Genomic DNA, 72,089 nt, shown 5'->3' with positions numbered 1-72,089 from the left:
TTTTAGATCTCTAAGTATTCTCTAAACATCCTTCCAAAAGGAACGTATTAGTGTGCATTCTCACCAGCAGTGTAGAAGTGTGCCCTTTTCTCCACATCCATGCCAACATCTCTGGTTTTGGGATTTTGTTATGTGGGCTACTCTTACTGGCTTAGGTGATATCTCAAAGTAATTTTGATTTGCATTTCTCTGATGATTAAGGATGATGAGCTTTTTTTCATGTGTCTGTAGATTGTGCATCTGTCTTCTTTAGAGAAGTTTCTCTTCATGTCCTTTGCCCACCCTGAGATGGGATCACTTGTTCTTTTCTTGCTAGTTAAGTTTGAGTTGTCTGTGTATTCTAGGTATTAAAACTTTAACGGAGTTATAACCTGCAAATATTTTCTCCCATTCTGAGGGCTATCTGCTTGCTTTACTTGCTATGTTCTTGGCTATGCAGAAGCTTTTTAGTTTGATTAGGTCCCAGTAATGTATTTTTGATACTCCTTCAATTGCCTGGGGAATCATCCTCATAAAATATTCACCCAGGCCAATTCATTCAAGAGTTTTCCCTGCACTTTCTTCAAGTATTTTTTTAGTTTCACATCTTAAGTTTAAATCTTTTATCCAGTGAGAGTCTATGTTAGTTAATGGTGAAAGGTTGGGTTTTAGTCTTTTACAGATCGCTAGCCACTTCACCCAGAACCATTTATTAAACCAGGGGACCTTTTCCCCACTGAATGTTTTTAATTGGCTTGTCAAAGATCAAATAACGGTAAGCAGCTGGATTCATTTCTTGGTTCTCTATTCTCTTTTAGACATCTACTTCTCAGTTGTTGTGCCAGTACTATGCTATTTTGATCACTATCAATTTATAGTACCATCTCAGATCTGGTCGTGTGATTCCTCCTGCTTTGTTTTTATTGCTGAGTAATGTTTTGGATATTCGAGGTTTTTTTTCTGATTCCGTATAAAACGAAGTATTATTTTTTCAAGATCTTTAAAACATGACAATGGAGCTTTGATAGTAATTGCATTAAAATTACATATTGCTTTGGGTAGTATAGACATTTTAACAAAGTTAATTCTTCCCAGCCATGAGCATGGTATATTTTTCAATTTGCTAACATCTTCAGCTATTTCTTTTCTTAATGTTTCATAGTTCTCTTTATAGAGATCTTTCACATCCTCTGTTAGATATACTCCCAAATATTTCATCTTCTTTGGCACTACTATGAAAGGAATAGGGTCTTTGACTTTTTTTTTCAGCTTGGCTATTGTTGGTATATGTAAAGGCTACAGATTTATGGGTGTTGATTTTGTAGCCTGAGACATTGCTTATTTCTTGATCACTTTTAAAAGTTTTGTTGTAGAATCCCTAGTGTTTTCCAGATATATGATCATGTCATCTGTGAAGAGTGAAAGTTTATCTCTTCTGACCCTATGTGGATACCCTTGATCGCCTTTTCTTTCCTGATTGCAATGGCTAAAACTTCCATTACAATGTTAAAGAGCAATGGAGACAATGGGCAACCTTGCCTGGTTCCTGATCTAAGTGGAAATGATTTCAATTTAACTCCATTCAATACGATATTGGCTGTGGGTTTGCTGTAGATGGCCTCTATTAGTTTATGAAATGTCCCTTCTATACCAATTTTCTTAAGTGTTCTGATCATGAAGGATGCTGGATATTATCAAAAGCTTTTTCTGCATCAATTGAGAGAATCATACAGTCTTTATTTTTTAGTTTGTTTATGTGCTGAATTACACTTACAGATTTACATATATTGAACCAGCCTTGAGACCCTGGGATATATCCCACTTGGTCAAGGAGTATAATTTTTTTGATGTGTTGTTGGATTCTGTCTGTTAGGCTCTTATTGAGTATTTTTGCATCAATATTCATTAGTGATATTGGTCAATAATTTTCTTTCTTTGTTGGGTCTTTCCCTGGTTTAGGGATTAAGGTGATGTTTGCTTCGTAGAATGTGTTGGGTAGTATTCCTTCTTTTTCTATATGTTGGAAGAGGTTTAGTAATATAGATACTAGTTCCTCTTTAAAGGTTTGGTAGAATTCTGACATAAAGCCATCTGGTTCTGGGCTTTTCTTTTTAGGGAGATTTTGTATAGTTGATGCTATTTCAGAACTTGATATAGGCCTGTTCAACATTTCGACTTCGTTCTGGCTAAGTCTTGGTAGGTGGTGTACTTCCAAGTATTGGTCGATTTTTTCAGATTTTCAGATTTCTGAGAGTAAAGTTTCTTGTAATATTTGTTAAGGATTTTTTGAATTTCTGAGGGGTCTGTTGTTATTTCATCTTTACCATTTCTGATTGATGAAATTAGAGATTTTACTCTTCTTTTTTTTTTTTTTCCTGGTTAGGTTGGCCAAAGGCTTATCTATGTCATTGATCTTTTCAAAAACCAACTTTTGGATTTATTGATCTGTTGTATAATTCTTTTGTTTTCAATTTCATTTAATTCTGCTCTGATTTTGGTTATTTCTTTTCATCTGCTGGGTTTTGGGTTGGAGCGTACTTCCTTCTCCAGTTGCTTGAGATGTCCCATTAAGTTATTAACTTCCTGTCTTTCCATTTTCTTGAGGACAGCTTTCAGTGCTATAAATTTCCCTCTTTGGACTGCCTTTGCAGTATCCCAGAGGTTCTGATAATTTGTGTCTTCATTGTTGTTTTGTTCCAAAAATTTTGTGATTTCCTTCCTTCTCTTATCTATAACCCATCTATCCTTCAGCATAAGGTTATTTAGCTTCCATGTTTTTGTATGAGTATGCAGATTCCTGTTGTTATTGAGTTCAACTTTTATTCCATGATGGTCTGAGAAGATGCAAGAAATAATTTATATATTTTTTAAAGTTGCTGTGGTTAGATTTGTGGCCTAGGCTGTGCTCAATTTTGGAGTATGTTCCGTAGGCTGATGAGAAGAATGTGTATTCAGTTTTGTTGGGATGAAATGTTCTGTAGATGTCTGTTAAGTCCAGATGTTGAATTGTTAAGTTTAAGTCTAACATTTCTTTGCTTAGTTTCTTTTTGGAGGATCTATTTAGCACTGCTACAGGGGTTTTAAAATATCCAGCTACTATGGAACTGGTGGAAGTCAAGTTGCTCATGTCCTTTAGAGTTTCTCTTATAAATTGAGGTGCTTTCTGGTTGGCTGCATAAATATTCATAATTGAAATCTCATCATATTAAGTATTACCTTTAACAAATATGAAGTGTCCATCCTTATCTTTCCTTATTTTGGTTGTTTTAAAGGCTATTGCATCTACGAATAGGATTGCAATGCCTGCTTTTTTTCTGCTTTCCATTTGCCTGGAGTATAGAAGACCATCCCTTCACCTTGAGTCTATTTTTGTCTTTTAATGTAAGATGAGATTCTTGTATGCAGCAGATATCTGGCTTGAGTTTTTGTATCCAGTCAGCCAACCTGTGCCTCTTTAGAGGACTATTTAAAACATTGACAATATTTGAGAATATTGTTAAGCCTTTCGAGAGTCCCATGGACATTTTTAATCCTTTTGCAACTGTGGAAGTTGAAATTTGATCAAAAATTTTCTGGATGGGTTTTTTTTTGTGGTGGAGGATTGGGCTGGTCATTATGGAGGATAGGTCTGAGAATATCCTGAAGAGCTGGTTTAGTTATGGCAAATTTCTTCAACATGTGAATGTCATTAAAGTATTTAATTTCTCTATCATAAATGAAACTCAGTTTAGCTGGGACAGAATTTCAATGTCTAGCAAAATATTCAAAGGATTTAATACAGAAATGCCGCACCCCCGGCATCAAGCCGTGGCGGGATGGCTCTGTCCGCGTTGTAAAAACTGTGGTAAGGCGGTGAGTGCTCCCCGGAGCGTTGCCCCCGGTCCCCCTGGCCTGCAACAGCAGCGCATAAGTTGCCTAGCATGCCTTTTAGTGAACGTAAGAATTCATGAGGTGCGGCATAAAGGCCTGAATAACCTTTACCCTGAAACCTGTTTGAAACTTGTTTGTTGAGTTGAATGGTTAATTGTTGCTTGAATGTCCTCAGAAACTAAGAATAAACATAATGACTTACTAATCCATGACTTCATCTATACAATGGAGACTAAATGTCTCCAAGGGAACACGTTCCCACCATAAAGGTCAGTTAATTGAAACAATGTATCAAGAGAATGCAGGGATGATAAGTTAAGATGTTCCTACCAGATACCCGCTCCCTCCGGTCTCTTATCTCTACCTTATGTCCCTTTGAAACTGTTTCTTTGAAATAAGTTTTCTATGAAATTGCTTTCTCTATAATTTTGTCACTATACACTTAAAACATATACATAATTCACTATCAATTCACTAACAACATAAAAATCATAATCAAATATAAAAATATAAAAATACAAAATGTGAACAAAGCAGTTTTACAAAGAAAGAAGGTTTAAACATAGATAAAGAGAAGTAAAAGAGTAACTGCTGATAAGCAGCAGTCCTTTGTTCCCCCTTACGGGCAGAAACATTGTCTAAGAAAAGACAGTTGACTACTCCCATCTACAAAACTCGATAAGAACTTTGTAAGCATCAGCAAGTCATAAAAATATCTTTTGTAGTTTGTAAGACATTGTCAAAAATGTATAAATACCATGCCTAAAAATCAGTAAAACACAACTGCTTTCTTCATCATCCTTGGTGTGTGGCAGTTTGTCATTTTCCTGCGTCGCCCTTTCAATCAACCTGAGCCGTTCTCGCCCTGAAAGCCCTCGGACTGAGACTCATTCGACTGGCGGTCCGCGGCAGCTGGCGCCTCGAACAGGGACCTGAAGGACAGGTGATCTTTCTTTTTCTTTCTTTTCTCTCTTTTTTCAGATTGAAGGCGACTCTCACCAGGGAGCTGCAGTCCCGCCGGTAAAGGCTGACCGGTTAAGTGTGAGTAATCCGCAGGACAACATGGGGCATACATTGGGTAAGGAAGAACACATGCTCAGTGTCATGATACAGCGTTTATTAGAGAAAAATGGTTTTCATGTGTCTCTCAAACGGTTGGAGGAGCTTATACATTTCATAAAGTTGGTTAGTCCTTGGTTTCTGGAGGAAGGCTCTCTCTCTCTCTCCGACTGGAAGAGAGTGGGACGCGAAATGCGGAAATACATGCAAGAACATGGAGAGAAGGTCTTGCCCCCTCAGGCTTTTCCTTTATGGTTACAAGTTAGAGAACTTTTAGCTGACAATACCTTTTTAGAAGCATTTATAAGAGAAACTGATTCGGAGGTTGGTGATCCTGAATCTAAAGGGGCACCGATTCCTGATGAGGTTCCCCCCGAGGTTCTTAAAGATCCTGAACCGGTACCAAACACTGAGAGCGTTGTCCCTTCGGCTCCAACGCTCAAAGACATTCTACCACCACTCCCACCGGTCGATAATTCCTCAGACAGTGACGAGTGGGATGTGGTCGATGAATTTACTAAACCAGATGAGAGGGACAGAATGAATGATTTTATTCACCCCCGCCGAGCTTACCCGGCTGTTCGTGTCCCAAAAGTCACATCTAAGACAACCTCACAAGCTCCGCTTCCCCGCGTACCTCCTTGTCTCCCTCCGCCGCCCGCGGGCTTTCAAGCGGCGGTGCGAGAAGCCCGTCAGCAGGGAGATTTTACATTTGCTTTCCCGGTACGCTTTCCCACTGAGGATAGGGCACCACCCACCTGGGAACCTCTGTCGTTAAAGACGCTTAAAGAACTGCAACAGGCTGTCCATACATCGGGAGCTTCTGCCCCTTATACCTTACAAATTGTGGAATCAATTAGCAGTCAATGGCTTACCCCGTATGATTGGCAGCAAACGGCCAAAGCCACGCTTTCCCCAGGTGATTATATTTTATGGAGAACAGAGTATGAAGATAGATGTAGAGAAAGTATTAATCAACATGTAGGAAGAAAAGCACAGCCCACGCTGTCCATGCTTCTAGGGACAGATGAATTTGCTTCTTTTGAAAATCAAATTAAACTACCCCGACAATTTTTAGAGATAGTCAGCCATAATGCAGTCTCCGCTTGGCGAAAAATACCTCCTCCGGGAACCAAGGGCACAACTTTAGCAGGCATAAAACAGGGTATGGAAGAGTCCTATCCTGACTTTATTTCTCGCCTGGAAGAAGCTATTAATAGAATGCTTCCACCATCAGAGGGCACAGAATTATTACTCAAGCAATTGGCTTGGGAAAATGCAAATACGCTGTGTCAGGACTTAATACGTCCACTCAGGAAAACAGGTACCTTACAAGATTATATTAAAGCATGCATGGATGCCTCACCAGCAATTGTCCAGGGAATGGCGTTTGCTGCAGCTATGCGGGGTCAGAAATTTAGTTCATATGTTAAAGGTGCTTTTGATAGAGACCCCAGTAATACATGTTTTGGGTGTAATCCCCCACATGACTTGCCCACTTGTTATAACTGTGGGAAGCCAGGTCATATACAGAAGGATTGTAAGAAATCCACCGGTGCTAATAATAATAATAATAAGTCCCGTGGATTACCCCCGGGACCATGCCCTCGTTGTAAGAAGGGCAGGCACTGGAAAAATGAATGTAAATCTAAATTTCATAAAGATGGAACCCCCTTGTCAGACAAGGGTGCTAACTTTATTGATACCAACCAGACAAAAAACTAGATAAGGGGCGTTCTCCTAGCCCCGACTCCAAGGGAGAGTCTCCTGCTTCTACCGCAGTACGACCTAAGTTAGAGCCCACATCTACTATTAATTGTATACCACCTGAATGGACAATTCATGATCTCCCACGTGGGACTCCTGGCAGTGCAGGCTTAGACCTTGCCAGTTCTAAAGATATAATCATATCCAAACATGATGGTGTTGTGTTAGTTCCCACAGGAATAAAAGGAAAGTTATTACCAGGTACTGTTGGTGTTATATTGGGACGAAGTTCCAATTACACCAAACATTTTGAAGTTGTTCCAGGAGTAATCGATTCTGATACTGAAAATACAATTAAAGTCATGGTAAAGTCTCTAGTAGAAACTACACAAATTCATAAGGGACAAAGAATTGCTCAATTACTATTGTTGCCATATATACCACTCCCCACTTATCACTTACATGATGCCAGGGGAGAGGGACAGTTTGGATTTACTGATAAAGATTGTGTGGCTCTTATACATGATTTATATGATAGACCGATGTTAAAAATGAAAATAGAAGGCAGGCCCATTAAGGGCCTGATGGACACAGGCGCTGATGTAACCTGCATTGCTGCCTCCGACTGGCCGAGATCCTGGCCGGTTCATCGAACTGGGTCTTCTTTAGTTGGTCTCGGTTCTGTTTCTGGTGTCATGCGTAGTACATCTCATTTGTTATGTGAATATAAGGACAAGAAAATTTACTTTCAACCTTATGTGTTACCCTCTCTACCCTATACTTTATGGGGACGAGATCTTTTACATGTCCTAGACATGAAACTAGTCACAGGGGATCAACTGAACGATCAGTGTTTTTCATAGGGGCCACTGCAGAAAACTATGCCTGTAAGATAAAATGGTTAACAGATGTTCCTGTGTGGGTTAGTCAGTGGCCCCTAACAACAGAAAAGTTACAGGCATTACAAATTTTAGTACAAGAACAATTAGATAAAGGTCATTTAGAGGAATCCACTAGTCCATGGAACACTCCTGTGTTTGTCATTAAGAAAAAATCTGGCAAATGGAGACTTTTACAAGATTTAAGAGCAGTAAATGCCATTATGGAAGACATGGGCTCCCTTCAACCTGGGCTTCCGTCTCCTGTAGCAGTACCAGAACAATGGTCACTTATAATTATAGATCTGCAAGACTGCTTTTTTACTATTAATTTACATCCTGAGGACTGTCCTCGTTTTGCTTTCAGTGTTCCTTCTCTAAACTTACAGGAACCGTTTAAAAGATATCAGTGGAAAACTTTACCACAGGGCATGAAAAACAGCCCTACCTTATGCCAAAAATTTGTGGCGGCTGCATTAGCAGCACTGAGAAAACAATTTCCTAGTGCTTACATAATTCATTATATGGATGATATCTTGCTAGCTCATCCTGAGCTGCCAAAAGTACAGCTAATGCTAGAAAAGGCTATAGAACAATTAACTAAATTTGGCTTAGTCATTGCCCCAGAGAAAATTCAGAGAGATAAACCATTAAGTTATCTGGGACAATGGATTCACTCTGACTATATTGCACCTCAAAAGGTGCAAATAAGGAGAGATAAATTACAAACTCTTAATGATTATCAAAAATTACTGGGAGAAATAAATTGGATTCGACCTTTTCTGAAGATTACTACGGGAACCCTTAGTCCTTTGTTTACTATCTTACAGGGAGACTCTAATCCCCGTTCCCCTAGACATTTAACTCCAGAAGCCTTGCAGGCTTTACAAGTTGTTGAACAGGCTTTAACTCAAGCTAGGGTTAAACAAATTAATTATCAAAACCCATGGTCTTTACTCATTTTTTCTACTGAGTATACTCCTACAGCTTGCCTATGGCAGGAAGGTATTTTAGAATGGATTCATTTACCACATGTTCAGACAAAGATTGTTGCTGATTATCCATACCTGGTGTCTTTATTAATTGATAAAGGAAGAAAAAGATCACGGGAATTATTTGGTAAAGATCCTCATGTAATTGTAACTGCTTATAATAAAACTCAAGTGGAACAACTATTTCAAAATAATGATGATTGGGTATTGGCCTTACAAGGCTATGCAGGTCAAATCTTATACCATTATCCTAAACATCCTTTAATTGAATTTACAAAAACAATTTCTCTTATATTTCCTCTTATGTGTTCCAAACAGCCTCTGTCTGACGCAATAACCTTGTTCACAGATGGTTCCTCTACAGGTCGAGCCGTAGTTTTTAGCCCAGGCCTGTCTCCTCTTATTAAGGAGGTCACACAAGCCTCTGCCCAACAAACAGAATTATGGGCTCTAATCTCGGCCTTTAATAATTTCAAACAAAAATTTAACTTGTATACAGATTCAAAGTATATTGCTTCTCTTTTTCCAGCTCTTGAAACTGCTCTTTTAACAGGAACCTCCACTATTTTACCTTTATTAAAGAAACTACAAACTTTAATTCAGCAAAGGAATAATCAATTTTATATTGGTCACATAAGAGGACATACTAATTTACCTGGCCCTTTGGCCCAAGGAAATGCCACTGCAGATTTGTTAACACGTACTATGGTGGCATCAGTGGCTGAAGCTGAAGAAAGCCACGCCTTACATCACCAAAATGCTAACGCATTAAGAAAAATGTTTCAAATTACTAGAGAACAGGCAAGACAAATAGTCTTAAAGTGTAAATCCTGTCCTGTTACTCATCATCCTTTAAAATTTGGTGTTAATCCTCGAGGTTTACGCCCCAATGTATTATGGCAAATGGATGTAACACATGTGTCTAGTTTTGGAAAATTACAATATGTACATGTTACTGTTGATACTTTTTCTCATTTTATCTGTGCATCTGCAAGATCTGGCGAGGCCTACAAAGATGTTATACAACACCTGTTTTACTGCTTTCAGCAGCTAGGTGTCCCTCTTCAACTAAAAACAGACAATGCTCCAGCTTATACCTCTCGAGCATTTGAACAATTTTGTATACAGTGGAAAATTGCTCATTCTACGGGGATCCCTTATAATCCTCAGGGTCAGGCGATTGTTGAAAGAACTAATCAAATATTAAAATTACAAATTGAACGCCTTCAAAAAGCTCATAAATATTTCTCTCCTCATCATATTTTAACCCATGCTTTATTCGTCCTAAATCACCTTAATGTAAACTCCAACAATTTAACCCCTGCTCTCTCCCATTGGCAGCCACAATCGGCTGCCACCCTTCCTAAAGTTCTTTGGAAAGATTTATTATCGGGCCAATGGAAAGGCCCTGATGTATTGTTAACCTCCGGACGAGGCTATGCTTGCATATTTCCACAGGATGCCGACTCTCCCGTCTGGATTCCAGACCGGCTCATCAAACCGGCTCCTCCGGAGACCCCGGCGCAGAAGACAACGCCTGCGGCGGATGAAGATCCTATCTGCACAAATGAGGACGACTGTGGAAATTTCACCGAAACCCTCCAAGACCACGTGGACACAGATCCGTGCCCTGGTGAAACAAGCTAAACAACTTCTCATATCTCAAGGAAACCCTCTAACTCCTACAATGTACTTTCTTGCGTTTCTATCACTAATCTCTACTCCTAAGGTAGAAACTGCAGCTTATTGGTCTTATGTGCCTAATCCTCCTCTGCTACACCCTGTGGGCTGGCTAGATCCAGACCCCATAAAAATTCTTTCTAATGATTCTATCCGCTTAGGAGGTTTAACTGACTCAGAATCCAGACATCATGCTGCGGCTTTAATTAATTTCACTGGCAAAGCCGACTCCTTGCCTATTTGCTTTACTTTAAGAGGCAACACACCTCCTTTTTGTTTACCTACTAGCTACAGGGTATTTTTAACTGATGCTCCAGATCCTCATGATGCAAATAGACGTTATGTTTGGGAATATGAGTTACAAACTATTGGAAGTCCTAATTATAATGAAACCTGTTTATCTGTTAACTCATTACCTCTCCCTAACTGTAAAGAAAAATATAGAAATAAAAATCAATTCTGGGAATCATCATTAACTAAAACACCTACTTGGCTTTCCTGTGGATTCCCAAATGCTGCCAACAAGCATTCTCCTATAAATTCAAACACAGTCATCTGGGATTATTCTCCTACTTCTTGTTTTGATCATAATAAATATTTCTCGAACCAATTAGATAAATTTCATCAGTATCAGTGGTCTGGTACTCCCCAACCAATACGACGATGGTTCACACCTGGTCTAGTTGAGCCCATATGGGTAGCTCAAGACAAAAATAAAACTCAAATACACTATGATTTATTTAGACTTGTTGCTGCATCCAACTTAATTTTAGAAAAGAAACCTAATATGCCAAAACCAAATGCAATGTCAGTAAGAACTTGTGTTGGATATCCATATGCTCTACTTTTAGCTCCAAATAAGTATTTAACTATTACACAATCTAAAAACTCTTATCATATTTCTTGTACCGCTTGTAAAGTTACAAATTGTCTTACTTCTACTGATTTATTCAATGAACGCTTGTTTAATTCTGTTTTAATTGTTAAAAGACCCTCTTATGTACTATTACCTGTTGATTTACAAGATGATCCTTGGTATGATAATTCTGCTTTACAAGTTTTACATACTGTTAATCAGTTAATTCGACCTAAGAGGTTTGTAGCTGCTTTAATTCTCGGTATTTTAGCTTTAATTTCTATAGTCACAACATTTGCGGTAGCCACTACTGCTTTGGTTCAAGAAGTTCACACAGCTCACTTTGTTAATTCTCTCAGCAGCAACATAACTCTAGCTTTAATGACTCAAGCCAGCATAGATAATAAACTTGAAGCAAAACTTAACATCCTAGAAGAAGTAGTTTTAGCCTTAGGACAAGATATAAAGTTTATACAACATAAACTTCAAACCTGATGTCATTCTGCCTTTCCTGCTATTTGTGTAACTCCTTTACCTTATAATATGTCCACTTCCTGGGACAAAACTAAAGCTCATCTACAGGGTGTCTGGAAGGACAATGATATTACACATGATTTACATACTCTTCAAAAAGATATCACTGCCATCAGTGAAGCTCATTTACCTAGCACTTCTCTTGATTCACTGGCTCAATCCCTCTCTGACAATCTTAAATCTTTAAATCCTGTGTCCTGGATTCAGTACATTGTGTTTATTGTCATTATTGGATGCTTGATATTCTGTGTTGTTTTACTGTTACCTTGTCTCCTTCGTTGTGTCTTTTCCTCCTTAAAGGCTGTTCGCCAAGACCTCTTTGAGCTACGTTTCATTAACAAAAAAGGGGGAAATGCCGCACCCCCGGCATCAAGCCGTGGCGGGATGGCTCTGTCCGCGTTGTAAAAACTGTGGTAAGGCGGTGAGTGCTCCCCGGAGCGTTGCCCCCGGTCCCCCTGGCCTGCAACAGCAGCGCATAAGTTGCCTAGCATGCCTTTTAGTGAACGTAAGAATTCATGAGGTGCGGCATAAAGGCCTGAATAACCTTTACCCTGAAACCTGTTTGAAACTTGTTTGTTGAGTTGAATGGTTAATTGTTGCTTGAATGTCCTCAGAAACTAAGAATAAACATAATGACTTACTAATCCATGACTTCATCTATACAATGGAGACTAAATGTCTCCAAGGGAACACGTTCCCACCATAAAGGTCAGTTAATTGAAACAATGTATCAAGAGAATGCAGGGATGATAAGTTAAGATGTTCCTACCAGATACCCGCTCCCTCCGGTCTCTTATCTCTACCTTATGTCCCTTTGAAACTGTTTCTTTGAAATAAGTTTTCTATGAAATTGCTTTCTCTATAATTTTGTCACTATACACTTAAAACATATACATAATTCACTATCAATTCACTAACAACATAAAAATCATAATCAAATATAAAAATATAAAAATACAAAATGTGAACAAAGCAGTTTTACAAAGAAAGAAGGTTTAAACATAGATAAAGAGAAGTAAAAGAGTAACTGCTGATAAGCAGCAGTCCTTTGTTCCCCCTTACGGGCAGAAACATTGTCTAAGAAAAGACAGTTGACTACTCCCATCTACAAAACTCGATAAGAACTTTGTAAGCATCAGCAAGTCATAAAAATATCTTTTGTAGTTTGTAAGACATTGTCAAAAATGTATAAATACCATGCCTAAAAATCAGTAAAACACAACTGCTTTCTTCATCATCCTTGGTGTGTGGCAGTTTGTCATTTTCCTGCGTCGCCCTTTCAATCAACCTGAGCCGTTCTCGCCCTGAAAGCCCTCGGACTGAGACTCATTCGACTGGCGGTCCGCGGCACAGAAATATTTTATATATATTTCTTAGAGATGAAAATTTTATATATACACATAGACCATGAATATATTTATGCATCTGTGGGGTACATTGTGTTGTTTTTTTATACAATTTGGAATGCTTGCATCAGATGGATTAATATAGATTTCACATCATTTACGTAATTATTGTATTAAGACATTTATGTTCAAACTTGATAGATTTGAAAAAGAACAAGTGATCCCATTTTACTGTGGGCAAGAGACTAGAACAGAAGCTTCTCTAAACAAGACAGGCACATAGTCTATAGATACACGAAAAATGCTCATCATCTTTAATCATCAGAGAAATGCAAATCAAAACCACTTTTAGATATCATCTGACTCCAGTACGCGAAGCCCACATAACAAAGACCCCAAACTACAGATTTTGGCATGAATGTGGAGAAAAGGGAACACTTCTGCAGTGCTGGTGGGAATGCAACCTAATATGTTCCTTTTGAAAAGAAGTTTGGATAACACTAAGGGATCTAAATGTAGACCTGCTATTTGATCCTGTAATTCCTCTACTAGGTGTATATCCAGAAGACCAAAAATCACTTTGCAACAAAGATATTTGCCCTAGATTGTTCATACCAGCCCAATTCATAATAGCCAAGTCATGGAAGAAACCAAGTGCCCATCAACCCATGAATGGATTAGTAAATTATGGCATATGTATACCATGGAATACTACGCAGCCTTAAAAAAGAAGGAGACTTTACCTCTTTTATGTTTACATGAATGGAGTTGGAACATATCCTTCTTAGTAAAGCATCTCAAGAGTGGAAGAAAAAGTATCCACTGTACTCAGTACATTTATGAAATGAATTTATGATTACTCACACTTTCTTATGAAAGATAAATCACAAGTATAGCTCAGTATGAAGGAGGTAAGAGGAAGGGAAGGGGAGGGGGGAAGTTTCATAGAGGGAGGGCAAATGGGGGGATCACACCTATGGAGCATATCATAAGGGTTCAATTTATTTTGTTCAGATTTATCAAAGGACTCATTATCTATTGCCTCTATAGCCTTGTAAAATGTATTTCTTATATAATAAGTCTTAAAAGTCTAAAGTCAATATGCTACAGAAGGGATTTAAATGGGCAGGGAAACAGCATTAATCCCCTTGTAACTCCTATCAAAGCATTTGGGTGTATTGTCAATGAGAAGTAATATTTTGAAAGGAATATTTTTTCTCCTAAGCAATAATTCTCAACAGTAAGCTTAAAATATTGGATAATCCATGTGATGAACATATGTTTTGCCAGACTTTGTTATTCCGTTTATAGAGCACAGGTAGAGTAGATTTAGCGTAATTCTTAAGGGCTCTATGATTTTGGGAAAAATAAACGAACATTTGATTTAAATTAATGTCACCAACTGCATTAACCCCCTAAGAAAGAGTCAGCCTGCTCTTTGAAACGTTGAAGCCAGGCATTGACTTCTCCTGTGTAGCTATGAAAGACCTCAATGGCATCTACTTTCACTATAAGGCTGATTGAAAATCTGTTTTTTTGTGTAGCCAGTTTCATTAATTATGTTAGCTAAATCTTTTTGATAACCTGTGGCTTCCATATCAGCACTTGCTGCTTCAGGGCCTTGAACTTTTATGGTATGGAAATGGCTTCTTTTTAAAAATATCATGAACCACCTTCTGCTAGATTCAAATTTTTCTTCTGAAGCTTCCTTCCCTCTATCTGCCTTCAAGGGATTAAAAAGAGTTAGGGCCTTGCTCTGGATTAGATTTTGGCTTAAGGGAAGTTGGGGTGGACTTGTTCATCTATCCAGACTACTCAAACTTTATCAGTAGTAAGACTCTTTTGCTTTCTTATGAGTTGTGTGTTCACTGAAATAGCACTTTTAATTTTCTTCAAGAACATTTTCTTGGCATTCACAATTTGACTAACTAGTTGGTGCAGGAGGCCTAGCTTTCAGCCTGTCTTGACTTTTAATGTGCCTTCCTCACTAAGCTTAATCATTCTAGCTTTTAATTTAAAATGAGAGACATGTGACTCTTTCTTTCACTTGAACACTCAGGGGCCTTTGTAGGGTTATTAATCAGCCTGATTTCAATATTGCTGTGTCTCACAGAATAGGGAGGCCTGAGGAAAGAAGAGATGGGTAACAGCCAGTTGGTAGAGCAGGTAGAACCACACATTTATTGACCAAGTTAATGTCTTACATGGCACCCAAACAATTACAATAGTAACACCAAACATTCTTGATTACAGATCATTGTAGTATCAAATATACAAATTTTAAAAATTTGGAATACTGTTAGAATCTAATACAGAAACATAAAATCAGCATATACTCTTAGAAAAATGGCACTAGTAGACAGGCTTGGGACAGTGTTTCCACAAAGTTTCAATCTGAAAAAAAAAAAAAAAAAGAATGCAATATGGGCTAGGCACAAGGAAATAAAGCCCAGTAAAATTAGTAAACCTATATATGTGTGTGTGCATTTAAACAGCCTCCCAATCCCCGAACAGACATCTTTTTACAAACCAACCTAGGATTTTCAAATCCTAGAACGTATCATTTGTGCCTTTAAAGGATCTGCCATTATTGTGTCCTTAGCCAACTTTGTTATCAAGGAAACAGTTTGGTAATATTTCTTCTCCTTCAATATTTTGAAGAGTTTATGAAAGAATGGTATAATTCTGCTGTAGATATTTGGTAAAATTCACCATTGAAGTCATCTGATCTTGAACTTTTCTTTGTTGGGAGGTTTTTGATTACTGATTCAATTCTCTTACTCATTTTTGATATATTCAGAGTTTACATTTCTTCATGTTTCAGTCTTAGTAGGTGTGTGTTTCTAGAAATTTCTCCATTTGTTCTATCCAATGTGGGGTATATAATTGTTCGTAGTATACTGATTCTTTTTATTTCTATGGTATCAGATGTAATGTCACCTTTCATTTTAAATTTTATTCATGTGAGTCTTCCTTCTTTTTCTTTTATCCTAGATAAAAGTGGGTTGATTTTGATTATCTTTTCAAAAATCCAACTCTTAGTTTTTGTAATCTGTTCTATTATTTTTCCAGTCTCGATTTCATTTATTTCTGCTATGATTTTTGTAATTTTCTTCCTTTGGCTAATTTTGAGCTTAATTTGTTTTTCTTTTTTTCTATTTCTTTGAGGTGTATTGTTTATTTGAGCTCTTTTTTTTAATTCAGGTATGTTTTTACATGTACAGACTTCCCTCTGAGAACAGCTTTTCCTATATTTCATAAGTTTTTCATGTAGAATTTCTATTTTCATTTGTCTCAAGATATTTTATTTATCTTTTGGTTTCTTTGGTGACTCATTGGTTATTTAAGAGAGTATTGTTTAATTTCCACATGTTTGTAAATTTTCCATTTTTTATCCTGTTATTGATTTCCAGTTTCATGCCACTGTGGTCAGAAAGGATACTTACTAAAACTGTAATCTTTTAAAATTTGTTAAGACCTGATTTATGGACTAACATGTGACCTACCTTAGAGAAATTTTTTGTGTACAGTTGGGAAATATATGTATTATATTTGGGGGCTATTCTGTACGTGTCTGTTTGGTCCATTTGATCTGTAGTGTAGTTTAAATCAGCTTTTCCTTATTGATTATCTGTCTGAATGAGCTATTCATTATTATAAATGGAATACTGGAATTCCCTATCATTGTATTATTGCTCTCTATTTATATCTTCCAATTTGTTAATATTTGGTTATATATCTAGGTGCTCCAATGTTGGGTACACAGATATTTGCATTTGTTATACACGCTTGATGAATTAACACCTGGGTCATTGTACAGTGCCCTGCTTTTTCTGTAAATGATTGTTTTTATTTAAAATCTATTGATAAGTCATGGAAAAAGCCCAAGTGCCTATTGATCCACGAATGAATTAATAAATTGTGGTATATGCACACCATGGACTATTATGCAGCCTTAAAGAAAGATGGAGACTTCACCTCTTTCATGTTTACGTGATTGGAGCTGGAACATATTCTTCTTCATAAATTATGTCAAGAATGGAAGAAAAAGTAGCCAATGTACTCAGCCCTACTATGAAACTAATTCATGGCTTTCATATGAAAGCTATAACTCAGTTATAACCTAAGAATAAGGGGGAGGGGGAGAAGGAGGAGAGGGAGTGGGGAGGATGGGCAGAGGGAGGGTGATTGGTGAGATCACACCTACGGTGCATCTTACAAGGGTACATGTGAAACTTAGTAAATGTAGAATATAAATGTCTTAACACAGTAACTAAGAAAATGCCAGGAAGGCCATGTTAACCAGTGTGATGAAAATATGTCAAATGGTGTATAAAACCAATGCATGGTGCCCCATGATCACATTAATGGACACAGCTATGATTTAATAATAAAATTAAATTAAATTAAAAAGTTAAAATCTATTTTGTCTTTTGTCTCCTGCTGTCTTTTTGGTTCCATTCCTTTATTTCATTGTATGGTGTCCTTAAAGGTGAAGTGAGTCTCTCATAGGCAGCATATGGTTGGTTTTTCTTTTATTATTCATTAAGCTACCCTGTAACTTCTATTTGACTAATTTAGCTCTTTGACATTTTAAGTAATTATTGATAGGTGAAAACCTACTATTGCAATTTTCTTAATTGCTTTCTTGATATTTTGTAGTTTCTTTGTTCCTTTATTTCTCTATTGCTGTGTATGATTTGATAATGTTCTGTAATGGTATGCCTTGATGATTTTCTCTTTATTTTGGGTACTTATTACATGTTTTTTCTTTGTGATTTTCATGAGTCTTACATAAAATATATTATAAAGTCATGTGTCACGTGAGGAAATTTCGATCAATGATGTGCTGCATATTTAGTGGTGGTCCCACCAGATTATAATTTATTTTTACTGTACCCTTTCTATTTTTAGATATGCGAACACTTGCTATTATGCCACAATTGTCTACAATAGTCAGTACAGTAACATGTAGCCTAGAAACAATAGGTTATGCCATATAGTTTAGATCAGTGGTTCTCAACCTTCCTAATGCCACGAACCTGTAATACAGTTCCTCATGTTGTGGTGACCCCCAACCATAAAATTATTTTCATTGCTACTTCATAGCTGTAATTTTGCTACTGCTATGAATCGTAATGTAAATATCTGATATGGAGGATGGTTGTAGGCAACCGCTGTGAAAGGGTCATTTGAGCCCCAAAGGAGTGTCAACACACAGGTTGTGAATGGCTGGTTTAGGTGAATAGTACTCTTTGTCATAGAGATTTGTATACCATCTAGGTTTGTGTATGTACACTCTACAATGTTCGTACAGCAATGAAACTGCCAACAAGACATTTTTAAAAAATGTATCCCTATTATAATTATATTTATTTTCTATGTTTTGTTTTTTAAACTTTATATTAGACTTAAAAGTGATTACACATCATCAATGCAGTATTTTGAATTTGACTATATGCTTACCTTTCTCAGTGATTTTAATACTTTCATATTGTTTCAGTTTTATTAATTAGTCTCATTTTATTTCAGCTTGAAGAACTCCCATTAGCATATCCTGTAAGTCCGAGGTGATGAATTCTCTCGGCTTATTTTTTGGGGGAAGAGGGGTGTCTGAGAAAGTCTCAAATCCAAACCACAGCAATAGGTCAAAAACAGAAGTGAAAGGCCTCAAATTAGTGCAAAAGAAGTGAAATTATCTATTTTTTCAAATGACATAATCTTATAGAGAGGGAATGCTAAAAGTTTAATAAAAACATAAAATTAATTAACATATTCAATAAATTTTCAGGATAAAAATTAACATAAAAACATTTTGCATTTCTACACACTAACAATGAACTATCTAAAAAAGAAATTAATAAAATAATCACATTTACAATACCATAGAAAATTAAATACTTAGGAATAAATTTGACTAAGAAGGTAAAATATCTGTATACCAAAAAATTAAAAGGAATTGAAGACATATACGTAAATTAATATTGTTAAAATACTGTAATAGCCAAGTGATCTACAGATGTAATAGAATCCCTATCAAAATTTTATTAATGTTTGCCACAAAATTAGAAAGAAGAATCCCAACATTCCTGTGGAACTACAAAACACCCCATATGGTAGAGGCAATCTTAAGCACAGAAAGAACAAAGTAGAAATCATCACATTACCCTATTTCAAACTATATTACAAAACTAATTTGATCAAAATACTATAGTACTGTCACAAAAATAAAACATGTTGACCAAGGGAACAGAAGAGAGAGCCCAGAAATAAATCCAACCTTTACAATCAATTGATCTTTGACAATGATGCCAAGAATATACTATGAAGAAAATTTAGCCAAGAGGTGGGGAACCTGCAGCCGTAAGGCCACATGTGGTCTTCTAGATGCTTAAAGGTGACCTTTTCACTGAATTCAAATTTTTGCAGAGCAAATTCTTTCATTTTTATTAATGTATTTGTTTCCTAATTCATATTTTTATTTTATTTTAACAATGAGAGTATTTAAAACACCAAGAATAAAATTTTTTTAAATGAAATAATCCTACCATATTACCTGGGACAATTAGAACATCAGTAAGCCATAAGAGTTAAATTGGTGTCTGCTATACTCATGATTTAGTTCTAACTTCCTCTGCTCTACTGGCACCACTACTGCACAAGGCACGTTGGTGAGAGTCTATAGGATTCAAGTATGCCAATCTATTATCAGCCTTTGATAGCAAGGTATGTGTTTCTGCTTGAAGCAGGATTTGTAAATAGCTGCACACCTGGATGATGTGCTTTAATTCTATCTTCTCAATTGGCCATCATGTCAAAGAACACTTCAGGAAGGAAAAAATACAGATTTTTTTTTATGAGGAATAGGAAATGCAATATTATCTTGTTTCTGCTAAAAATAAGATGATTTGCTTGCTTTGTGATACTATAATATCAGTGTTAAAGAAATTCAGTGTCACCAACATTGTAACACTCATAAAGACCACAAATATTTTAAATTAGAGGGAGAGCCACAAAAGGCTGTATTGCAGAAATTAAAAGATGAAATCAAAAGCAAAGGCAATGTTTTCAAGCAGTGATATGACCTGGCAATAATGCCACTGAAGCAACTTATAAAGTAGCCTAGATACTTGGTAAAAAAGGGAAGCCATTCACAAAAAAGTTAGATTTTATTAAAACACTTCTTCAAAAGGAAATTTTGGATGTACATTTTCCCCAGGTAGCAAGGGTCATTGATAAGCAGGATGATACCTGTAAATCATTTGAAGAACATCTAGATGGTATAGACCTCATAATTGGAGAATACGATGAAAGAGTCACTGACTGAGAATCAGGACATCACACTCAAATTAGCTTTTCAGCCTCAAATAGTTGATATCACCAAGGCACCTAAAGAACTACAAATGGAATTAATTGAGTTCTCTGTAGATGACATTTTAAAGTCAGTGATGCTAAGAAAAATCTAAGTAGAGTATGGAAAAATGCAATAGAATACCCATGCCTTTGGCAACATACCCAAAAAATGCTTTCTTGCTTTTCAACCATTTACTGCTTAAAGGTGGCAGTAAAGGTGAATCTACATTCTCCTACTCAGGACACCCTTAAAGTCACAGTAAGATGGATTTAAAATAATGCGATATAACTGAACTGCCCCTGGGACATCACAGGACCTTATTTCAAAGACTTCAGAGTATTCTATGAATGATAGACATTATTTTCTCCATTACTTTATACATAACATATATACTTAACACATAATGTGTGTATCTGTGTCAATATAAAAAGAAATAAGGATTATTTAACCCTAAAAAAAAAAAAAAAAGAATATAGTATGCTAAGTTAAATTTGAATTTCAGATTAATAAAACAGATAATTTTGGGGACCAGTATGCCCTCTGCACTATTTCGGCTTTTCTCAGGTGTAGATGTTTTTCTCATGATTAGACCAGGGTTATATGTTTGGGGGAGGAAAAAAACAAAGTATGTCTTGTCAACTATTTGGGACACACTTATATTAAAAGAAAATCATTTATTGTTTATCTGACATTCAAATTGAAATGGGATTACACCATTCTATCTATAAATCCTATAACAAGCAGCCAAATATGAAAGCAACTGAAAATAAATAGAGAGAGCAGAGATCAGAGGAACATAGCTGCCCAAAGGCACTGCAGAAGACCCGGAGTTCAAGGAGTGTTTCTTCTCAACAGCTTACCAAACAGTAACTGAATTTAACCTAAGGATTTAAAACTATAATGCACGTGGTTTAAATCCAAGTCAAATGCTTCCTAGTCTAAATCTTTCACTAAATCAAAGAATTATTGACTTATAAGTTTAATGGAAAGCTAGGACACATTTTAATGTAATATTCAGGAATAAGAATTCCAGAATCTTTGACCAAGGGATCTGAATTTGGGAGATTCTGACTCTCTGTGCAGGGGAGGAATAGGTCATAACACAGAGAGTATCAGGAACTAGTAATAATTCTCCATATTTGGCATGCTTTCCAAACTTTATGAACATATTTTAAAATATAACTCATATATACATGTATATAAAGTCCTTGTAACCTGAGAAAAAAATCAGCATTTTTTTTGTGTGTGTACAACTCTAGAAAGGATGAAAAATTGGAAGAGCAAGTCAACAATTCTACTTAATAAAAAAAAATCTGTTCATTAACACAAAGGAGAGGATAAATATTTGTGAGTCCATACTGATAGAAACAAATAAATATGGAAGGACAAATATTCTATGCAAAAGTGAATAATTTATGTAGATATTTTACCCTCAAGAACAGATATAACTTTCCACTTTGTAAGTGTAGGGTGTGTATTTTCTTTCCTTCCTCTATGCGTGGATGTGGAGAAAAGGGAACACTTCTGCACTGCTGGTGGGAATGCAAATACATCCCGTTTGGAAAACTATTTGGAGATCACTTAGGGATCTAAAAGTAGACCTGCCATTCAATCCTTCAATTCTTCTACTAGAAATATATCCAGAAGAGCAAAAACCACTTTGTAACAAAGATAATTGCACCAGAATGTTTATTGCAGCCCGATTCATAATTGCTAAGTCATGGAAGAAGCCCAAGTGCCAATCAACCTATGAATGGATTAATCAATTGTGGTATATGTGCACCATGGAATTTATGTAGCCTTAAAACAGATGGAGATTTTACCTCTTTTATGTTTACATGAATGGAGCTGGAACATATTCTTCTTAGAAAACTATCTCAAGAATTGAAAAAACAAATATCCAAAGTACTCAGCCCTACCATGAAACCAATTTATAAATACCTACACTTCAATATAAATGCTATAACCCAAATATACCAAGATGAAGGGGAAAGAGGAGGGTAAGAGTAGGGGAGGGGGAATAGGTGGAGGGAGGGTAAGTGGTAAGACCACACCTATGGTGCATTTTACAAGGATACATGTTAAATCTACTAAGTATAGAATATAAATGTTTTAACACAATAACTAAGAAAATGCAGTGAAGGCTATGTTAATCAGTTTCATGAAAGTTTTTCAAATTGTATATAAAACCAACCAGCCTATTGTACCTCATGATTGCATTAATGTACACAGCTATGATTTAATAAAAAAGAAAAAGAAAATTCATACTTTTTCTCCTTTTTCCAACACAAATGATGGTATATGTTACATCTTATACTGTACCTTACTTTTTTTCACTTTATATTTTGGAAATTATTTTGTAGATACATATTTTTAGTATTTAGTAAAATTATGTAAATATATAAAATTATGTAAATTTAGTAAAATTATGTAGATACATATTTTTATTACCATTTTAATATCAATACAATATTCCATTTTAAGAATATATAAGTATTTATTAATTTAACCAGTGATGTTCCTTTGAGAAGTTTTCATTCTTTTACTGTTCTAAATAATTCCCACTTAACACTCAGTATACTGAGGAAAATAATTATCTTTTACCACTGGGCCTGATGGACCCTTGTAATTTTGCTTGTATTTTAAGTAATTTTATGAATGACTTACATGAGTTAGAATAAAGGGATAGGGACAAATAACTTTATTTGAAATTGGAAGAAGAATTTAAACAGAAAACTCAAATTTCTGTCCCACATTTTTCTGTTTTGAAAGTATATATACCAAAACCTAGGCAATGTCCTTTGCTTGCCACTAACTACTAATGACTTGCATGAATCTAGAACATACCTGTCTTGTAAAAACTGCTTCCAGATTTCAATTACATGTTTTAAAGTTTTAACTTTATCATTTCTTCCCATTCTCCTTGTATCTGAGAAATACAATTTTTTTGAAAACTTTGGTACTCATAATTTGGTTGAGGAGAAGGTAGCTATAATTGCAAAATATTTTCACAGTTATGTTCAGAAACAACAACGAGACTTGTCAATCTGATGATTTGTTTTCAATTATACATCATCTATTTCATTCCAAACACCTATGTACATACCTGCCATTATCAATTGCTCACAGATTGTATAAAATAAAATTTGTGTGTAAATGTCAGAAGAGATGAAAGAAAATTATCATATGTCCTTTTAGCAATGGACCCTATTTCCTGTCACACACACAAAAAAAATGATGATAATATTCCTCCCATTGAAGGGCTGAGTGTGGATCTGAAAATCAACATCACCTTTTTGTCCTTAGAAGCATATTGTTCACTCATTGGTCTTTGGATTTGAGAAAATCTGTCCAGGATATGGTCACCTGAAGAGTCACTGAGATTTCTTTTACATGGCTCATTTCACCATCACTATTAGCATCTGGGGACAGTGCTTGTCTCTGTCTGCCTGACACATCTTCTATTGATTTGTGGGTGCTGTAAGTGTTGGCTTCTGGTGCTCACCACTCCCCTCCTCTCCAGTGAATTGCCTCATAGAACAGCTACTGACTCATCTGACATGTCAGCAGCTGGAGACTGACTGATCCTAAGTGATAAAAAGCCCGCCCTTTGCCTCAAGTCTGGACCAACTCTGCTGCTATTTTTGCTCTAAGCCCTCAGTGGAAACAGACTGAAGCTGGACTCCACCCAAGACCACAGTTGTGCTTACCTTTGCCCTCTTCCATTTTCCTCATGCCCCTCTCCCTAGAGCACAAAGGAGAGGATAATAAATGTAATAAATTACTTGTTCAAGGATCCCCATTGCAGGCTCTGCTTCTAGGAACTTGACCTAAGATAGCTACAAACAGATGTTATCCTAAGGATGTAATTCCTCAGAGATGATCCACTGACAAATAGCAATGAGGACACCTCACAAGTGCTAAGTGGAACACAGATCATCCCTGATGTGCTGCAGCACTGCAGAGGCTAAAACTTTCACCCTCAAAACCCTGGGCTGGGCAACAGCATCCATTCTTGGTCTTCCCAGAGTGGTAGTGATTCTCCTGCTCTGTGTCACCAGCAATTCAAAGGGACTTGAGCCCTGGCTGCTGGGCATGCCCGAAGGCTGCACCTGATACTGGTCTTCTTGCTTCTCCCCCTAGGAGACAGTAGGTGTGGAATGAGGGAGAGATGCAATCTGACCACCTGATGTGTGACCCTTTTGTTTGTCTGGGCCTGCTGAGCCACCTCCCAGATGTGCCACTGCCATTTGCAGTAGACTGTACACTGGGCCCACCTGACCCAAAGACTTGCTTGGTGCGGGGGATTCAGCTTATTCTGGGAAGGAAGTTCTGGCCACTGGACCCTTGATGTCTTGCTGCGCACTTTCTACCAGAGCCCAGAGGCACATAGCTATGCCGCTTTTTGAATGATCTCTCATTCTCCACTGCATATGGCACAGACTTTCTCTGCACTGTGACTCTCCTGCAGTCAGGACATGGAAAGGAAGTGGGCAGGAAACAGGGAGTCTACACATGTTAAATAGAAATGGTGAAAGCAGGCATTCTTGCCTTGTTCCTGATTTTAGGGAAAAAAGCTTTTAGTCTTTCATCATTGAACATGCTGCTAACTGTGGGTTTTTCATGTATGCCCTTTATCATGTTGAGGTGGTTTCCTTCTATTGCTGGTTGTTGAGTGTTTTTATCAAGAAAGAATGTTGTATTTTTTTTTAAATATTTTTTTCTATGTCATTTGACCTAATCATGGTGGTGGTGGGGGTTAGGGGGTGGGGTGTTGGTGTTGGTGGTGGTGTTTTCCCTTCATTCTGAATAAATATAGTTATTATGTCAATTAATTTTCATATGCTCAACCATCCTTGCTTTCCAAGAATAAATACCATTTGTCATAATATCCTATTAATATGCTACTGAATTCTATTTGTTAGTATTTTTTGAGGATTTTTTACAGAAATGTTCATAATCCATATTGGGGTATAGATTTTTGTTTGTTTTGTTTTGTTTTCTTGTATCTTTGGCTTTGTGTCAGGGTAATGCTAGTCTCATAGAATGAATTAGAAAGCATACTCTCTTCTTCAATATTTTGGAAGTGTTTGAGAATTATTGGTGTTTGTTCTTTTTTCAATGTGTAGAAGAAGTCACCAGTAAAGCCACTGGTGATTTAAAACCCTGGCATTTCTTTGTCAGGGGGTTTTTCATTACTGAGTTCTTACAAGTAATGGGTCTGTTTGTATTTCCTCATGATTCGGTCTTGGTAGGTGCTATGGACAGAATTGTGTCTCCCTGAAATTCATATGTTGAAGCCCTAATGTATGAAGTGACTATATTTAAGAGAGACCGCTTTTAGGAAATAATTAAGGTTAAATGAAGTCATGGGGTTAGGGCCCTAATCCTAGGGTGGTTTTATTAGAAGAAGATATTCTCTCTCTCTCCCCTGCCCCACCCCATATAATGACACAGCAGGAAGATGGCCATCAGTGAGATTAGAGCTTGGCAAAGATTGGAAGAAAAGGATGGTGTGAAACAGTTTTTTGCTAAAATAATGCAAGGGAATAATTAGCCTTATTCAGAATTTGTGGCACGTCTACAGATGGCTATTGAGAGACCTATACCAGGAGCTGAAGCCAGGCACATGCTTTTATTACAATTAGCATTTGAAAATTCGAATTCGGACTGTAAGCAGGTGCTGGCTCCTATAAGAAATCAAAATAATGTTGCTAGTGAGCAGTACTTCACACATGCAGAGATGTTGGCTCTGGCACATTTCAAGCCCAGCTTTATGCCACAGCTTTGGCAGATGCTATTCCAGGAGCTAAAAAGAAACCTAAATGTTTTAATTATGGAAAATTAGGGCATGTTCATGCTGACTGCCGGAAAACCAAAACCAAAACTGCTCCAGCACCAGCCCCTAAGGTGCAGACGCCAGGGCTTTGCTGGCTCTGTGGAAAGGGCAAGCATTGGACTAATGAATGTAGGTCTATCAAATTAAAGATGGCAAACTTTTGTCACCTAAAGTAGAATTTGTCCCAGCTCAGAATTCTGGAAACAAGACCCCGGGCTCAGCTCGGGGCCCAATATCAAACAACACGAGCACCCCAACTCAATTTCCAGTGAGCAATGGGGTAGCACACACACACAGGCAAATTAGAACAACTAATAGAAGTAGAGCCTGGGAAATTACATGTTCAAGATCTCTTTCATGCTACTCAAGGAAGTGCAGCTTTAGATTTACCAATATTATCTGATGATGAAATCTTAGCTGGACAAATGCCTAGAAAACTTCAGACTGGAATTTATGGCCCTATTCCACCAGACTCTATGGGGCTTATTTTAGTTAGAAGTAGTTTAACAATGGAAGGTTTAAACATACATCCTGGAGTTATTGACTCTGATTATCAAGGGGAAATTATGCTTATGGCTTCTTCTACCAAAAATATCAAATTAAAGGCTGGTCAGAGAATTGCACAAATACTCATATTGCCTTACCAAAAGGACAAGCCGCTCCTGTAAAGTGGGAGGGTGGCTTTGGCAGTACTGGAAAACAGGTTTTTTGGCATACTTTCCTTAATGACTGTAGACCTCAATGTACAGTAACTTTTGCTGATAAAATGACAGTTACTGGATTAGTTGACATGGGGGCAGATGTGTCCATAATTGCTTCTTTCCTGTGGCCTAAATGCTGGCCAAAAAAGAAAATTGAGGCTACATTTGTTGACATGGGAACTTTATCTGACATAGAACAAAGTGTTAATACACTTGATTGCACAGGACCTGAAGGACAAAAAGCTCAACTGCGCCCCTATGTGGCTCCTATAGCCTTATTCCTGTGGGGAAGAGATATTTTAAAGCAATGGGGTGCTATGATTTCTATTCCAAGTATTTCTAAACCTGAACAAAATATTATGTTCAACATGGGCTATAGTACAACTTATCCCACTCCAACTCTTAAACCAGAAGTAGTAAGAATGAGCAATGATAAAACAGGTTTAGGCCTGCCTGCCCTTCATGAGGATTTTCCATAAAGGCTTCTGTTCGGCACTTCACCCTACCTTTGCAATGGCAAACAGACAAACCAATATGGTTTGAACAGTGGCCGCTTACTCATAAAAAATTAGAAGCGCTTCATTTTTAGTTCAAGAACAACTGGAGGCAGGACATATTCAACCAAGTATAAGTTCATGGAATAGCCCTGTATTCGTAATAAAAAAGAAATCTGGAAAATGGAGAATGTTGAGGGACTTAAGACAAATTAATGCTATCATTATACCAATGGGGACATTGCAACCAGGCATTCCTAACCCAGCCTTAATCCCTAAAGAGTATTTCATAATTATTATTGATTTAAAAGATTGCTTCTTTACTATCCTTTGCATCCTAATAATGCTGAAATATTTGCTTTTACTATTTCTTCATTAAATTCTGAAAAACCAGCTAAGCGCTTTCATTGGAAAGTCTTCCCTCAAGGCATGTTAAATAACTCTACTTTGTGTCAACATTTTGTAAGTCTGCCTTTGGAAAAGGTTAGAGCCTTATTTCCTGAAGGAATATTATATGGATGATATAATGTTTACATTATATGGATGATATATTGATTGCTCATGCTGATAAAGAAAAACTATCTCAAATGTTTGATGCAATACAAGAGAATTGTCAAGAATATGAATTAGTTCTTTCCAAGGATGAAATTCGGGATGCTGACCCTTGGGAATATTTAGGATATAAAATCACTAGACAAAAAATAATTCCTCAAAATGTTAAAATTAGGAGAGACTCATTAAAGACTCTTAATAATTTTCAAAAGCCGTTGGGTGATATTAATTGGATTAGACCCACTTTAGGAATTCCCACCTATGTGTTAAAGAATTTATTTGCAACTTTAGAAGGAGATTCAGATTTTAAAAGCCCTAGAAAATTAACTCCTGAAGCAAAGAAAGAATTAGAATGGATAGAACAACATATTCAACAAGCTCAATTAGATAGAATTGTATCTGTGGGACAGTTTTATTTATATGTATTTCCTTCTACCGACTCACCTACGAGTTTATTTACTAGAGAAGATGCCTTTATAGAATGGTGTTTTTTACCAAATAAAGCAACTAAAAAGATGGAAACTTATATTTACAAAATGGCTGCAATAATACTCAAAGGAAGACAAAGATACAGACGGCTTATTGGATTTGATCCTCATAAAATTATCGTTCCTTTAACTAATTCTCAAATCAATAATTTATTAATTTTTGATGTAGAATGGCAAATTGCTCTCTCTGATTATTTGAAGATTCTAGATAATCATTATCCTCAAGATAAAAGGATTCAATTCCGTAAAAGGACAAATTGGATATTACCCAAAATTATTAAAAATGAGCCTATTGATGATGCTTTTACTTTTTATACTGATGCTACTAAACAAGGAATGGCTGGTTATGTTGGACCAGGAATGCAAAAAAGTTGAACAATCACCTTATAAATCTGTACAAAAAGCTGATTTATTTGCTATTATAATGCTTCTAACTGATTTTACAAATAATTTTATCAACATTGTGAGTGATTCTATATTTAGTACAATTGTAGTACAAAATATTGAAACTGTGACATTGACTGATTCAATTTCTGAATTGAATCAATTATTTGTTCAATTACAAACTTTAATAAGAGCTTGAAAACAATCAATTTACATAACCCATATCAGAGCTCATTCAGGTCTACCTGGACCTTTATCTGAAGGAAATCATATGATTGATCAATTAGTAGGCTCTGTATTATCTGCTCAAAAAGAGCACAAAATACATCATTCAAATGCTAAGTCATTAAAACAACGCCATGGTATATCCTTGCATTCAGCTAGAGCCATAATTAGATTTTGTCCTACTTGTCATCATATAGTAACTCCCCCTCTACCACAAGGAGTAAATCCAAGAGGGTTAAAATCAAATCAAATTTGGCAAATGGACGTTACTCAATTTCCAGAATTTTAAAAAATTAAATATATTCATCATTCAATAGATACTTATTCCCATTTTTTCCTGGGCTACAGCCCTATCTTCAGAAAAAGCAGATGCAGTAATCACTCATTTATTAGAAGCATTTGCTATCATGGTAAAACCTAACACAATAAAAAAAAAATGATTCAGCATATATTTCCAATAAATGTAAAGAATTTTTTAATATTCATCAAATTAATCATATTACTGGTATACCAGGTAATATGGTATACCAGACAAAATGGAACTTTAAAAGAAACGCTTTTTAAACAGAAGGGAGAGGGGCAGTATACTACCCCAAGAAATAGAATATCATCAGCCTTATTTACTTTAAATTTTTTGAATTTGAATGGTGAAAATGAAACACCAGCTTTTAAAAATTGGAGTGTGGTCACAACGCCACCTGCTGACCAACAAGTATATTACCAGGACATCCTAACTAATGTGTGGAAACCAGCCTTAGTTGTAAGATGGGGAAGAGAGTTTGCTTATGTCTCTACAGGAAACCATAACTTTTGGGTTCCGGATAAAAACATCAAGTTAAGACATCTGTCTGATGAAGATGCATCCTCCAAAGAAATCGAAGGACACCCCAATAATCAACATGACCAGCATATTTAAACACCTTGCCATAGCACAGAAGAGGAACAGACGGGGAAGAAAGAGTGCCACACACAAACTGGGAATGGTTACCCTAGAACAGATGCAGCATCTCAAGAAGGCAGCTGTTGAAAGCCTAAGGAGAAAGAGACGTAAGATAACACCATCCTCTCTTTTCCTGGCTATGTTTGCTTTTCTGATTACGTACAAATGGAGATGACTATCATTACTGGACTTATATTCCTAACCCTCTGCTTTTGCGAGGTGTGAGTTGGATGGAGCCTACTATTCCTGTTTATGTCGATGACTCTGTGTGGCTTCCAGGTCCATATGACACCTGTGGACCATTTAAACCTGAGGAAGAAGGCACAATAATTACTAACTATACTAGTGGCATAACTGGTTCTCCTATTTGTTTTGGAGATCAATCACATTGTCTTAATATGAGCATGCAACCTTGGGTTAGTGTTTATGAGCATAATCCAACACCATCTACAGCAGAGTCTTTTCAATTACAAACTGAAATGTTGCTGTCCACTGGCCTAGTCAGAGACACTGAGGCAGACACTGCAAATGAAATGAATGATTTATTAAGGGATGGCTGGTACTCGTTCAGGCACAGCAGCAAATGGCCATTCTTATTCACTTTTTTATATTCTCAAAATAATCAGATGGAAATAGTCTAAGAACAAGGAAGACAAAAGGAAAAGATGCCTTATCAGAGTTAATCCAGTAAAGTGCGTACACACCTTTCTAAACCAAGAATATCTTGTTTAGAGATAAACAACAATGTAGATGAACCACAAAGGGCTGGGTTGTCTGTTCTGTTTGCCTACTTGTTTATATGATTAACTGAAAGTTTTTGTGTAAATAGAGGTAGTGAATTGAGTGCAATGGTCCATTGCCCGAGGCAGATGCTCTGTCTCCAGCTATGACTTGGCGAGAGCCCTCCAGGATATTCTTTCCTTTAAGGTGTGACTGCCTGCATTTTTCAGCAAAGCTGCTTATGTGAGCTGGGGGAGAATATCTCCCCAAACTCAGACTTAGTCCAAGTACTGGAAATGTCCCTTCTCAGGGTCTCATAACTTCGAGGAACACAAATGAGACTGCAGTTGACTGTGCTCCACTGAAATGTTTATGTTGAGTACTTATTCTCTAAACAAGTACAGCATTGATAATGTTTTGTCTAACCCTGAGATACCAATATGCCAGATGCATACTTTTAAAGAAATTAATGATTGGATTAGATGGACCACCTGTAAAGGGGACTCTGCTTATATGTTGATTAATACAACTCATGGAGAAGTTATACATTGGGGACCAATGGCCTCAATACAGAATACGCAGGGAGCCACGGTCCCTTTGTATATGCCTTTAGATAAATATCAGTATCCATCCACCAAGGATAAGACAATTGTTGCTACCAGTGATGCCTTACATTGGAGTAATGGGGGATTCTCACCACCATCTCCTGGTATGGCCACTTTTCCTAAACAAAGTCATTTGTGAAAAGTAGTTGCAGCCTTACAGCCACTTAAAGCATGGACTTGAGGATTGTATTATAATAATAATCCATCTCAATATGAAATGAAATTTGAAGTGAAAGAAGTAAAATATATTCAAGCATGCTTGCAGCTACCTTTTGTACAGTTAAAAGGAGATGTAACCTGGAAAAAGGCAACAGGAGAACTATTTTGCCAAACTTGTCAAATGTTTACTTGTATTAATAAATCTATCGGTTTTGATCCTTCTAAAGAGCAGCTATATCTGCTGCAGGTGCGAACAGGTGTGTGGCTTCCAGTAAACTTGGCCCGTCAATGGCAAGAATCACCTGCACTCTCAGTGCTCCAGCTGTTAGTTGACTGCATTCTGAAAAGAACCAAACATTTCCTGGGATTGCTGATAGCTGTCATTTTGGGACTCATTTCAGTAACTGTAACAGCTGCCACTACTGGTGTTGCGCTGACACAAGAAATAAAGACTCAGAACATGTTGCTGATTGGCATAAGGACTCTGAACAATTATGGACTGCTCAAAAGCAGATAGATACTGAATTGTATCATGAGATTTCAGACTTAGAGCAAGCTGTTGTTATGTTAGGAGATGAATTAGTGAGTTTGAAAAAGCAAGTGAAATTAAAATGTGATTGGAATATGACAACCTTTTGTATTACACCTGTGAAGTATAATGAAACTGAGTTCCCTTGGGAAAATAAACCATGAAAATTTAACAAAGGAAATTGTTAATTTACAGCGTAAAGTATATTCTACTTTTGAAAAAATGTTAGAAAAGATAGATGGAGATCAAATTTTAAAGGGAATAGCTGATGGAATAGAACAAATGAATCCTTTGCCTAAAATTCAAGGTTTAATTGGAATTTCTGTTAGTTCTTTAGTTTGTTTTTAATAATAGGACTAATTTTATATGTTATTTTTAAGAAAGTAGGACAAGCACAGGAAGAGAATAAGAAGTATATCAAGTCTTTGCAGCAATGATGCTTGATATGAATGACATGCATCAGAACAAAGAAAGGGGAAATGTGGGGTGACAGAGCTCCCCACATGAAGCACATGAAGTGAGCCTGGTAAGGGTTAAATTGGCTTTTGCTAACACAGAAGCAGCTTTTGCAGACAGCAAAAAAAGCTGAACAGAGAGCTGGGCTCCCCTGAGCATACACAGGGCCTGTTTCCTTTGGAGGCAAAATTCCAGGAAACAATGACTCTGAAGTCATGCATTCCATCAAGCCTAGGGGGTCGCAGGTGTTACAGCCTCACTCCTAGAGTCACAGATCAGAGGTTGACATATGTGAAAACATAATGTTGCAAAGAGCCTAAAGGTCACTGTGCTGTGGAGAAACAAAGCCATAAATCTATGCCAGGTAAATTGAATGTGCTTATGAGGAGTTTCACTTCCTCAGTTCCTCTGCAGTTTCTTGTTATGTTTAATTAGATCTGTAGTTAGAGATGACGCATGTCTAAGAGGAATGTAAAAAACAGAAGAAATTGTGTTAATGTGGAGATTTGATCACCCACAAGTTAATTTTAGATAGAATAAGTTAGGTAAGATTTAGGTAATAGTAAAGTTTATAGATTAAGTCCCTATGTGACCACCAATGTATATAAGGTGGCACAAAATAAAGTTTCTTTGCTACACACCATCTTTTGTGTCTATAGTCACTTTTCCCTGGGCCCATCAACATTGCAGGAGCGAGCTCACACCTGTGGTAAAGCTGCTGACTCTCTCGTGTCTCCTATCATGCAACACCATCTGTAAGCCAGAAATAGAACCCTTACTAGGAAGCAAATCAGCCAGCACTGTGGTCTTGGACTTCCCAGTTTCCATACTGTGAGAAAATAAATTTCTGTTGTTTAAGTTACCCAACCTATGATATTTTGTTACAATAGCATGAACTATCTAATATAGCAAGTTGTGTATTTCTAGGAATTTGTCCATTTCATCTAAGTCATTCAATTTGTTACTGTACAATTGTTTGTGGTACTCTCTTATAATCCTTTTTATGTCTATAGAATCAGTAGTAATGTCCCACTTACCTTTTTTCTCAGTTAATCCAGCTCAGAGTTTTTCAATTTTCTTAATCCTCTCAAAGATCAGCTTTGGATTTAATTGATTTTCTATTGTTTTTCTACTCCCTATTTTATTTATCTTTGCTCTTATCTTTATTATTTATTTTCTTCTATTAGTTTTGAGCTGAGTTTGTTATTTTTCTAATTTCTAAAGATATATAGTTAGGTTTCTGAGTTGAGATCTTTTTCTTTGTTCAATTTATTTATTGCTATAAATTTCAGCACTGCTTCCGCTGTGTCCCTTTAATCTTGGAATATGTGCTATCATTTTCATTTATCTCTTATATTTCTGATTTCTTTTGTGATTTCTTCTTTAACCAATTGGAAGGTTATTTATTTCTTCTTTATTAGACAAGGGATCTTTCAGTGTTGCCTAGGCTTGCCTCAGACTCCTCACTCAAGCAAAATTCCTGCCTCAGAATTTCAGAGTCCTGAGATTACAGGCAGGTGTGAGCCACTCTGTCTGGTACCACTGGTTACTTAAGAGTGTGCTGTTTAATTTCCACAAATTTATGAATTTTTAAATGTTCCTTCTATTAATGATTTCCAACTTCATCTTCTTGTGGTTGGAAAAGATACTTGGTGTAATATCTACCTTCTTAATACTATCAAGACTTGATGTATGGCCTAACATAAGGTCTATTCTAGAGACTATTCCATGTGTACTTGAGAAGAATGTGTATGCTGTTGTTGTTGGGTAGAGTGATCTGTATATGTCTTTTTTGTTGGTTTATTGTGTTGTACAAGTCCTATATTTCCTCACTTACCTTCTATCTGGCTAGTCTATCCATTGTTGAGAGTAGGGTCTTGAAGTTTCTATACAATTAGCATCAAGTATCTAATATAGAACTCTCTATTTCTCCTCTCAATTCTGTCAAGTTTTGCTTTGGATATTTTGAAATCTGCTATTACAATGAAAACATTTATAATAGTTATATCTTCTTGCTGCATTGAACTTTTTATTAATATATAACATCCTACTTTGTCTCATAATCTTTTTTGATTTAAAATCTATTTTCTGTAATTTAAGCATAGACACCTATGCCTTTCATCTTTTCTTTTCTTTTTTTTTTTTTTTTTTTTTGAGATGGACTATTACTCTGTTATCCAGACTACAGTGCAGTGGCATCATCATAGCTCACTGCAACTTCAAACTCTTGGGCTCAACTGATCCTCCTGCCTCAGTCTCTGGAGTAGCTGGGACAATAAGGTATGTACCAAAATACCCAGCTAATTTTTTTTTCTTTTTTTTGTAGAAATGGGATCTAGTCCTTACTCAGACTGGTCTCAAACTCCTGGGCTCAAGCAATCATCCCATCTCCAAATTTCAAGAGTGCTAGGATTATAGGCATGAGCCACCATGACTGTCTTCTGCTTTTTTTTTTTTTTTTGATTACTGTTTATATGGAATATATTTGCTATTCTGTCACTTTCAACCTATTTTTGTCTTTGAATCTAAGGTGAGTCTCTTGCCAACAGGATACTATTGAATTATGTTTTTTATCCAACCTGCCACTCTCTGCCAATTTTAATTGAAGAGTTTTATCTATTTTATTTGAATTAATTCCTGATAAGAAGGAATTTACACTACCTGAACTTCAATAGCATAGTCTGCTACTATACAGCTTAGCCATTTTGCTATTTGTTTTCTGTATTCCATATAGGATGTTTGTTGCTCATTTCCTGCATTACTGCCTTCTTCTGTGTTTATTGATTTTCCATAATGAAACATTTTAATTGCTTTCTCATTTTCTTTTGTGTATATTTTACAGGTATTTTCTTCGTGGTTACTTTGGGGATTTCTTATTATTTGGAATTCTATTATTTCTCTTTTTATTAGGATATTTTTAGGATTACATCAAACAGCAGGCATGTACTGTAAACCTGTATCATCAACGAGCCTTAAGGTGAATTCTTAGCAGCAATTCAGTATGTTTCTCCTTGGCAATTGTAAAGTTTTAGCACCAGATGATCTCACAGGGGTTCTCGTGACAACTCTGGCTGCCAGTGTGGGAGATGCTGTCCTTTCTCACACCTGTCCAGTAAGAGGCACCTGAAGATGGGACCACATGCTGACTCTGAGGACAATGGAAACATGAGGGGATGCAGAGGCCACACCCCTCTCATGCACCACACCTGTGGACATAAGAGAGCAACTCTGGCTCCCAGGCATGCTCTTGTCCCCAGACTTGAAGATCATGATTTAGAAAATGCAGATGTTATTGCCTAAGTATTATTAATACATTTCCATCAGTGTTCAGGAAAAAGCTTTGCTACTTTACCACCATTACCAGAAATTTTGGGTGCAATAATTTTGGAAGCTATGCTTGTCCCTGATATCCACTTAAACTGGGCCTTACAGACCTCCAGCTCCTGCTGCATGAGATGTTCAGAAGGCCCTCACTACAGATGTAGAGGAACTAGAAGCCCTGCTGTTTGTAGTCACAGTTGTTAGCATCCAGTACTTTGCAAATTTCTTGAGTCATATCCTGGGATCCACGGAACTAGTGGGTTTCACGTTCTAGGTAAAGCACAGGGAATGAGGTTTTGCTTCTTTCTTCTCATCTTTTTGCTCAGCAGAGAGGCTGTGACTGAAACACAGTGGAGGCTTATTTTTAAAATCACACCAGAAAGTCAACCTTTCCTGCTTCAGTTGGTTCATAATCCACATCTTCAATTTAACACAACTGACCACCAACCTCCACATTTTCCCTGCACACTCACATTTGTAATATGTTCCTGTATTAAAAGGTCTGTTTTCATCTACTTTCTGCCCTCTTTCCAAATCATAAGCCACACATGAAAACATGTCTGGTTATAAAATCTTCACTAGCCACCTATACTTAGTAAAAGTAAGAAAATAATTTCTTGAGCAGAATCCTTTGCCATCAGGCAAAGCTCAGAGAGGGCCCCACACCTCTGCTCCGGGTTCCTCAGGCCAAGGCTAGGGAGGGAGTTTGCGGCAGCCTCCTGCTCACTCACCCTGGCTGCCTCTGCTCTCCTACCTCACTGTTCTTCATAGGGCCACCACCACGATTGGCACTTGGGACAATCGGGGACTTCATATCCACCAGATAAATGCTGAGCACTGTCAGATCAGGCAGTGTCATTTTCTTAGTCGCTCTACACACCTCATTGTTTTTCCTTCTATTTTGTTCATTTAAACTTCCAGTTTCATAGGTAAAACAAACAGAATCTGAGATGACATAATCTTACTCCTGAAATGGATGGAAATAATCTTCCACAACTTATTTCTCTGTGGAAGATGAAACATCTGTGTGCCATGAGCGTTCAGAGTCTGAGCCTTGGTCCTGCCACACTGGATGTGTGTGCATAGCCAGGTCCCTACAGCTTCCCAGACATTCCTTAGCACTCAGCCTTTATTGCCACATGTCATTATTTACATTCTCATGTGTGTATCTGGAGGCCTCAGTTAGGACAGTAAGTACAGAACCTCTTGGGCAGTCGCAACACTATTGTATGCATGTTAAATACACCCCATTCTCTGGCATATTCATCAGAGCTGAAGGGCCACAGGTTTTACTTCTGCACATGACTCTCCCTGTCACCAGCCTACTAAGAGAATATTCAATTTCATTCCCTCTCACCAAAATTCATTAGAAGCATCCTATGTATAAAACGCTGTGTTAGATACTAAACAGGTTACAAAAATGAACCAAAGACCTCAAGCTAATGTGGGCTGAACATTCTATAATGTAAGGGAACAGCAGGATCCCCGGAAAGATGTGGCAGTTCCCTACAGGGTCACCAGAGGGAAGGAGAGACCACCTAGTGGGAGGGCTGAGGGTGAGAGACAGGGTGGGACCATGAGGAAATGGCTTTGGGCTGGAAGTGATCTGAGAAGAGAGATGAAGAGCCCAAGGGATTTCACAAAATGTAACAGATGGGATTTCACAAAATGAAACAGTTTTGTTTTGAGCACAGGGTATCACAGTTAAGGTAAGGAGGCAGGAAAAGTATAAAATATGTTTAAGGGCACCATAAAGTACACAAATTGACAGTAACTGGGGGCACAGTGTTGTCACCCGATAACAGCTGCTGGCATTTAGGAGCACTTTTGGAGGCCAGGCCCAGTGTTACCTGGTACTGGAGGTGGGGCCTATTGTCACCTTCCTATTAGTGATGGGGAAACAAAGGTCAGTTAGAACCTGCTTGAGCCCAGGCTGGGCACTCCCTCCAACACCTGCCTGCATGGGGCAGAGGAACTGGGGCCACATAGGGCCTGCAGGGGTGGGGTTGGTCAGCAGTGGAGAAGCCCCAAAGTTTTCACTAAGAAAAGTCATGTGATCAGAGCTACAACTTAGAGAGTTGGGGAGGGAGGGAATGGATTAGAGCACACTTGACACAGCCTGGTGGGAACTGGTGTAAGAAAGGGCACAAGTGGAAGACATCTAGAACCTGGGACACAGAGTCCAAAGCCTGTCCGGTGACACCTCTCTCTTATCTTATGCGATAACAGATATACTGAATTGAAAAACAAAACACTTGACTGTATGATCATCATTTTTAGAAAACATTCCTAATTTGAAATATGGAAATGTTATTAAGTGTTTCGTCTTTATTCCTCGAGCCACACGAGGAGTCAGTCACATCCAGAGTCTATTCCATGAGAAGCACCTCTGCCAAACCACTGAGCTCCAATCCCTGGGTCTGTTACCCCTGGGTCACTGCGCACACGCAGAGTGAAGCCCCCAACCCGGGAGCTGGCAGGCTCCCGCTGCACAATGGCGCGCTCATGTGTCCACTGGGATGCAGCGCAGACTCCTCCTGGGCCCACAGGAGCCTCACAGTTCTCCCCAGCTGGCAGCTGGAATGGGACACAGGGCCTTCAAAAGGAGAGTCCTCTGCCATAGAAATGAGTAAAAATTAGATCCCTCACCTTGAGCCCTCAGACCTCCCGTTTTTCTCATATCTAGCTGGCAGTCTCAGTGAACAGAATGTAGAAGCAAAGACAAGAGAGAAAGAGGAAAGTGATCTCACATACCTGCACACGACCTTCCACAAGTCAACACGAGCATCATAAAATGAACAAATCTCTCTTCTGGGCTTATCACGATGTCTCTTCTCACTCTGACTCTCCCCAGGCCATGTGCGGGGTGGGCTGCACACCCCCCACCTCAACCCCCGGGCTCCTCAGACTGCGCAGTTCACAGCCTGGCACTGGTCATCCTCGCTTTTAACCACTCCCCGCGGTGGAACAGGCTTTCAATTAATTAACAGGCGATGCGACCAGCAGTTGAAGTCTACAATCGGTTGTATCATTTTCTGTCCAAGGACAAAACTAACAACTGTGAAGATCAGTAAACGTAATTACGGAATAGAATCTGCAGCGGCAGAGAGAAGGAATCTTCCCCCTCCCAATTCCGGGTAACACACTCAGGTTATTAGAGCCCTGCAGCACCCAGTGGCCTCCTGAGTGGAAAACTGCAGCCCAGTCTTGTGATTTGAGAAGCAAAGGCACCAGAGTGGCCCCTAATGGCAGATTTCTTGCTTCATACAAGTGCATTCCAAGACAGCAAAATTTAGGATGCCTTGATTGTCACCATCAAAAATATTAATCATATTAGAACATCATAACTGCAGTGCTTTAGATAAAAATGATGAGATGTGCCTTCCTCATGGCTGACGTGGAAACTGGCTTTAGGCTCTCCCAGAATGTAAGACATCTCTGCCCTGCTGCTGTTCACATCTTCATTTCTGAAAAAGCCAAACCCAATGAGGCTGTAGGTTTGATTTTATGCTTGTTCCAGTACCAGAATATTAGCTAATCTCCCTGTCATCTTCAAGCCTTTTGCTAATTCAATCCTCAGTGAAATAAAAATGAAAACTAATACAATTGCCACCTGCCTTTTGCATGCTTGTGGCTAATTGTTAATTGCATATTAACCTCACTGAACATCTCATTCTTCAAACAGGAGCATGGTAAGTGTTATTAATATGAAGACAGAATTATTTGGATCTAAATAATTCTACCGAAGAAACAAAGTACACAAACCATGCGCAGTACTTTTGCTGCATGGGCATCACAGTCCCTTTAAAATAACTGACAGAAAAAAATAAAGTAAAATAAAATAACTGACAGAGTTAACCCATTCCTCAGAAGAAAGTTTGGTTTTTTTAAGAAAAAAACAAGGCCATAAACCTAAATCTGATGTTAATTTCAGGAGCCATTTGAGAGTGGGGACTGAATAAGAAATGTGTATATATAAATCCTACCTTTTGATAAACTTGAATGACATGTTTCTAAAAGAAATTAAGTAAAAAATTAATAAAACCACTTGCACAAATTAAACATAAAATCTCAACAATTATAGAAAGAAAGAAAAAACTCAAACAATGAACAACACAATGATGACATTTGTTGAAAAGGTAAAATATTAGAGATAATTAAATAAGTATGCAATCTTAACTAGAAAGATTTCAAAAATCTATACTTATAAGAAAAAGTTTAGCAGTACATATTGACATCAGATGTAATTAAATCTATTTAACATTCTTGAGCTGATACATTTTTCAGATAAAACTTAACATCTTGAGTTAAGGAAATGATAGTCACGTGCAGTGTACTTGTAATAAAACATTTCTCAATTTGCTTCATACTATCCTACGAACAAAAATCTTGCTTTCTTAAATACAAACATACAGAATTTTTATTATATTTAACCATGAAGAAGATAATTACTTTTCAGAAATATGATTTAAATATTAACAAATATTACAGTAGTATGATTTAAATCACTTAAGAAAAACAGTTTACTGGGGTTTAAACTGAAGTAGGCATTTGAGTTTTAGATCTCAAAATAAAAAATTGAGTGACAAGATATCAGTATGGATTTTATTTTTATGTAATATACTGGAAGAACTGTATTTAAAAAGGTGACTATGGTCACTAAAAAATAATTAAGCAGATGCACAGGTTGTGCCAAACAGAATTTGACAAAAGATTTTTTGAACCGTGGATCAGATTTTTATGATCATGCGATCAGCTTCCCTGGGCAGGTACAAGCTGGGCTTGTTAACTTCTAACTGTAAGGGCCAGTTCTATAACTGGACACAATAGGCAATGGTATATATCTGCTGAATGATTGAATTAATGAAATCCTTAGAGATTTTTCTAATTTGGGATAACTCTGGCATTGCTTCAGATATTAACTGACCAATTACAAACTGTGTAACTACTGTAAATAACTGCCAACCACTTCATAATCAGATCATAAGTGGTACACAGCAGGGCTAGCCACTGTAAAGAGGATCATACATGAACAAATATTTTATAAATAAATACTACATAAATATAGGTGGTGTTATTACAAAGGTTAAGTGGAAAAATGACTAAAAATTCTTTAAAGTATATATTCCTTTCCTAGTTTTGTACTTGGGAAAATCAAAGTTATTGGTCCAATGTAATCTTTGCATTTTGCACTCTGACCCAGGCCATTTGGGTGACCGAGAGCAGGCCAGGCCTGGCCCCAGGAGGGGAGCCTTTATCTCCTGACTATGAAATGGGTTCAGAGCTCTCCAAAGCCATGCACTGTCCATGCAGAGTATAGGTTTTCAGACACCTGCCCTCCTCACCTGGCCAGGCCCTGTCTCCCTTATAGCATGAAAGTGCAAATACCCTCGCCTCCCAGGGACTCAATGTTAATCCCAGAAATGAGTACTGAGGGAGGGCAGGAAGCATCCACCAGGCCACTGCAGCAAGGACTCTGTTTTAGGAAAAAGCAGCCTGGGACTGAAGGACAACTGAGAAAGACAGCAGGCCTCAGATTTCACTCCTTAACAGGTCAAGACTAGACCCTGTCTAGAAAACCTGTGAAATAGAAATACCCAGAAATTTAAAGGATGCGGAATAAAACACCCACTTAGAATTTTTTTTCTGGAAGACAGGTTCTCACTCTGTCACCCAGGTTAGAGTGTGAAGTGATATTCTTATAGCTCACAGCAACCTCAAACTCACACGATCCCTCTGCCTCGCTCTCTTGAGTATCTGGGACCAAGGCACAGGCCACAATGCTTGGCTCACTTTTATATTTTTTTATAGACACAAGGTCTCTTATTGCCAAGACTGGCCTCAAGCCATCCTCTTGCCTCGGTCTCCCAAAATTCTGGGATTACAGGCATTAGTTACCATGCCTGGCCGATCACCTAGAATATTTTAAACCACAAACGTCTATCTCCAATTTCAATTCAAATGTATAACACAAATGTAATTAGGAAATGAGAGCAAAGGATTCATGCCTTTACCAGTCCTTCCCTGAGTGTTCAAAGGGGGCATAAGTGTAGGGGCTTAATGAGCTTCCTCTGGTCACAGGCCTGATTCTTCCTGACACTGTTCTGATGTAGGACCATAAACACACCCTTAATCTCTGTGAACCTCATCTTCAGTTTCTTCTATGAAATGGGAAATTTCTACTCCACAGGGAGCACTGTGGAGATATAGTAAGAATGTATTATATTAGAAATGTGGATATTCCCATTTTACACACAAGATGGGTATATATATCATGAGTATATCACACAGATGTCTACAGATATGTAGAGATAGTCATCTTGTAAATATGAGGGAACATACTTAGCACATAGTAATTTAAATAATGGAAGCTGACATTTTTATCAACTATAGTCTTAAGATGACCCAAAAAGAAGCACAAAGAAGACAAACTCCAGGATTCTAATAATGTGTGAGGTTTTGTTTGAAGGGCCGATTATAGAACAAAGTGCTTGGACACAAAAGGTAACCTTTCTGAATGGAGGTAAACCAGAGGGCTGCGCGGCCCTCCATGCTTGAAGCTCAGAGGAAATACCTGTTGATGGAACTCGCTGTCTCTCTCACTGGTCATAAATCAAGCCTCCAAATAGACAAGGCCCTTTAGCCCATTCTCTTCTGCCCAAACTGGAATAGGGTATCTTAGGAAAGGGTATGGGGCTGAGGAAAGAATAAGAAGGTGGACGGAAACATTTCCACTTATCTGACTTCTACTTAATGTTAACAGTTATCATTTTCCCATATTTACTATTTGATATCATTGATGTCAAACAACACACAGATCAGACTATTTAATATGACTCCCCTAAGTTTCAGGTGATTGAGGAAACCGAAGAGTGATACTTGGCTTGCAGTTTAAATAACCTCGACAGTGTGACACTGAGCAGTGTTAACAGACCGTGGGGAGTGCAGAGACACAGAAGAGGGGGCACTGATCACTACAGACCTGAGAAGACTCCTACTGCTCTTCTGGAAGACACAGCAGAAAAGAGGGGCCACACCAGGCAAACCTGCAGGACACCTCAGAGAGGCTAATCCACAGACAGGCCTAATTTCAAAGAATTCCCTGTGGAGAGTCCTGAAACTGCAGTAGCTCTTGAGTTTCTGGGATTTGTTCCTGGCTAAAGGTGCCTTTCACTGTTTGCTGATGGTTCCAAGTGGTGTCAAAGCTTTTTCTTCTGTAAGCTTTTGCGAAATGTATACTAGATGAAGGAAATGAAGTCACAATTACCTCAAGGAACCCTTAAGAGTTTCCCAAGGCCCACAGTGACAGCCTCGGTAGACACACGAAGCATTTCATACACAACATGATATTATTATTCTTTTGTCCTTCTTTACATCTAGGATGTGGTAAAATGATATTATTTTTTGAGAATAAATCAGAAGGGTTATCTCCAAACCTATACATTTAAAGAAAGTTACCATGCTCTCAAGATCACTTACTAAGGGCAAGAATAATTTCAAGGTGTGAACTTTTAAGAAACATAGTGATCCTTAGTGACAATGAAGTGAGCAAAGAGAAATGATACTCTCCTTTGGATCTGTGCATGATTAAAATGGATGCATCAATTTCATTGGTGATTGCTATGAGTCTCCTGTCCTTTGCTTACACCAGACCTGGAGTTTCCTAAAGTGCAATGAGAATGTCCTGTGCATGAAAAAATACCTGCGCAGTGGCTTCATACACACGCACACACACAGTCTGCCATAACACTAGCATCACTTGATACTTATCTCTTTCTCAGATTTGAAGTTAATTTACTAAAAGAATTAGTGGAGCCTTGGCTTCAAGTCCAAAGCATCAGTTTTGCTACAAGGGGAAGGCTGGAAGAGGCAGGAAGTGGTTACATGTTACAATTCACAGCTACTGTGGCCACCAAGGAAAGTGCTGACAGGCAGGGCCTCTTGGGAAACAGGTTGGATCCAGGGAGGTTGCACTGCTAATACCATGTGTTGAAGCAACTGCAATTCTCTGATTAGAAATAACACTATGGAGATCAGGAAATAAGAGTCTTACAAACACAGCATGTAAAAACCCACAATTTCAGTGTACCTCTTATGCACAATATACCTCTTATACTCACTGCAGATCCAGGGAGTATTCTACAGGACCTTTAAGCAAAAGGTAAGTTAAGTGGAAAGGGGGACAAAGCCTCCTGGAACATAAGGGAATAGTGCTTAAGAATTTCTTAAGGACAGAAATTCCAAGACAGAGGATGGCTAACTCAAGCCTTTCCCCTTTGCTTTCCTCTCATATTGCTTACATGCAGAAAACCATGCCAATATGAAAAAAGAAAGGACATGCAGCCAGACTCGAGGAATAGGCAACCAAAGAACAAAAATAGAACAAAAAAGTTCTAGAAGCACACAAATGGTATAAATATAAAATTCTAGATATTAAAAACAACTTATAGCAAAGCAGAAACTGCTTACACATTTTGCAATATACAAAGAGTCAAAGACACACACAGATGACCAAGGACATCATTAAGAGAGGATGTGCTTAAACTAAAATCACACGTAAAAGGACTTTCTGAACAAGAGTGACAAAATCTTAGGCTATAAAATCCATAGCACTAAATTAAGCAGCCATGGGTACATGCTGTCTTCACAAGAATGTGCATTTTTCTTACCTGGCCTTGAGGTTATGTCCTTCACTGTCTATTGGAGGTAACGTCATCATGCATCGACATGCATCAACAGCTGCAATGTCTCGGCCACCAGGTAGGTGTGGTAGAAACGGAGGCAGGGCTAGCCGCATAAGGGAACGTTTCTGTAAGGCTAGCAGGGAATTCAGGCAGAGGCAGAAACTACAGTTTGATGGAGCAGTGACCACAGAGTAACCTGCTGTGTAACACACATACCTTCATCTCCCAAACAACTCATGATTTTTAAAGAATAAACTCTCTTAAACTGGTTTTTGGAATTCTAGAGCAAATGCCAACCTGTAGCTGCTTTTTCTCAAACAGTAATCTTGAAATTTTATTACATTAAATAAAAGAAAGTAGCAGCTTACATGTCTGAAAATTTGTTAATGTAAGAGAAATGATGTCCTCTCAGCTATGCATAAAATAAGGCCTATTCTGTGAGATGGCTCAGTTGAAGTCTAAGTGAATGCATAACATGAGCTCACTGTGCTCTAGACCAGTTCCCGATGCACAGATACATTATAAATGAACTAATAAGTTATGACCACAATTGTTGTTATTTTTTCTTTTATTTATTTATTTATGTTTTATTAAATCATAGCTGTGTACATTAATGCGATCAGGGGGCACCATACACTGGCTTTATATACCATTTGACATATTTTCAACACACTGGTTAACATAGCCTTCCTGGCATTTTCTTAGTTATTGTGTTAAGACATTTATATTCTACATTAACTAACTTTCACATGTACCCTTGTAAGATGCACCATAGGTGTAATCCCGCCAATCACCCTCCCTCTGCCCATCTTTCCCCCTCGCCTCCCCTCTCTCTCCCAATCCCGTATATTCTTAGGTTATAACTGGGTTATAGCTTTCATATGAAAGCCATAAATTAGTTTCATAGTAGGGCTGAGTACATTGGATACTTTTTCTTCCATTCTTGATACGAAGAAGAATATGTTCCAGCTCCATCTACGTAAACATGAAAGAGGTAAAGTCTCCATCTTTCTTTAAGGCTGCATAAAATTCCATGGTGTACTTATACCACAATTTATTAATCCATTCATGGATCGATGGGCACTTGGGCTTTTTCCATGACTTAGTAATTATGAATTGGGCTGCAATAAACATTCTGGTACAAGTATCTTTGTTATAATGTGATTTTTGGTTTTCTGGGTATATACCTAGTAGAGGAATTATAGCATTGAATGGCAGGAATAGTTTTAGATCTCTAAGTGTTCTCCAAACATCTTTCCAAAAGGAATGTATTGATTTGCATTCCCACCAGCAGTGTAAGAGTGTTCCCTTTCTGCACGTCCACGCCAACATCTCTGGTCTTGGGATTTTGTGATATGGGCTAATCTTACTAAATTTAAATGATATCTCAAAGTAGTTTTGATTTGCATTTCTCTGATGATTATGGATGAAGAGCATTTTTTCATGTGTCTGTAGGCTGTGCACCCGTCTTCTTTAGAGAAGTTTCTCTTCAAGTCCCTTGCCCAGCCTGTGATGGGATCACTTGTTCTTTTCTTGCTTATATGTTTGAGTTCTCTGTGGATTCTGGTTATTAAACCTTTATTGGAGACATAACCTGCAAATATCTTCACCCATTCTGAGGGCTGTCTGCTTGCTTTTACTTACTGTGTTCTTGGCTGTGCAGAAGCTTTTCAGTTTAATCAGGTCCCAGTAGTGTATTTTTGAAGCTGCTTCAATTGTATGGCCACAATTGTTATATAACACAGCATCTTATCAGCATAGTTCTGAATATTCTACCTGAAGAATTTTATAAAGAATCCTTTATAAAGGGCCCCCTTAATCTTTATAAAGAATAGCAAAAATCTTTAAGAGATCAATAGAGCTCGTTTTAAAGAAGAAAATCCTCATTAGTAAACATTACCTATTTACAGACACAGAAAGAGTGCTAGAGAGGCTGCAAGTGTGCAGTTTACCCTGGACAGACAGCTACTGGACAAATCTACATGCAGGTGTCTCTTTAGAACCATTATATTCCTGAATTCCAGATCAGCCATTGGGTCCTTAGAATTCCAAAGGCATAGGTTTTATTTTTGTTTGTTTGCTTTTTTTCTTAAGGGATAAGCAGGGATTTAGAATTCTGATCTTATTCATACAGTTCTTCCTGCAGAAATCCTTTCGAAGGATTAAAACTTGGAAATCAGCAGGTCCTTCCTTCCCATCACTTCCCATATCCAGACCAACCATGACATCTTCTTGGTGTCAGCTTCCTAACAGCCCTTGGGCTGGCCCTCCTTCTCCCTTTTCTCTGACAGGATCTCAGTGAAATGCCTCATGCCTCACGATCACTGGCCTTCTTCCCTCTACCCACGTACTTCTGGTCTAACAACTTAACTGCCATGAACTTTCCACAGCATAAACTCCATCTTGTTGCCAATCAGTGCACAGACTTTGTACAGCACACTGAGTCTTCAGGATATAGTTCAGACCCCTCACTGTGGAATGCAAGTCACACATCGTCGGGCCCCTACAGTCTGACCTCTGCCATTTCCCAGGCTTTGCCTTCCCTCAGTGCTCTTATAACTGGACTTTCTGGTGCTCCCAACAACAAGCAGCCCCTTGGTAAAGCATAAGGTCAGAAAACTTATGCAGGAGTGAATCTTCACACCTGAAGGGCTGGCATCTTCCTATTCATGCTTCAAAATTCAACCAGAGGTCATCGTGTCCATGACGTCTTCCCTCATGCACTTGTCCAAAGTGAGTTATACTTGTGGCCATTATTAGTTCCTGCAGGCCACATTGTATTGTAGTGACCTGTCCTTGCTGGAGCTCCCTGAAAGCACAGCTACAATCTTCTCCACATGCCCCAGTGTCAGCAAAAAGCCTGATAACGTAGATGCTCAGTAAAAGTTTCTCCTAACAAAACAGAGTAATCAACTAGTACCTGGGATTCTTGTAGCCACAAACATGGAGAAGGCAAGTCTTTAACTGAAATTGTAAAAGATGATCTTCTTGGCCCTACATTTTGTTCAAAAATTTTCTGTGCCTTGGAGAATGGTGCTATCTATTGTTTTTTTTTTTTTTTTTTTTTTTGTAGAGACAGAGTCTCAGTTTATGGCCCTTGGTAGAGTGCCGTGGCCTCACACAGCTCACAGCAACCTCCAACTCCTGGGCTTAAGCGATTCTCTTGCCTCAGCCTCCCGAGTAGCTGGGACTACAGGCACCTGCCACAACGCCTGGCTATTTTTGGTTGCAGTTTGGCCGGGGTCGGGTTTGAACCCACCACCCTCGGTATATGGGGCCGGCGCCTTACCAACTGAGCCACAGGCGCTGCCCAGAATGGTGCTATTAAGAGAACGACCATAAACAAAAGCCTTCAGTTTCCTGTGTTTGACACTTCGTCTCCATTCTTGTCCTGTGACCGTAACACTTAAATTTTGCTTTAGGGGAAACAACTCTAGGTCCCTGGGCTGCTGATGAAGCTGACTGCACGGCAGACTTTGCCAAGCAACCTAGGCCAGTGACAGGTTTAGTGATGTCCTGAGCCAGCGCACAGATGAAGGAGATACTTCCAGACATAGGCATTAGCACAACCATGTGCAAAAGGAGGTCAGGCCTGACTGTAGTAAACCCTGTCGTGGAAGGCAGAACTAGGAGATGAAGTCTGATTGTAGGCCTAGGGATTTTGGCTGTAACCTAACAGATGCTCTTTTTTATTTAAGCCTGGGTTTTCTGCCACCTACACCAAAGAGTCCTGATTCAAGTAGTTAAAGGCACGCTATACACATGTCACTTTAAAGTACAGATAAATACAGCTGTCTTTTGTGCTCTTACAATCTTTCAGAACTGCTCACAAGAGTTCCTGGTAGAAGGAAAAACCCAAGTGGGAAAATCTCTCCCCTCTTCGCCTGGGTTCCTTGTCTAGGGGTGTATCTAGTTGCATGGGTCCTCTGTACACACATTAGGCCAGGACTTGGTAAGAAATGAACCGATACAGTCCCTTCCACTGGGGCAAGATGAATGAGTGCATTAATGAATTGATACAATCCATTCATGAAATTAATCAGGCCAAGGAAATGAGGGGTCCTCCTGACTGGGGAAACCTTTGTCACCTTTGGGACTGTAAAATGCTTGCAGAGGAGTAGTGCAGCCAGAGAAGGGCTCTCTAGGTCCAAGGGTGGTTCTGGGGTGGGTACCAGCAGCAACGTGGGTTCAGTTGTGCCCTCAACTAACTAGAGACCTGCAGGCTTCCGCTGTGCACGCCCTCTCTACCCGCACTTGGTTCTCCAGCTCTGCCTCCCCTCGTCCTCTGCACCACCACCACCCAGGAGGGGATGCAGAAGGCGCGGTAGGTCCTACCTGGTGGCTGGCGCTGACCAAGCCTGGATGCACCCACCCTGTGTCAAATCTATCCCCTAAAAGTAAATTCGGTTGAACTGCTGCCCCATCCCCCAAACAGCCCTCCCTCCAATGCACAGGAAGCCTGGAGTCTGGGCCAGCGGAGGCCGCGGGTGCCCATGGTGCCCCACCGCAGGATCCCCTCGCTTCCCCTCTGTCCCAGACTCCCTGGGCGGGGGATTCGCCTGGTCCTTGGCCATCTCTGCTTCTTCTCTTGGTCCCCCGCAGTGGAGTCCCGCAAAATAGTGGTGGAGGGGAAGCCACCAAGGAGCATGGGCGGAGCATGGGCGATCGCCATGTCCTGCCCAGCCCGCAGCTGCCAGCGCCCAATCGACTACTCGCGGGCGCCTGGCGCTGCTGGAGTGTGGGGGGGGGCAACATCGAGTTCACCAGCTGCTCCTGGGGAGCGAAGGCCAGAGCACATGAGCTGGGCTGTTGGACCTCCAGCAGGGGCAGGGAAGGGAATAAGCTGAGCAATATGGAAATCAACTGCAGAAGTTAAGGGGGCAGCAGCAGAACAGGCGCAGGGCCCACTGCGCACACCCTCTCCTCTGTGGCCCCCGAGTGCCCAGCACTTGCAGCCGCAGCCCTCCCTACACCGCAGGGGAGAACTTGCCACCTGGCACCGTCAGTCCAGCCCTCCGGCTGAGGTCAGCACCCAGGCTGAGGTCAGCACCCTTGGCAACCCTGAGGCATTGCGGGGAGAGCCAGGTAAGGCCACTCCCGCAAGAGCTGCAGCTACCAAGTCCTCACCGTGGGCGGTCCAGCGAGTGTTTCCACAGGTCTCTGCGCTCCGCCCCCTGTGAACAAGTGCTGGGACGAGGTTCTGCAGTGCACATGCGCACTTGTGCTTAACGGCTTTCTTGGCCTTACTCGGTCTGTGGCGGGAGCCTTGAGGCTCCCTCCAAGTTGTTGACTGACCACATGGGCTTCCTGGCATGAGCACAGACCCCTGCAGGAAAAATGAGGAGGTGAGGAGGCGGTGGAAAGCCAAGAGGCTAGGTGATATGATGGCTTCTGCAGTGAAGAAGATTTGGGGGGTGGAGAGTAAGAAGATCTAGGAGTCCCCAGGGAGACTCCAATCCCTGTGTCTTCTGAGTCCCTATTACTGCGTCAACAAAAACCATCTTAGAAAAATCCAAAAAGCTGCAAATGTGGATGATGCAAAAAAAGTGAAGCAGATCCTTTCCTCTGGGAAAAATAGCCTGGATGATACAGAAAAAGAAGAACAGATACTAGGAAGGGGGAGGCCAAGGCTGTGGCTGGGCCAGCCAGGAGGTGGGGTGCGGGGTATCCCCCTTCCCAGGCCAGCCCTTCATCTCTTCCTCAGCCCCATTCACAGGCCAATCTTCCCTCTTGTCTCCCCCCATTCCCAGGCCAGCCCTCCCTCCTGTCCCCTAGGGGACTGGGCTTTCCTCTCTCCCCAGGCACCTGGGACGGGGAAAACTTGGAGGGGTCCAGGTCAGGCCACCCTTGAGCAGCAACTCAAAAACAAAACTTAAGCTGGTTTACAATCCACACATCATTCCCCTTTTAGAGGCTTTATTGACAATTGTAAAATGATACTGGAACAGGGTGGTGGTGCCTCAGCCAGCTCAGCTGAACTGAGGGGAGGACCTCCACCCTGGGAGTATTTGTGCCTCACTGGGGCTGATGGTGCAGTTGGTGTGGAGGCAGCAGACAGAGGAGCCAGCGGGTTGGCGGATGGGGTGTCCACAGGAAGCTCCAGTGGCCAGAGAGGCCAGACAACTGCTGGAGGGACACCTCCAAGTTGCCAACTCAGGAGGGGCTGTGGTGTTTCTGTCCCTGGCCTCTGTCCACCTTCCCTTGCCCCTTGCACTGTTGGGTAAGCAGGGAATCTCCCCATGTCCCAGGCCTGGTCAATTTCACTTACGTTTTCTAGTCCTGGGTAATTGTATCTAGGTTTCCTAGGCCTAGGAACCAAGGGGATTGTATCCACTTGGCCTGTACATACATAGACAAAGGACCCAGAGAGTAGGTTCTGACCCGAGTTTTCCTCTCTGCTAGTAGCTCTTGTACATTCTCTGTAATCTTTTCTGTAAAATTAAATCATGTCTTAGCACTGATCTGTGTTCGGTGGATTCATTCTTCCAATCCATTAGACCAAGGACCTGAAGAAGAAATTCCAGTATCAATATCACTAACAAAATTAAGTATTGTTGTACCCTCTGCCATCTGTAAGAAAGACTCGGACCCCACTTCAGTTATAAATCGGATGATGATTTATTACACCTGCACAGGGGACCTCTGCTGGTTAGGCAAGAAGTGAAGTGAAGAGCAGGCTGACTTTTATACCCTTTTTGTTTGTTGCTATGCAAGCAAGCCAAAAATAGAAGCAGGATGTGGCAATGAGCTGGGGCGGGGTTATATAGTGGTGGTTGGCTTAAGGGGTTACACTGTGGCAGTTGGCAACAGCTTGGGAAACTTTGCTTAGTATGTTTTTCACCATTGTCTAGCCATTTGAAGGGGTTGAGGGAACTCAGAGAACGTCCCTATTCTGTTCTGAAACCTGTTCTTGGAATTAACGGGGGTGGAGTAGGGGGGGCATGTGAGGGACCAATGCTAAAACAGGCTGAGGCAAACTTGAGTTTTTAGAGGGCTGCTCTTTATTACATTCCCCACTGGTTTTATGGGGAACCAAACACTTGATTCATCTGTATCATTGGGTAGGGGCTGATAATGGTTACGCAGTCCCATTAATTTTATACTCTGGAGTCTGTTGTATAAATGCTATGAGGTGGTTGAGGATAATGGGGCCACATGTTATACCAATTAGTAGTAGCAAGAGTGGCCTGGTAATAGCTGATACGAGGGTAGTCAGCCATGGGGACCAGTTAAACAACGTTTCATCCCAATTACTGTCTTGTTTCCATAATTCCTCCTGCTCATGTAGATTTTTGCTAACCAGGGCCAAGCTGTCTCTTATAACTCCAGAGTGGTTGGTGTAGAAGCAGCATGTTTCTCCTAGGGCCATACACAATCCTCCTTGGTTTAAGAAGAGTAGATCTAAACCTCTTCCATTTTGAAGAACTACTTCTGCTAGTGAGTTTAATGATTTTTCTAAGTGAGCAATAGATTTTTCTAAGTCCCAGTGATCTGAATCTATTTGGGTTGTGAGGGCCCTGAAACTAGGGCTGAGGGGTCTGGTTGCCAAGGCTGTGGTGCTCATGGCCATGGATCCTGCCAACCCTATGCCTACCAATAAGGGCACCAGGATGGGGGCTCTAGTCTGTCTGTGTAAACCAATCAAGTGTTCCCACCCACACTCCCTGGAATAGATGAAAACTTGAGGAATAATATGGGTTAAAACACAGAGTAGGGGTGTGGTATATAACATTATGGAATTCAAACAAGGTGTGAGACCAGTAGTGCATGCGAACCAGGTTCCATTTGGGGCTACTAAATAGTACAGTATATCAAGACGGGTGGAATTTGGGAGTAAAATGGTGTTTAGACAGTTGTCCTCATATGAAGATAAATTTAACAGATATCCAGGGGATATTATGCACAATCCTTATCCCTGTAAATCTCCTAAGGTTAGGTTGGGGGTGGCCTACCAGGTACATAGGCTGCTATTTGTCTTCAGATAGTAGGCAGAGACGTTCAACACTTGCATCGGGGAAGATTCAAGGGTTGCATTGGTAGCTACTCCTAAATGATATGGTGGGGCCAGGTTCAAAGAAACCAGCAATCATTAGTTAAGTTTCCATTTGTTATGTTTTTAAGTTTGAACACATCATATAACATAGTTAATATAGGGGACAATGGATTGGGTGTGGTTTATACAGGACTCGGTACTCAGATTGGGATAGTGGGGGTGAAGGCCGGCGGGGGAGCCTTTCAGGATGTCTTGGGGGAGGATCTTCAGGGGCTGTGGATTAAGGAAACTGTTTGGGCCTATTGGGTTGACAGGATGTGGCCGGGGAATTTTCTGGATAGTGAATGACGTGCCTGGGTCTTGCCTGGAGGCATAAAATCTTATTTCCCCAAGTGCAGCCTGTTTTCCATTCCTCTTCCCACCAATCCTTAATGAATAGCCATACAGGGTTGTAGTTGTCAACTCGGGTAAAGACTGCTGAATTAGTTTTACGAATTCCTATGTGTGGGTCTTTATATACCCCCCATTATGTTAGTGTTTCACAACCCCAACTTTTACAATAGTAATTCCCTGCTCCCTGGCATGATTTTCCATTGGAAGGACACAGGTAGTAGCCTGTGTTGTGAACTCTTGAGGCCGCAGTGTGTCCAGTGCAGCCCTATTCTGGGTTTCCCTTTCCTCTGAACCTCCCTCTGTGCCTGAATATGGAGCCAGTGAAGCTGAGGCTGAGTAGGGTGCAGAGGTTAAAAGTGAAAGATGGTTGGGTGTTTGTTGCCGAGATATGGACAATTTCCATGCCATCTTCGGTGTGGGAGAGGATCCAACTGTGGGGAGTTAGTTTGTGTTGGTTGTGATACCCTCCCCTGCTGGCACCTTGGCTGACATTGACGTGGAGCAGGCAGGTGAAGATGAGAAGGGAGACCTGCGTAGCCAATGTTTGAGGGGGTTTTCGGTTGATTCCAGGTGCCAAGTTGAAGGGATGTGGTTCTGGATGACTTTCCTTATGTGTGTATAGTGGAGCCATAGTTCCCTTCCCCCGACTTTTAGGGCTTCTGCGGTAGTTAAAATAACAGGATAAGGACCTTCCCATTGGGGGGTTAAGGTTTCTGGGTTATGTTTTTTTACCCAAGCCAAATCTACAGGTTGGAGGTTGTGGAGTTGTTCCAACCAGGGGGTACCAGTGGGCACAGATGCGGTTGGCTGGATGGCATCTTGGAGTTCCACATGTAGTATTTGCAGGGCCTGTAATGAGCTCAAATATTTCTGGTTATGAATAGGGGTTAACAATTCATCAGTTAGTTTAGGGATTATGGGGTGTGGAGTACCATGCACTATCTCAAATGGTGTTAGTCCTTGGAGGTATGGGGTGCAGCGGGCCGGTAAAAGAGCAAAGGGAAGTAGGTCTACCCAGTTACCACCAATTTCTATGTGTCTAATAACCTTTCTAAGAAAGTCGCAGAGCTCTTGTTTGTACCCTGGATGATTTCACTAACCTTGGAAAGATTAGTTGTTCTCTTAGCAGCTGATCGGAGTCTTTCATAAGGGTCTGGCAGTACTCAAGTAGAGCTCTCCTATCTTCATGAGAATTGGAGTTTCAGAAGGGTTGAGTATTTGGGAAACGAGCACCAAGAAGAGCTGCATCGGTGGTGGACTGCCCGTCCAGCCCTTCAACTGCCTTCCGGGCAGGTCTCAGCATTCGTTCCCATTCTTCAGAAGTGAACAGAACCTGTAGGAGTTACTGACAATCATCCCAAGTGGGTTGGTGGGTGAAAAAGATAGTCTCAAGGAGGGAAATTAGCCTTTGTGTTTTTCTGAGAAGGGGGGGTTCTGGGTTTTCCAATTATACAAATCACTGGTGGAAAGGGGGATATATACCATGAATGACTGGCCTTCTAAATCAGGAGTGGGAGCCTTTTGACATAAGGGTAAGATGGGGGTGGCTGCAGAAGGGATGCTCTGTCCTGATTGGGCAGAGGTTGAGTCTGGACTAGAGGGCTGGTATCGGGTTTCCCCCGAGTTTGCGAGGGGACCCATGGGGGTCCTCTAGCTGCCACCCGGGCTTGCAGGGCGGTGGGGAGCTGATGGTGCAGATGCCTCCACCCCTGGCTGTGGATCATATGGGGTGGATACAAAGACTGAGATTGGATGGGGAGGTCTAAAATGGGGTCTTCTGGCAAAGGGAGTAACACGGTGGTGTTAGAATTTCTTTTCTGCAAGTCAGGACAGCCTGTTCTGAGTTGAAGCCTCTTAGCAGAGCTGGATGGGGACATAAGAAGAATGTGAGATGGGGTTAAATGATTGGCACACTTCCATGCGTATTATGGTCCCTCGGAAGTGATGTCAATCCACACATCAATGTAAGGGATCTGATCTGGGTGACTGGGATGACTTTAAACAATTTTCTGAATGCTGGAAAGAGCAGAAAGATTAAAGGTGCCTATAGGAGGCCACCTTGTCCCAAAGGATGGCCACTCTAATTCACAGAGAGTGCACAAGGTGCCAGGCTTCACCTTTGCCCCGTATGCCTGGGTACGGCAGCTAAAATCAGAAAAGTTGTTAAGGAGACATTCTGAGGGTGTCAGTGGGGTGGAAGTTCCCTGACCCATGCTCCCGGCACAACCTAGGAAGATCTGAACTTTGTCCACAAGGGGCGCAGAAGAGCTAAGATGTCTAAATCCTACAAAGTTCCTACACTCAAATCCAAACTCTGATGTCAGGTTCAAAGGAGTCCTGATGGCCCACGGGATAGGCCTGGGTGAGTTCCAGGTGCAGCCTCCAGTAATCAACTTGGGACTGGAGGCAGGGTGCCACAGGGAATCCCAGGACTCCCCACCTGGAGCTTACAGGGCTCAAGTGGGGGGCACTGTAGTAAGCCTGGTGGAGAACAAAAATACCTACGTATAAAGACACGCTCCCATGGAGGAAGGAAGTGGAGTGGCAAAATAAATGAACTAGGAATTCTACGAGGTGATAGTTCTTGACTCACCAAGGGATCAGTGTGAAAAAGCCAGCTCTCCAAGAGTTCCACTGAAGCTGGTGGTACCCCATCATCTGACAGCTGGGTAGAATCCACGAATATCCACCTCTTTCCATAACATAGTCTTTCTCCAAGTTCACTTGGCGGGAATAACAGCACCTGATGGTCTCTGTAAGATAATATTTAGAAATAAACATACCCTACATCAAGCACACAAAGTGAACTTGGTGTGAGTTTAAAATGACTTGCTTTTCTTCCAGAGACTTAAGGGACCTGGGCCTCCCTGGGACACACACAGAGTTGTTGACTTGCCTGGAGTTAAAAATTCCACAAGTCCATTCTCTGAAGTTGTGCAACCCGTGAAGCCTGAGATCAAAGGGCATGCCACGCTTCCTCAGAGACACAGGCCAGAGGGTTGACGTATGTTAACAACATATTGTCAGAGGTCTATAGGTACTCTGCCCTGAGGGTAAGACACAGTCATTAGTTCATACTAAGTAAACTGAGTGAACGCTTGAAGATATTCTTCCCTTAACTCTGTTCCCCTGTGGCTACTTTCTTCTTTGTGATCTTTATTTAAATACCTACCCAGAAATTAGTCAGTGTTTTGAAGAAGAAGTTTACTACAAAAGTGATTGTATTGATATAACAAAATATTTCCTTTCAAGTTAATTTCAGATAGGTAAAATAAGATGATGGAACTAACGGATGATAGATTAAGTGTATTCATGACTAGAAAAGTATAAAATCTAAACACTGAATAAAGAATTTAGCTACACACCATCCCATTTTGTGTAGTCCATTTCTCGACTTAATAATTACAGGAGCGAGTTTACACCCACGGCAAAGCTGCTGTTCGTTCCCGTCTCCGGTCACGCAACAGTCTCCTGGCAAAAAAGACAAGTGGTGGAGGGGACCAATCTGGCTAAGAGGGTCTGGTACACGGGAGGTAACTTACCCTAAAGAGGCGAAAAAAGGACACCAAACAGAAGGGAAGGGCATGTATCCCTAACAGAGTGAAAGAGTGTTCACAGAGAGTTGTTTGGATAAGGAAACTTCTCAAAAGAGAACAAGAGGATAAATGAGATTGCCAGGAGAAGATAAAAGCAGGTCAGGGCTGCACGTTCCCCAAATGACCAATCCGAGGGGGCCCTGCTGCCAAGTCCAAATCCCCCTAAGAGGATAATCAGACCAACTACCACCAAATCAAAAGCACGCCAGGCAGTAAGGGATATTGGACCCATCGGTGAGTGGATTTAGAGACAGTAGGGATCAATTTACCAAAAAAAGAAAAAGTTAAGAAAACACAGAGATCTCCTCTGAATCGAAATCAGAGAGCGTTCCCAGTAAGAATAGATCTGCGATCCACTCAAGCAAGTGTTCAGGGGCAGTGGACCGAGGTCTTGTCCCGTCCTCAAGGAGATTCTGTACGAAGTACTGGAATGGACAGACTGGGCACACAAAAAACTGACAAGTTTCACACAACCTTACTGACATGGAAAAGACCACTGTGATTCCAAAAAAGAACCAGGCAAAACTAAGACCCACCTTCTGCGGGTCCTAAAGGGAAAAACCTGAGTAAGACTCAAGACAGGAACTCACCTCCATGAGTCAAAGAAAGGACCAGGGACTCGCCTTCATGAGTCAAAGAAGAGAACAGGGACTCACCTCTGTGAGTCAAAGAAGAGACCAAGGAATCACCTCCATGAGTCAAAGAAGAGACCAGGGACTCACATTCATAATCAAAGAAAGAACCAGGGAATCACCTCCTTCTCAAAGAAGAGACCAAGGAATCACTTCCATGAGTCAAAGCAGAGACCAGGGAATCACCTCCGTGAGTCAAAGAAGAGACTAGGGACTCACGTCCGTGAGTCAAAATAAAAGACCATGGACTCACCTCCTTGAGTCAAATAAAAGGACCAGTGACAGGGAAAGACATCTCCTCTCCACACTGCCTGCAAACAGACCATACAGTTGCATCCAACAGATCTGGTTTCCTCCAAAAAAAAACTTCTAGTGACTAAAGAAACTTACCTGGGTATGTTTGTCTTATCACCAATTTCAGAAATTTGGAGACCCTTGCCCGGCCTCAACACATCCAAGGACTCTGAGGTGGAGGAACTTCTCTCCAAGGCCTTCCCCTGGAGCTGTCGGATGGTGGCAGTCCTAGGTGGGGGATCAATTTGTGGTTGATCTCGCTGGAGCCTCCAGAAATGTTGTACCCTGTGCCACCTGTGAGAAAGCCTCAGACCGCACTTCAGGTATAAATCAAATGGTGATTTATTACACCTGCACAGGGGACCACTGCTGGTTAGGCAAAACGGCCCTGATGTGAAGAGCAGGCTGATTTTTATACCCTTTTTGTTGCTATGCAAGCAAGCCAAAAACAGAAGGAGGATGTGGCATTTTGCTGGGGCGGGGTTATAGCGTAGTGTTTGGCTTAAGGGGTTACACAGTGGCAGTTGGCAACAGCTTGGGAAACTTTGCTTAGTACATTTTTCACCACTGTATAGCCATTTCAGGGGGTTCAGGGAACTCAGAAAATTTCCCTGTTCTATTCTGAAACCTTGAAACCTGTTCTCAGAATTAACCTGGAGGGTGTGGGGCGGCATGTGGGGGACCAATGCTAAAACAGGCTGAGGCAAACTTGGGTTTTTAGAGGGCTGCTCTTTATTATAGTATATGCAGTTGTTTGATTGTTTTTTTATTTTTAATTTATTTACTTATTCATTTATTTATTTTTTGAGACAGAGTCTGACTTTGTTGCCCTGGGTAGGGTACATGGCATCACAGCTCACAGCATCCTCAAAGTCTTGGGCTAAAACAATTGTCTTGCCTCAGCCTCCTGGGTAACTGGGACTGCAGGCACCATAATGCTTCGCTATTTTGAGAGACGAGGTCTCGCCCTGGCTCAAGCTGGTCTCCAACCTGTGAGCTCAGGCAATCCACCCGCCTTAGGTCTCCCAGATTGCAGGATTACAGGCATGAACCACTGTGCCTGGCCTTGGTTTTTTTATTTATTTAATTTTATTTGAGACAGAGTCTTACTTTGTGGCCCTGGGGTTGAGAGTTGTGGCATTACAGCTCATGGTAACCTCAAACTTCTGGGTTGGAGCAATCCTCTCGCCTCAGCCTCCTGAGTAGCTGGGACTACAGGTGCCCACAACAAGGCCGTCTATTTTTAGAGATGGAGACTCGTGCTTGCTCACAATCAATCCACCTGCTCTGCCTTTCAGAGAGCTAGTATTATAGGCGTGAGCCACCGCACCAGCTAGTAGTGTTTTATTTTAGTGTACACATTTCAAAACACAAATAGAGGTGCCTGTGGCTCAATGAAGTAGGGTGCCAGCCCCATACACTGGAGGTGGTGGGTTCAAACCCAGCCCCAGCCAAAAACTGCAAAAAAACAAAAAAATCAAAACAAAGATAAATAAAGAGAGAAATAGGCAAACTTCTGGGCTAAAACTTAGTCAGATAAAATTTAGTATCCATTTTATAAGCTATGTGTATAAGCTCTTTACCAATAGACCTTAAAAGGACACTAATGTGGAAAGATGGTTTCATGTTTTTAGGAAGATTCATGTTTATGAATTTTATGAATCTTAATTTTATGACGATTCATGTTTATTTAAGTTTCTCAAAATGCAAACTTTTCCATGTTTGTTAATTTTACATAGACCAAATAACCCAAAATTTTAAAACTTTTGAGAGGTCACTGTTGTGAGGTTAATAAGTAAATTTCACTGTTGTGAGGTCAATAAGTAAATTTCTGTAACAGATGCCCTTCTAGATACCAAAATACATAATTCAACCCCACAAATTAATCCTTTACTAACAGAGGATAAAATAAGTGAATGGAACAGAATAGAAAATCTAGAAACCTAGATATGTAAAAATTTAGAACTTGTTAATGATGACATTTCATATTTTTATGTAGGTTAAGATGAATTATTTATAAATGAAATACCTATTAACTGTTCAGAGAAAAACCTATATTTTTATGTGACAAAAATAAGTTCCTGATGGAATATAGATTAAAAATTTTAGACTTACAAAATGTGAAGTGTACCAGAAGAAAGCACAAATCCCTTTTTATACAGGTACATTTTTACAGGATGCCCTCAAAAGCATTTCAGAGGTTGATTTAGCAAGATAAAAATGAAAACATCCTGTGTGTAGAAAGAATTACCAAAAGAAAAGCCAACATTGTTGCAAAATTCTTACAATGATATTTATACAGACATATATATCAGATAAAAACACGAGATTCTTTGAAATTGGTAAGAAAAGAGATCTAAAATTGGGCAAAGAACTTTTTTGCAGTTCTACAAGTGATGTATCGCACATAGAAAAAAGTTAGTGTTTCTGTTTAGAGAAAGAATTTAGGTTAAAAGGAAGGGAATACTGTTTTCTATACACAAAGTTTGTGAGGATAAAGAGCAGTGGAATTAGGACTATTGCTTCAAGTTTTAGGTGTTGAGAATTTTCCAAATAGATATTTTGGTGGCCAGCACCACACTTAAAAAAAATTTTTATGCCCCTTACACATCAGTTGCATTGTACTATAATAGCTTTAGGAATTAATTAGTGATACATACAATTTGTTTTTTTCAGCCCTTCTTAAAATAGCAATGTGTAAGAATACATATAGTGGAGCGTGGATTTTGTAGCTAAATTTCAATGCATCCATTGAATGGGATAATAGGTAAACACTGAAGGTGGGAATAGATACAAAATGAAGGTATATGAGAGTGTACTTCTGTACATCCAAGGAGAAAAGATCAATTTGATTATACATAGACACAGACTGGTCTTGTTTTAGCCAAAAATATATGTAAAATTGGATAAAATTTTGTTACTTCCCATCTTTTGTATTATAAGTGAAATATTTTTCTTTTCCTTATCTGTGATTTCTGCACTAAGTATGTATAAAAGGTCTGGTAAAACTTTATTATTTATGAAAAAAATTCTTGGGGACAATAGGAATATGATCTTGCAAAGATAAAAATAGTTTCTTTGTATTTCAATTTTTTTTCTTATTGATTGGCATGGTCTATGAACTTCTGGCCTCTTCATAAGTAAAGAAAATATTTTTTATCTGTGCATGTAAATTGTATTATCTACACATTTTATTATAGACATATGTTTTTATGACACAGATGTATTAGATATGTGTAAGCATTCATAGATTGATCATTTTAGTTTGTATTTTTATGAAAATAAAAAATAGCAAGTGTAAATTATTATTAGTATTGCAAAAGTATTGCTTTACTTTCTGGGTGTTTTCTTTTAAAATATTGAACTATCAACTGTATTCTTTCAATCCATTTATTCTTCAAATATAACTTGAATACCTATTATTTAGCAGAGATGTCCTACCATTTGGTAGATGTCCTACCATCTCTCTTCCATTCTTAGAAATACTCTTGTTTACCTGCCCAGCCTGAGGAAGTTGAAAGATTTAAAATTAGAGTGGTAGGACTTAATCTCAATTGAAATCTTTCCTCCCTCCTTTCAAACAAAAGCATTTCTGATTGTAGAAAATTATAAAAGAACATTTAACTGACCTTTTGAAAATGTATAACATCTTAAATGCTAATATTCACTGAAAAATATCTGTTTGTACATACATTCTACACATCTAACTATTGAATAAGATAAGTCTTACCTATTCATTTGAATCCTGAGTTTGCTTTGGCTTGAAGATTTCTTTTCTTTTTTTTTTTATTTTTAGTTTTGAGGGGGTTTGTGTGTGTTTGTGTGTTTTAAGATAGAGTCTTGCTATTGCTCAGGCTGGTCTCAAACTCCTGAGCTCAAGCAGTTCACCAATCTCGGCCTCCAAGAGTGTTGGATTATGGGTGTGAGCCACCCTACCCAGCTAGCTTGAAGTCTTTTGAATACTAAAGAAAGAATTACTTTGTTTCAAAAATTTATTGTTGTTCTTGTTGTTTCAGCTTTCTGACCCCAGACATTGTCTAAAAATTAATACTTACTTAAATGCCAGTCATATATCTAGGTCTTTGAAAGACCTTTTATGGGTACCACATTTCACTTGATGTAAGGCACCAGGGATTGTGTGATTCCCCATTATTTTTGGTATCAATAAGAGGATTTTTTAAATGCTGCCAAATATAGTTGCAAGAAACCATGAATTTTATTTTCTTTCGTTATACAAATCTTTTTTTTTTTTTTTTATTCTTGGGGATTCATTGAGGGTACAAGAAACCAGGTTACACTGATTGATTTGTTAGGTAAAGTCCCTCTAATAATTGTGTCTTGCTCCCAGAAGGTGTGTCACACATCAAGACCCCAACCCCCTCCCTTCTTCCCTCTCTCTGCTCTTACCTCCCTTAAATATCATGAATTTTAAGTGGCATTTTATTGTCATAGATGTTAAAATGTGTGATAATGAGCATCGGAGAATCATTGAAATACAATACAATATTATCTTTTAATTTTTAAAACCTACTGCTAGTAGCTACAATTGTATAATTTTTCTTCAAATGTTCTCTTTTTAAGTAGTGGTCACTGTAGTTAAGTAGTAGTAACAGTAATTTTTATAAATCTAACAATTATTGAGCTGTTATTTGTGCTTGGAATTGCCCTAAACATTTTACTTAAAGTGTTCTCTTTTTAAGTAATAGTAACAGTTGTTAAGTAGTAGTAATAGTAATTCTTACAATCTCTAACAATTATTGAACTTTTATTTCCTCTTGGAACTGCTTTAAATACTTTGCATAGATTTTCACTTGAGTATCCCAGTGGTGTCCTGTGAGATGGCTACTATTTTCATCACCATTTGATAGATGAGAAAGTTGAAGCACAGAAAGTGTATGCCATAGTTAATAAGTGACAGAGTTTTAAGTAGGGATTTAAGCTGAAATTAAACTGCATCCAGAGGTCGAGCTCTTTTCCATTCGAACAGGCTGCTCTTTCAATTAGTGTAGTGAGCCATAAGAGCTAATAAATAGTGTATCTTCTTCACAAGAAAATTGTTTTGAATAATAACATGCTATTTAATGTTTACAACTGCATAAATCATTGTTTTTGAGATAGGGCACTATAGTTTTCTAAAAATTCTCTGACTTTCATAGGACTGCTCTCCATCTGGTCTGTACCAAAGGCCATTTAGCAGTGGTGATTCTCCTGCTGGAAAGACGGTGCCAACTTCACATCTGTGACAGAGAAAAGAGGCTGGATAATTTATAAAGAAAAGAGGTTCATTTGGCTCATGGTTCTGCAGAGAGTGTAAGAAGCATGGCACCAGCATTTGCTTCTGGTGAGGGCTTTGGGGAGAGGCCAAATGCAGAAGGTACAGAGGAGCAGGCATGTCACATGGGGACAGAAGAAGCAAGAGAAAGGGGGAGGTGGGAGGTGCCAGGCTCTGGCCTGAACCAGTAGAGGGAGAACTCACTCGCTATGGGGGTGAGGGTGGGGCATTCAGACATTACTAAAGGATCCGCCTCCATAAATCAGACACCTCCCACTCGGCTCCACCTCCACTGGGAATGAATTTCAACATGAGGTTGGGAGGAGACAAATATTCAAACCGTTATCAATAGGATTCTTTCTCAACATGCTAGTTTGTGAGCTAAATCAATGGTTCTGTACTTTAGGTATATATTTACGTTTATCTTTTTTTTTTTTTTTCTTTTAGAGATAGGGACTCCCGTGGTTCCCAGGCTGGAGTGCAGCACAGTCACAGGCAATCCTTCCTCCTCAGCCTCCTGACTAGCTGGGACTACAGGTGTGCACCACTATGTCCAGCTCCAGTATTTTCATAGCATCCCTATGCTTATTAGTCTAGTCATTACATCTCTGCAAATTACATGGTGAATGAGAGTTTATTTTTCTTGTCTCTTCCAAAACTGTTTTATCTTACCTCAGATAAATAACATCTTCCAGTGAATATTCCTTATATGTAAAAACGGAGCTTTAAAAAATTGGCAAATAAAACTACTACTTTCAGAATTTTACCTTAATTTAAAAAATGATAAATTGGCCGGAGGCAGTGGCTCACACCTGTGATCCTAGCACTCTGAGAGGCCAAGGAAGGTGGATTGCTTTAGCTCAAGAGTTCGAGACCAGGCTGAACAAGATTGAGACCCCATCTCTGATAAAAATAGACAAAAATTAGTGAGTGTGGTGGCTGGCACCTGTAGTCACAACTACTGGGGCCACTGAGGCAAGAGCATCACTTGAGCCCAGAAGACTGATATTGTCGTGAGCTATACCATGGCACAGCACTCTGCCCAGGGTGGCCGAGTGAGACTCCGTCTCAGAAAAAAAAAAAAAAAAAAAAAACAGATAAATTGTTAGGAATTTATATAAAAAGGCAAACAGTTGCATTTATAGCCACTATCCTTTTCTCAGTTTTTTCATGAGACTACGGTTAAAATCCAATATAAGTAACCTTCTGTTGTTCCTAGAAAGTGCTTACATTCCAGAAGCACTTTCTTATTTTTTCTCAGATATTCCCATGAAGAAATTTGGAAAGAAACCGAAATCCTCTTTGTGTTTACCTGTAAAGAGTATAAAATTCTCCCCCTTAACTGATTATTCCAATGGCACACTTAGGATAATGGGATGGCACCATTATCCCAATAGTAAGTCTGTTGAAAACACAAGAAGTTAATAGGAAATATTCCTTCCTTTTTCCATTTTCTCTTCAATTAGAATAATTTCTAAGAATTGGTTGAATTGGTGTTATTTTCTCCCTTAAATGTTTGGTACAATTCTCCACTAAAGCCATTTAGACCTAGGATTTTCTTTGTAGGAAGGCTCTTTAATTTCTGGCAGTTATTTCTTTTTGAGTGAGATTAGCTAATTGTTTCTTGGAGGAATTTCTCTACTTAATCTAAGTTGTCAAATGTATTGGTGCAGTGTTGTTCATAATTATCATTCACTATCTTTTAAGCATCTGCTGAATCTGCTGTTATGTTACTTCTCTCATTCCTGATATGGTGGTTTTCATTTTTTCTCTCAATATTTTAAAATCAGCCTGAACAGAAGTTTATGAATATTATAGAACTTCTTGGGAGGACCAGAAGTTTGGTTTGATTAATTTTCCACTATTTTTAAATGTTCCTTGCATTGTATTTTATTTTCACACTGATCTGTGCTTCCCCCCACCCCCACCCCCTTTCTTTTGCTTGCTTTTGATTTTATTTTCTATTCTAGTTTCTTAAGGTAGAGGGTGAGGTCATTGATATCATTAAGAAGATTTTCTTTTCCTAGGCCAGGCGTGGTGGCTCACGCCTGTAATCCGAGCACTCTGGGAGTCCAAGGCACTCTGGGATTGCCTGAGTTCATGGGTTTGAGACCAGCCTGAGCCAGAGCAAGCCCTCAGTTCTAAACAGAGATGAGGGCGTTTTGGCGGGCACCTTTAGTTCCAGCTCCTCAGGAGTCTGAGGCAAGAGACTCGCTTAAGCCCATGAGTTTGAAGTTAAAGAATATTTTCTTTTCTAATACAAGCATCCAGTGCTACAAATTTTTCCTTAAGTACCGCCAAAGGAGAACCCACTAATTTCAATGTATTGTGTTTTATTTTACACTCAGTTCAAAATACTTTCTAATTTGTTAGTTCCCTTTTGATTCTTTAAAATTGTTTTATGTATTTCCAAATATATCAGGAATTGCATTTCAAGAACATATACTGTAAGAATTGAACCATTTAAGTTTATTGAGATTTGTTTTATGGACTAGAATACTTCATGCTCCACGTTATTGCAAAGTATGTGTATTTTGCTGTTTGGGGCATATTCTATTAATGTTAAATCAAGTTAATTATATCTTCTATGTTTATGCTGAATTCTACTTACATGTTCCATCATATTGAGAAAAAAGTGTTGAAATTTTTGACTATAACTGTGGATTTATCTATTTCTCCTTGCAATTATGTCAGTTTTATCTTGAGATAGTTTGAAGCTCTGTCATAAGGTGCATAGGCCTCCAGCAGTGTGCATCTGCTTTGGGAACTGGTCCCTTTATCATGATGATTGACCCTTTTGAGCCCTAGCAACATTCTCTGCTCTGAACTTTACTTGGTGTGATATGTGTATTAATATAGACACTCCAGATTTCTTTGTATTAGTGTTAGCATGATATATATTTTTCATTCCTTTTGTGTCTTTGCATTTAACATGGGTTTGTTATAAGTGGGATACAGTAAAAGTCTTGCTATTTAATCCAATCTGACAATTGCTGGATTTTAATTGGAGTGTTTAGATCATTTACCTTCATTATTATTATTGATATAGTGGAATTTAAATCTATTGTCCTTCTACCTAATTTTCTGTTTTTTCTTTTTCTCCTGCCTTCTCTCAGATTAATTTCTAAAAAAAAATGACCCCATTTAATCTCCTCTGTTGACTCTTGTGTATCTTAAGCTTAGTTTACCTTCAAGTGACATGACACTTAGGAACTAACGAAGCTGGTTATTTTAACTTGAAGCGACTGCACATTTACTATTATAAAAATCCTAATATCCTTAAGAATTACATCCACTGACTGAAAATATACAGGCATACTTCATGTTATTCTGCTTTGCTTTATTTACTTTGCAGATACTTCATTTTTTACAAATTGAAGATTTGTGGTAACCCTGAATTGAACAAGTCTATCAGGACAATTTTTCCAACAGCACATGCTCCCTTGTGTCTCTATATCACATATAGGGCATTCCTATAATCTCTTAAGCTGTTCATTATTATTATATCTGTTATAATGACCATGATCTTTGATATTAGTATTGTGATTGATTTGGGGTGCCACAAACTGCACCAATATAAGACAGCCAAGTTAATCAGTAGTATATCTCCTTTGTGTTCTGACTCTTCCACTAACCTGCTTCTCTCTCATCTCTCCCCCTCTGCTCAGGCCTCCCTATTCCCTGATATACACATGAAAGAGTCACTTTAAAGTGATTTAAATGGAAATCAAGTGATTTTGATTTAAATCAAAAGCTAGAAATGATTAAGCTTAGCTAGGAAGGCATGTTGAAAGATAGGCTAGACCTCTTGGGCCAAACAGGCAAGTTGTGAATGCAAAAAGCAAGTTCCTGAAGAAAATTAAAACTGCTATTCTGTGAACACGTGAATGATAAAAGAGTCAAATAGCCTTGCTGATGCCATGGGGAAAGTTTGAGTGGTCTCCATAGAAGACAAACCATAAAATAAACTAAAGCAAAGTAAAGCAATGCAAAGCAAAGCAAAATAAGATAATAGAATAAAATAAAATATTAAATAAAATGCCACATCATTTGCTTAAGCCAAAGCCTAATCCAGAGCTCCAATTTTCTTCAATTCTATGAAGGCTAAGAGAAGTGAAGAAGGTGGAAAAGAAAAGTTGGAAGCTACTAGAGGTTAGTTCATGGGAATGAAGAGAAGATATCATCTCCATAATATAAAAGTGCAAGGTGAAGCAGCAAATGCTAGTGTAGAAGCTACACGTGATCTAGAAGAGCTAGCTGAGATAACTGATGAAAGGTGACTACACTGAAAAATAGATTTTCAATCAGTCTTCTATTGGAAGAATTTGCTATCTAGGACTTTCATAGCTTGAGAGGAGAAGTCAATGCCTGGCCTCAAAGCTACAAAGGACAGGGTGACACTTTTGCTAGGAGCTAATGCAGATGGTTACTTTAAGTTGAAGCCACTGCTCATTTATTGTTATAAAAATCCTAGAAGCCTTAGGAATTGTGTCCACTGACAGATGAATGGATAAAGAAAATGTGGTACAATGGAATGTTATTCAGTTTTTAAAAAGAGGGAAACCCTCTTATTTGTGACAATGTGCATGAAACTGGAGAACATTAAGCCAAATGAAATAAGCCAGGAAGAGAAACAGAAATAGTGAATGATCTCTCTTATGTATGAAATCTAAAAATATCAAAGTCATAAATGTGAGAATACATTAGTGGTTGCTAGGGCTTGGGGTGAAGGAGATGGGGAAATGTTTGTCAAAAGGTACAAAATTTCAGTTAAATGGGATGAATAAGATCTGGGGATCTAAAGTATACAACATAGTGATGGTAGTTAATAACACTGTACTGTGTACTTGAACTTTAGTAAGAGAGTCGATCTTAAATGTTAATGTTTAAAAAATCAAATAAAGTAGGATGAAATAAAAGATAAAATAAGTAGCTAACTAGGTGAGGTGATAAACATGTTAGCAAGCTTGATAGTGGTAATCATTTTACATTGTATAGATATATCAATTTTGTACCTTAGATATTAAATGCAGAATGGCAGAATCATTTTACATTGTATAGATACATCAATTTCGTACCTTAAGATATTAAATGCAGAATGGCAGAATGTTTTTATAAACAAAAATTTGTTCTCGTAGATCTAGAGGCTGAGACATCCAAGGGCAAGGCACCTGAAGATTTGGTCTCTGGTGAGAGTTTAACTCCTATTGGGGGTGGGGACTCATTCTAGCACTTTGAGAATTCATACATAGCAACCATATCTGGTTACGAAATTGAAATTTGCTGCAACTAATAAAGGCAAGTGTTCAGCTAAATGAGCCACTTTTTCCTTCTGTCTTTGAGAAAGACCTTTTCTTCCTCTTATCATCTATTTTTTCTTTTTCTTTTTTTAATTTTTTTTTTTTTTAATTTGGAGACAGAGTCTCTCTTTGTCCCCCTGGGGTTGAGTGCTGTGGCATAATAGCTTACAGCAATCTCAAACTCTTGGGCATGAGTGATCCTCTTGCCTCAGCCATGCAAGCAACTGGGAATACAGGTGCTCACCACAATACCCAGCTATTTTCTTAGAGATGGGGTCTCGCTATAGCTCAGGATGGTCTCAAACTCCTGAGCACAAGCAATCCACCTGCCTTGGCCTCCCAGCTAGGATTACAAGCATGAACCACCAGGCCCAGCATATTTTTTCATCTTAAGCGTAAGTGCTAAAACATTTAGCTACTCTACATGTTATTATTTTCTTAGTTTATTCTCTGTTCCACCAGACATTTATTTTTAATTTTCCTAAGTAGTTTTATATTCCTTATTGTTTCCATCACTTACTGAGTTTTTATGCTCCAAATGAATGTCCTTTCATATTTTAGTGGACATGAATATGCTTGATAAATACTAAAAAAATCTATTTTTAAAGTAATTCACTGAATGCAAATTTTCTCTTCAACATTTTATTGGTGTTAGTGAGCCTTGCCCTCAAAGGAGTTGATAGAGAAGCTTTATCAGATTTATTTTTATTTTTTTATTTTTTTTGCAGTTTTTGGCTGAGGCTGGGTTTGAACGCACCACCTGCAATATACGGTGCCAGCACCCTACTCCTTTGAGCCACAGGTGCTGCTCTATCTGATTTCCTTATCAAAGGGAGGTCCCTTACTATCTCTCTATTTCAATGTCTTTTTCTGTTGACTTCACATACATCAGACATTAAAAGATTTTTTTATTTGTGTTTCTGTACCTGTATTCTGATTATCCCCATGTCAGATTGTGAGCTCTGCGAAAGTAGAGACCATGTTTGTCTGGTTCAATGCCATATCATGTCCGTCACACAGAACTAGCAGAAGCACAAGAAAGATTTGTGAAAATGTCAATGAATGCATAACTCAATTGACCTGTCAGAGTGAAAAATGGCAGAAGAGTCAAAAGATTTTGAGAGGTGATGAATTACTTTATTTTTATTTTGAAAGAGAAAGTCTTCTGAATCTTTAAATTATTATAAATTTAATCAATAGTGTTGATGGGGCTGTCTTCAAAATGCTTTTTGTAGAAAAAGTGAAAGAAAGGCAAAATGAGAAAAATGATGTCAGTCTTTAGCCTTATGGTTGTTTGCTAAGTGCAGTATAATCCCAAGAATACATTTCATTCCTCTGTCAGGTTGTATATGTAATATATGTGAAAATGTATTTATGTAATATGTATTAGATAATACATATACATCTTGTAATGTCCACTTTATTGAGATACAATTTATTTGTAGGCACTTATGGTAAGTATACAACCCAGTTAGATGAATTTTGACAAAGGTGTACATACAGTTATATATAACTATCACAATCAAGCTATAAATATTTTTATTACCCAGAAGAGTTTCCTCAGGACCTTTTGAGCTGAACCCCACCTCCCTGCAATCAGTGATTCTCTTTCAGTGACTACAGTTTTCCTGTTTTCAAATTTTATATGAATAGAATTTTACAGTATGCACTTGGTATTTGCTTGCTATCACTCAGTGTGATTTTTAAAATTCATCTATGTTTTATTACCACTTTACCCTTTTTGTTTGCTCAGTAGTATTTCTTTTATCACTAGGTAGTAGTACTCTAGAAAAGGGTTACCAAAAATTTTTAGACAATATCTCAAAAGAACTATTTATTAATATACTAAAATGTATCACCACTTCTTGATAGAAATTTGGGTTTTTACAGAGTGGGATAATAATGAATAGGGTTGTTGCCACAAACATTCCTATAAAAGTTTTGTGTGAGCATATGTTTTTGCAAAAATACTTATGACCAAAGTGTAGTGTCACCGATGTCTTATGAAAGATGTCAGCATCTTCTAAAAGAAATCCTCATCTACTGTGCCTAGCACACCATTATTTTACCTCCTCTGGCATTTAGTCAACATCATTTGCATGACTGTGCTGGGATGAGGCTGTGGAGAGCACAGAATGTCTGTTCACAGGGAAATGGGCTGTTCAGGCCAAGGGAAATGTGCCATAGTAAACCTCTTAGTAACCAAAACGACTTGCGCCTGTTTGGAAAATGCAACAAGCCACATGGTCATGGACATAATTATAAAGACTGATCATGCTACAGGAAAAGTTATGAATTTGATCAGCCTCACAAATATGTGAAGGAGACAATTATGAAGCCCGTGATTATCTGATTCTGGATGTGCCATTCGTTGCCAATGGTGTGAACACAACAAAAAATGTAGCTGTTATGTCAGAGAAAGCCTGATGTCAGCTCTGCCCTTCTTAGAGAAAGGACTGTGATGCTTTCATCCCAATAGGTAATCTAGTGATACGCATGTAACAGATCTCATTAGATTTTACCAAGGTAAGGACAATAGTTGCTTACGATCAATGGGAAAGATGTAGGCTCACCAAGGTGCACCTTTTGGAAAATGTTGGATGTATAATGTGAGGCCTTTTATTATTTATTATTCATTATTACATAAAATTATATAAATTCAGATGTTAATATGTCCTTTCCCTGGTAATTTTATTAAACAATTTGTTTAAAATAAATACAATATATTCTGTAAGATTTTAAAACTCTTTTAAGCAATGTATCCTTTTTTAGCCCTGTAATGAATATAAAATGGATCTCTGCCTCTTTTAGAAAATAGTCATTCCATAAAATTATTTCAAAAATAAATCATTTTAAATAGCCCATCTGTTTAAGCTATGTTAGCTGAACATAAGGACTTTGTCATATGATGGAAACATGTGTAATAATGTCATTTGAAGGCAGTCCCCACATCTAAAGTAGTGGGAATATAGCCACAGATTTGACCTGTGAAAATCTTCACACAATTATTAGCTTGCAAAAAATAAACACCTAAAACTTGACACAGGCTGTTGTGTATAAAAGAATGTGCTAGTTGCAGAGTCCTTTTTGCTGGTTTATTTCATTTTTAGGGATCATTTGCTGCTCGTATTTTCAAAGGTCTGGTATGTAAAGAAATAAAAACTGTGACAATTGATATTTGGCTGGATGACAGCAAACTGGACACTTAAAATAATTTCTTTCATTGGAGGCTGGTGATATTTTACTCATGTTTAAAATTTGTAATTGTCTCAACTGTGAATCAGAGTTCAAGCTACCGAAAACCCGGGGAAGGAAGAATTATGTGGGTGTATGCATGTAGTCTGTAATTCTTTTGTTCTGAGGAAATGAAGTTATCCAAGAAAAGACAATGTGTGAGCATTTCCTCAAGCAGAGAATCCCTTTTAGTGCCATGCTGACAATATCTGTGCATCTCAGGGTTCTTGAGGGCACACAATTATGATCTCCCTCCTGTGCTAAGTGGTTTCATATCTGCAAAGAAGAACCTGTCATCATGTGGGTACTCAGCTTCCTAAAGAACAGATGTGAAGTCTGTGAAGTCTCTGTGCCAGGTCTCTGGTGAGAACTCTTGTGTGAGTTCCAGGTAGGAGGTCTCTATGCCCAGTTTCTGTTGAGAATTTTGCATAAGGTCTGTGGAATCTGTCTGAGGCTTCTAAGTGGGTTCTCTGTGGGCATCTGTATGCAATCTCTGAGACAGTTGTCTGTGTTAGGCCACTAGGGTGACATGAGGTCTCTTGGAGAGGACTCTGTGGGGCAGTGAGAGATCTCTGTGTTGTCCCTGTGCAAGGTTTTTATATGAGATCTCTGCAGGAAGTATCTTTGGGAAGTCTCTGTGTGGGTCTGTGTAAGAAGTCTCACTCTGGCCAGTGTGGGGAATCCCTATATGAAATCTCTGTGCTAGATTTCTGTATAAGGAACTTTGGGGCCACCTGAAGTCTCGATGCAAAGTCTCTATAGAATTCTGTTAGTGTAGTGTTGTCCAGGGGAGGACCCTGTGTGAAAGCCCCATGCAATCTCTGTGTGGATTTCTGCATGAGGACCGTGAGAAGTCCCTCTGTAAGATGTCTGAGTGAGCTGTGTGAGATTTCTGGCCAATGGCTATGGAGCAAGCTGAGGTCTCCGTGTGAGTGGTCCCTGTGAATTCTCTCTTCAATGTCTCTACAGGAGGACTCTGAGAGAGGTGTCTGTTGAAGCAGAGGGAGGACTCCATGTGTTATT

Source organism: Nycticebus coucang, chromosome 2, assembly GCF_027406575.1.
Source record: "Nycticebus coucang isolate mNycCou1 chromosome 2, mNycCou1.pri, whole genome shotgun sequence".
Classification (NCBI taxonomy): domain Eukaryota; kingdom Metazoa; phylum Chordata; class Mammalia; order Primates; family Lorisidae; genus Nycticebus; species Nycticebus coucang.
This window is presented reverse-complemented; position numbering follows the sequence as displayed.